The 70547-nt window shown below is 31.6% G+C and overlaps 10 protein-coding genes across 22 annotated transcripts in view; 5 read left to right on the top strand and 5 right to left on the bottom strand.

The window, feature by feature from the left end:
- Positions 1-50: 50 nt before the first annotated feature.
- LOC114415172 (NADP-dependent malic enzyme-like) lies at positions 51-5257 on the bottom strand. 5 transcript variants are annotated; one of them, XM_028379749.1, is made up of 20 exons: positions 5092-5255; positions 4426-4607; positions 3923-4043; positions 3552-3626; positions 3251-3402; positions 3066-3171; positions 2918-2983; positions 2722-2817; positions 2537-2608; positions 2371-2454; positions 2185-2283; positions 1917-1964; positions 1785-1838; positions 1599-1697; positions 1410-1499; positions 1239-1316; positions 1038-1112; positions 852-942; positions 460-588; positions 51-359 (listed from the first exon to the last, which is right to left on the bottom strand). In XM_028379749.1, the coding sequence occupies exons 1-20, from the start codon at positions 5146-5148 to the stop codon at positions 271-273; spliced, it is 1863 nt and encodes a 620-aa protein (XP_028235550.1). In that variant the 5' UTR covers positions 5149-5255; the 3' UTR covers positions 51-270. The 5 variants fall into 5 exon arrangements, with proteins under 5 accessions (XP_028235550.1, XP_028235548.1, XP_028235549.1 ...); XM_028379747.1 differs by having other exon boundaries at positions 1599-1838; positions 5092-5257; XM_028379748.1 differs by having other exon boundaries at positions 1599-1838; positions 4426-4604; positions 5092-5257.
- A 7981-nt stretch (positions 5258-13238) lies between these two features.
- LOC114415171 (protein SAWADEE HOMEODOMAIN HOMOLOG 2-like) lies at positions 13239-17627 on the bottom strand. 2 transcript variants are annotated; one of them, XM_028379746.1, is made up of 10 exons: positions 17391-17627; positions 16943-17109; positions 16445-16530; positions 16307-16352; positions 16058-16139; positions 15462-15525; positions 14229-14280; positions 13978-14121; positions 13776-13895; positions 13239-13692 (listed from the first exon to the last, which is right to left on the bottom strand). In XM_028379746.1, the coding sequence occupies exons 3-10, from the start codon at positions 16519-16521 to the stop codon at positions 13648-13650; spliced, it is 630 nt and encodes a 209-aa protein (XP_028235547.1). In that variant the 5' UTR covers positions 16522-16530; positions 16943-17109; positions 17391-17627; the 3' UTR covers positions 13239-13647. The 2 variants fall into 2 exon arrangements, with proteins under 2 accessions (XP_028235547.1, XP_028235546.1); XM_028379745.1 differs by lacking the exon at positions 16943-17109.
- A 1586-nt stretch (positions 17628-19213) lies between these two features.
- LOC114415170 (casein kinase 1-like protein HD16) lies at positions 19214-25179 on the bottom strand. Of its 5 annotated transcripts, none has more exons than XR_003667323.1 (18): positions 24467-25179; positions 24211-24342; positions 24036-24109; positions 23873-23942; positions 23726-23784; positions 23558-23629; positions 23028-23122; positions 22851-22917; positions 22640-22769; positions 22344-22562; positions 22105-22247; positions 21851-22025; positions 21603-21693; positions 21292-21449; positions 21010-21198; positions 20737-20927; positions 19701-19981; positions 19214-19622 (listed from the first exon to the last, which is right to left on the bottom strand). XR_003667323.1 is itself a non-coding variant. In XM_028379743.1 (16 exons), the coding sequence occupies exons 1-16, from the start codon at positions 24551-24553 to the stop codon at positions 20868-20870; spliced, it is 1821 nt and encodes a 606-aa protein (XP_028235544.1). In that variant the 5' UTR covers positions 24554-25179; the 3' UTR covers positions 20530-20867. The 5 variants fall into 5 exon arrangements, 1 of the variants encoding a protein (XP_028235544.1); XR_003667324.1 differs by having other exon boundaries at positions 19214-19551; XR_003667322.1 differs by having other exon boundaries at positions 19214-19981.
- A 4930-nt stretch (positions 25180-30109) lies between these two features.
- LOC114415168 lies at positions 30110-31042 on the bottom strand. Its single transcript, XM_028379742.1, has one exon. The coding sequence runs from the start codon at positions 30896-30898 to the stop codon at positions 30296-30298; it is 603 nt and encodes a 200-aa protein (XP_028235543.1). The 5' UTR covers positions 30899-31042; the 3' UTR covers positions 30110-30295.
- A 3403-nt stretch (positions 31043-34445) lies between these two features.
- On the top strand, positions 34446-36043 carry LOC114415167 (lachrymatory-factor synthase-like). 3 transcript variants are annotated; one of them, XM_028379739.1, is made up of 2 exons: positions 34446-34561; positions 35250-36043. In XM_028379739.1, the coding sequence occupies exon 2, from the start codon at positions 35287-35289 to the stop codon at positions 35773-35775; it is 489 nt and encodes a 162-aa protein (XP_028235540.1). In that variant the 5' UTR covers positions 34446-34561; positions 35250-35286; the 3' UTR covers positions 35776-36043. The 3 variants fall into 3 exon arrangements, with proteins under 3 accessions (XP_028235540.1, XP_028235542.1, XP_028235541.1); XM_028379741.1 differs by having other exon boundaries at positions 34479-34561; positions 35267-36043; XM_028379740.1 differs by having other exon boundaries at positions 34479-34561; positions 35153-36043.
- A 1295-nt stretch (positions 36044-37338) lies between these two features.
- On the top strand, positions 37339-38126 carry LOC114415166 (lachrymatory-factor synthase-like). The gene has a single exon (XM_028379738.1). The coding sequence runs from the start codon at positions 37421-37423 to the stop codon at positions 37982-37984; it is 564 nt and encodes a 187-aa protein (XP_028235539.1). The 5' UTR covers positions 37339-37420; the 3' UTR covers positions 37985-38126.
- Positions 38127-38784: 658 nt separating this feature from the next.
- On the bottom strand, positions 38785-42761 carry LOC114415165 (monoacylglycerol lipase-like). The gene is made up of 7 exons (XM_028379737.1): positions 42267-42761; positions 41362-41400; positions 41078-41148; positions 40937-41001; positions 40354-40443; positions 40176-40268; positions 38785-39477 (listed from the first exon to the last, which is right to left on the bottom strand). The coding sequence occupies exons 1-7, from the start codon at positions 42635-42637 to the stop codon at positions 39067-39069; spliced, it is 1140 nt and encodes a 379-aa protein (XP_028235538.1). The 5' UTR covers positions 42638-42761; the 3' UTR covers positions 38785-39066.
- Positions 42762-53511: 10750 nt separating this feature from the next.
- LOC114414231 lies at positions 53512-53952 on the top strand. The gene has a single exon (XM_028378535.1). The coding sequence runs from the start codon at positions 53512-53514 to the stop codon at positions 53950-53952; it is 441 nt and encodes a 146-aa protein (XP_028234336.1).
- Positions 53953-57391: 3439 nt separating this feature from the next.
- Positions 57392-59505, top strand: LOC114414229. The gene is made up of 2 exons (XM_028378533.1): positions 57392-57421; positions 59068-59505. Exons 1-2 carry the CDS (start codon positions 57392-57394, stop codon positions 59503-59505), a joined length of 468 nt encoding a protein of 155 aa, XP_028234334.1.
- Positions 59506-68278: 8773 nt separating this feature from the next.
- The window catches only part of LOC114415164 (probably inactive leucine-rich repeat receptor-like protein kinase At2g25790), a 4280-nt gene continuing 2011 nt past the window's right edge, over positions 68279-70547 (top strand). For both annotated transcript variants that reach the window (XM_028379736.1, XM_028379735.1), the window contains exons 1-2: positions 68279-68455; positions 68824-70547. The exon at positions 68824-70547 is cut by the window's right edge and continues 975 nt beyond it. In XM_028379736.1, the coding sequence (XP_028235537.1) occupies positions 68909-70547 (1639 nt within the window). In that variant the 5' untranslated portion in view covers positions 68279-68455; positions 68824-68908. The remainder of the gene's footprint in view (positions 68456-68823) is intronic.

Here is a 70547-nt window from a genome sequence, read left to right as displayed (position 1 = left end):
CGCAGTTATGGGATATTCGATGCAAACGGTCTCCAATGACAAGCTCAGGCTACTACAAAAATCATATTTCGTTCAGAATAAATTGGAATTTAAATATAAATAATAATATTCCTCCTTAATACAAATAAAAACCTTGAAAGAATAAGCAACTTTTCAAAGTTCATATTGGCCTTATACAACAAAGCTAACAAGCAATAAAATAAATCTGCTCCTAAGAAGAATCTCATTGTGTATCACTGTAGGGTGTAGACCTCACAATATTCAAAAAACTCAACGGTAGCTTCGGTAGCCTGGGCTGTACATGCAACTTTCTGCATATTTGACAAGATCCTTAGGTCGAGGCAGATGAGAAGCCAGACCTGTCCACCAAACATTGAAGTCAGGATTATGGATGTAAAAAAAAAAACAAAATCACTAAACCAGTGTTGCGTGAGATGAACACATTTTCAAGAAACTCACCAAGATCATATGCCTTAGCCGCGACTTTAGCAGCAATGTGGGCTGATATCTTTCTGATGTTTGAGAATGGAGGGTAAATCAGTCCCTTATCATAGTTTTCCTGTGATACTTGTGCAGCCAAAGCTTCAGCTGTTGCAAAGATGAAAGGGTCAGGCAATCTATCCATATATGTTACCCTTAGAAATCACAAGTATGTGTTGGGGTTTTATCAAATGGACATGCAATTTTTTCATCATATTTTTCTTATACATTTTTTTACACACGCAATTTATTCCTAAGTTTCTCCTTTCTTCACAACTAACAAGCATTAATATCAATTCAAGCAATTCTTTCATGAAGTATATATAATCATGCTCGAATAATCTAATCTCTCTAGTTTTGCGTGTACTCACAGGCTGCCAAGAGCATCTCATCACGCACACGAATTGCACCAGAGATGATCAAACCCAAGCCAAAACCAGGAAATATGTAAGCATTGTTAGCCTGAATTGCATAGTAGGAAAAAAAAAAGGTCAGCCTACACTTTGGGAATGTGAGTCTGTTGAATAAGAAAATGCTTAGAAAGTATTAAATTAAACCTGTCCAGGAACAAAAAGTTTTCCTTCATATTCAACAGGATCAAATGGGCTTCCACTAGCAAAGATTGCTTTACCCTGCAAATAGAAGAGACATAGAGTGGTAGATATTAGATAGGAGTTTTGATTGTTTATCTGCCTTAACATTTACCTCGCAATATGATGTTTCTTGTGCTTAAGCAATATGATATAATGAAAATTTACCTTGCTCCATGTATAAGCTTCTTCAGCTGTGCACTCAGATTGTGAAGTTGGGTTGGAGAGAGCAAGAATAAGTGGTTTCTACATGCCAAGAAATATCACAAATATTAGAGATAGGATCTTCTCAATTCTCATGAGGTAGCAAAAGTATTATTAGAGAAAGCAAGAGAGAACCTCATTCAAGGATGCCATGGTTTCAACCACCTCCTTAGTAAATGTCTTCCCTGCTCCAGATGATCCAATCAAAACGGTTGGCTTGATTGCCTGATGGAGTGAATTGTAAGATATTGTGTACAAAAATCAAGGATAATAAATATTAAATACTTTATGAAACTAAGACAAAATCTGAGACACTTTCTTTACCTTGACAGCATCCAGAAGACTCTTAACAGGTTCATGCTCATGGGCCCAAGGCTTTTTGAACTGCTGAAGTGATTCCAAACGAGAGCTAACAATAAGTCCCTGGAACAGAACAAGTTTGTTATGGAGGTTAGGGAAGAAAAAACTATAGAAGGTAAAGTAGCTATAGAACCAGCCCGGCATTTTTACCTTTGAGTCCACGAGCCAGATCTTCTTGCGGGTCTCTTCCACTGGAGCTTTAGTCTGGTCAAAGAAATAGTAATTAGATACTTCATAAAATGAATGTTATCAATAAAAAAGCATACAAACAACAAGTTATACCTGCTTTGAAATCTCAAGAGCTATCAGCTCAGCTATACCAGTTCCAGCCTTCAACAACCAAAAGATAAAATTAAGAAAATTCCTCCCAAAGAAAAAACAGATAGAATTTCATTTCATATGTATATCATGAATTCTCATAAATCATGTATTACTAAAAGGAAAAATGAATATAAGCCTACAGAGAAGGTATGAAAGCATAACAAAGAATAAGGTAATAGCACATCTAGACTTAATGGCAAATGCAAACCAGTCTCCCTCAGACTCGTACCTCTCCAGCACCCAGGAATAAGAAGGTATGGTCAACTAAGGTTCCACCAACTAATTTCAGGGATGCAAGCAATCCTGCTAATACCACAGATGCTGTACCCTACATTAAACCAAAGAAGGGCAGAATCAGCAACCTGAAATAAAATAAGGAGCTGTGCACAAGCCAAAAAGCTTTCAAGCACGCTACCTGTATATCATCATTAAAAACAAGATGAGATGAGCTGTATTTTTCCAGCAGATCAAATGCATTATGATTGGCGAAATCCTCAAACTGAAAAAGAATCAAGAAAATTAGGAAAACAATAAATTCAAGCAAACCAAAGCCACAGCAGACATTGAATCTGATATTTAACCTGTATGAGAACTTTCTCCCCATAGTTCTGCTTAACTGCGTGCATGAACTCCTCTAGAAGCTCTGCATATTCCTGAACCACAACAAACAATTATCATGTTAACAGAATAGAAACATAACACTCAAATTATTTTCAAAAACAAATGTGCATTCATTTGTATGTCTGAGTGCCAAGGATGATCAGACCTGCCCAGTTGCCCGCTTTTGTTTAAGCCCAATGTAGAACTCATCATTCAGCAACTTCTCATTGTTTGTGCCAACATCAATGGTTATTGGCAAGCACTGGAATCATAGAAGATCCAGATAGTAATTAATTATTTGATAAACTATGAGGGAGGGAAGGGAAAAAGGAATAGAGAAAACAGGATTTAGTAGTTCTTACAGATGACGGGCGGACACCTCCTAAAGCTGTATAAAGAGAAAGTTTCCCAACAGGAATTCCCATTCCCTAACAAAATTTTAGAAACATTATGTTACTATAATTGTCTTTGTGTGTAATGCAGATTGAAGAGACTAACACTATATTTTACCTGGCAACCAAGATCTCCAAGTCCTAATATGCGCTCACCATCAGTCACAACAATAACTTGAATACTCTTTTCTGGCCAGTTTTTCAGTACTTCAAGGATCTTGCCTCTGAAGAATTCAAACTCTTAGTATTTTCTCAAATGCTAAGTGAAAAAACAAAAAGAGCAGTGTTATGAAAAAGGCTTACTTCTCCTTCAAACTTATATATAGACCCTGAGGACGCCTAAAAATGCTTCCGTATTTCTGGCATGCTTCTCCAACCGTTGGAGTGTAAACAACAGGAAGCAGTTCCTCAACATTATTGATCAGAAGCTTGTAAAACAGCCTTTCATTTCTCTCCTGTCAATAGAGAAATGTCACAGACAGTGAGAAACTCCATAGCAGTAGTTCTTGGTTATATGTAGTAGCAAAATTCATTTTTTCAAAAGAGATTGCTACATGGTATATGCACTTTACAAGGGAAAATTGTGAGTGAGAAAGTACAGTACCTGAAGATCCATCATTGCCATGTACCTATGCAGAGGAACCTCATACTGGCGAAGATTGTGCATCAACCTCTTTTCCTGAACACCAAAATAACAAGGGAATTTAGCCAAAAATCCCCTGAATACACTGCATCTAACATACCAGTTATAAAAAGGATAAAACTTAAATGAAATTTAAAATGTTTTGGCTATGTTCTCTAATCCAAGAGTTCCACCTTGATAACATATGCTGACATTTAATACAAATTTTTATTGTGTAGATTATCAAGATGAAAATCTCATTCTAATTAGAGAAAAACACTATAAACACTTTAGAATTTGAGTTTATGTTTTGTCCTTATGTAATTAAGCAATTGAGCGGGACAATATGTAACCTGAAGTTCTTGATTGAAGATAGCTGGAGGCAAAAGGCCACGCAAGTAATGAGCATCTCTCTCTCCCTCGGTAAAGGCCAGCCCTTTGTTGTAGCGTGGATCTCTCAGTAAACTGCATCCACTGTAACACAAAAATGCTTGATTACCACACAAACTCTAAGCAAGTAATTCAAACATATCATTCCAACACACAAACCACTCCTTATGCAGATCGCATCATAACAAGTCAATAGAATAGCCTCATAAAGCATTACATCATCAAATAACTCCACTATCTGGTGATCTACTAAACCACATAAAATCCAAGAATGCCATGAAATAAAAGATTTTTTTTTCTCCAAAAAATAAATTGGAAATGATCAGAAAACAAGTCTAGCATGGCCAAAACTTAAAACTCCCACATGAACAAAATCATAAAGACAAATGAAAACACAGATCCAAACATGGAAATGAATACAAAAGGACAAGTTTTTTGTGGTCTTTTTTTGGACATCTAGTGATACCTGGCCACAGAGAAAGTCCATGGAGTGATAAGCTGGTCCTCAGTGGCACAATCCTCTCCATACAAGTCCCTCACACCACCACCACCATGACCATTGCTATAATCCTCACCACCGTTCCTCATCTCCTTCAACGAAGCGCTCGACATGATGACTGCCAACAACTTTTGTCCTAGTCCTCCCTGCTAATGCAACTCATAAATTAATTAACAATGAGAATTAATTAAAGACATGTATGTTCATGGAATCATGAGGCTACATTAATATATGCAATGAATGCAAGCAATGATTTTCACCTCTTTTTACTTTGTAACTACGCAGGCACAAACAAGCAGCGGAAAACAGAATGCGAGTTTGGTATGTGTCCTAAACAACTTTGTTATCTACCTATATATATAAGTTTTCAAGAGTTAAAGACAATTATTTTTAATTTTTTTTCTCCTCTGGTTTGGTTACATATGTGATGAAAATGGAGTTAGAATTCAACGTGGCTAGGGAACACGGTGGACGTGTAGCACGCGCAATAATCAAATATAGGAAATATATTTCTAGTCCTTCGCTGTCTCGTTGTACTAAACAACATTTGAATATTTCATTTCACACCGTGCCATATTAAAAAGTACTATAAGAAATTAAGAATATGAATAATAATAATGGGAATTAAATTACTTTTGTAGGTAGTTGCAGAGTATTAATGTTGTGCCTGCGCCTGTTGAGCCACATCATGTTGACTTGGCGGAAGATGTAAGGGAAGAGGTTTTGAAAAGAAGCTTTGCAGATTCTCCGCGTTTTGTTGAGGAGTCAATATTGCCCTGCTAACTGCTCAGGACCAAAACCAAATACTATAAGGAAGAGAGAGAGAGGGAAAGGTTCATTCATGTAATTATTCAATATTCAATACAACATGCCTTTCCCATTCTAGTCCACACATCCCATCTAGCTTTCTCTCAAAATAGAATATTTTTTTTTATATATAAAAAAGTTAATGGTTAGTTTTATTAATAGAAGGGATCAAATTTGTAATATTATTTTTTATTTTTTTCTTTCTTAATCATCTAACAAATTTTATATCTCGCCTAAAATAGAATAATGATTTTTATTTTCTTTTACTGTAAATTGATTTTAATTAATAATGATACTCGAAGAGTTTAATATATTTTCCTATGTTCAAATTGGTCATAATTAATTAATAGTTTTGTACTTTCATTCAATCAATATATTATTAATTATAAGTCTTTCAAGATAATTTTATAAAAGTTAATAAATTTATTATAAAGAGTAATTCTTTAATTAAATGAAAGTGTAAAATTATTTTTACAGTGTATAATTCTTTTTTCTAATATTTGAAATGCAGGTAATGAAAATAAGATATATTAATGAAAATATTTATTATATGTTTTGTTAGTAAATTTTTTGAGATATTAAGTAAGAAGCATTTAATACATAAGTAAATATTTTAATGTTATCATTAAGTGTGTAAATGAATTGAGAGAATAAGATTTTGGAATAATTTTGTTTCTTTAAACAACCTCACCTAACTTAAAGCAAGTTAGTTGGATATCAAATGTGATATTAAGATACCCATAGTTTTAGGCAAAAATAATACATTTTAATATATTAATTGTAATTTTTAAATCTTTTTTAAGGTAAATAGTTGAGAAATAAATGCAAAAGCATGAGAAGGGAAATTAAATTGCATTTGATATATTTAAAACACTTTTTTCAACAAATGAATAATTTTTACATTATTTTTTTTTATAAAAAAATGCAGTTTTTGGACGACTTTTACATGAAATTTTATATATTTAAAATCTCTGTCTCGATTAAAGTAACATATTTTCTTGTATTCAAACTGGTCGGAATTAATTGGAGAGTTTTCATGCAGTTTTTAGTTTTCAACATTGTAGTACTTATTCAAGAATCAGACATTTTTGACTTTGAAACGCATTTTGGCTTTACAATTCTTTGGTTTTCTTATGTTATCCTCCGTAGTCCCACCGGGGTGGGAACAGGCCAGACGAAATATCTGATCTGGTCTGACCCATTAAAAAAATATGATAGGTTGACTTATATATAAAACTACATGACGTTTACGCTTCTTCTAATCAGAAATTGAAAGTCCCACAAGCTCACTAGAGTGGAATATTTTAATTGGCTTGTGCTAGTTATTGCTTTATATGTGGTTTTGTCTTTTTGGTGGAGCTTGGAATATGTTTTATGAGGCATATTTTTGGTGCTGCTTGGAATAAGTGTTTTTGGTGTCAGTTTGTGTTATATGCGCTGACAAGTCTTTGTAATTCAATTCTCATTATTAATATGTATTCTTTTGCTTGATTAAAACAAATGACGGGGCATATATGATGCTTGCTGCTTTGGTTTCAAGTTTAGGATTTTATAGTAGCTTTTGAACTTTGCAGGATGTTATTTTCTATACCACTTTCATTAATATATTATTTTTCCTTTGAATGGTGGGGTTACTGGATACATATTATATTCTATATCACTTTTATTAATATATTATTTTGCCTTTGAATGGTGGGTTTACTGGGTACATGTTATATTCTATACCACTTTTAGTCATATATTATTTTGCCTTTGAAAAATAATCTTCTAGTTGTTCTGAATTTTATTAATGTACTGTTATTTTAAAATCTGTCACTATTTGTACCAATAAAAAAAGGCTATCAATATTGTTCTGATTCCTTTGAATTTTACATGTTGCTATGATCTCCATTGGACTAACTTCTATCTCCATACTTTTTATTTTATTTCCATGCGTATTGTCCTATTAATTTTTTGCCTTATATTTTGTTGTTGTGTAACTTGTTCATGATTTTTTTTTCTGAAATTGCAGGCTTATTTTCTGAAATTGATGCAAAATGGGTTCCCAATTTGAGAGTACTAAAGCAACTGCAGCTACTAATGTTCCTCTTAATAACACTACAGAACCTGGAGATGTTAATTCTAGTAAAGAAAAAAGTTAACATAGATGACAATGACGATTCTAAAAATCAAGGAGAAGAAGAGTGTGTCATCAAGAAGAAGAGGCAAAAGACGTCAATCGTTTGAAATGACTTTAATGATATTGAAATTTCTGGAGGTGAAAAGAAGGTTGTGTGCAAGTATTGTAAGAGCCCATTATCCACTGGTGGGAAGGGATCCAGCACAACTCATCTTAGGAGGCATGCAACTAATTGCATGCAAAAGAAGCTATACATGACAAAACAAAAGAAACAACCAGTCATTCCATTTCCCCCCTGCTGCTTCAGTTAACCCCTTCCTCATTCCTGGTGGTAGGTACTCTAATGAGAAAATGAGGAAAATCATTACTATTGCTATTATGATACATGAGCTGCCTTTTAGCATTGTTGAAGATGAAGTTTGGTTGTTGTCTTTCCGATATGCAAATTCTGATTTTCAAAAAGTAAGTCGTAAAATAACTAAAAGTGATTGTTTAAGGATATATGAGACAGAATAAAATATTAAGGATAATTTATCACTGAACACAAAGTTAGTCCTTAATGGTGAATTGTTTCATGTTAAATGATGTGTGCCCATATTAAATTTGTTGGTGCAAGATGGTCTTAGTAAGATCAAAGAGGTCGTCATTCACAAAATTCGTGAAAGTGTGAAGTACATCAACCATAATGATTAAGATTGAAGACTTTTTGTGACGTTGTTGAACAAAAGCATTTGAAAGAAAGAAAGCTCATTATTGATTGTCCTACAAGGTAATAAAAGTTCTTTATATTGTGAATAAATTTTTACTACAATTATTAACTATTATTGCTTGTTTGACAAAGTACTAATATTTCTACATTTTTAGGTGAAATTCTACATATCAAATGCTATCAACTACATTGAACTTCAAGATTGTCTTTTCAACCTATGCAGAAAGAGAAGCACATTATACTTATGCTCCTTCAACTGAGGATTGGGAGAAAGTCAACAAAGTTTGTAAGCTTTTATCTGTGATTAATCTAGCCACTCATGTCATATTTGGGAGTGAGTATCCTACATCCAATTTATTTCTTGCAGAAATTTGGAAGGTCAAACTAGTGCTTGATATCGTAGCTGGGGAAAATGATCTCTTTATGAGAGAAATGGAAGTTTGACAAATATTAGGGAGAATGCAATCTATTGATGGCCATAGCTAGTGTTTTAGATCCTAGGTGTAAATTGCGCACTCTTCATATTTGCTTTCCTCAAATATTCAAGTGTGAAGAAGTTGCTGAAAAGAACATGAACAAAGTACAGTCTTCTTTGGAATTATTGTACAATGAATTTGTTGCTTTGAGTGTTGCAGAATTATCTTCTAATGAAGAAATGACAACAACCCTCTACTAACTCTGTGAACAAGTCTTCGGTCACCACTGAATTTAATGAACTACTGAATATTGTGCATGCAAAAGAAGTTATCCCTCCAATGAAATTAGAATTGGGTGTTTATCTTAAAAGGGTATTTATATTCCTGACAACAATAACTCTTCTTTTAGTGCTTTGGAGTGGTGGAAGAGTAGTAGTTTGAAATATAAAGTTTTATCAATGACAAGTGATATATTAGTTGTCTCGGTCTCAACTATTGCATCTGAGGTTACTTTTAGTGTTGGAGGTAGAGTTATAGATGAATATCGATCTAAATTGAATGAGGAATCCATTGAAACACTCATTTATGGAGGAGATTGACTTTGCCATAAATATAATGTGAAGAGGAAGAAAAAGGTTTTATATTTTTTTTATCTTTAAATGGTTGTGTGGGGTAAGTATTTGCTGCTAATTCTTGCTTTTTTCACCAATACTTTGTTTTATATTAATAGGCGTTGGTATATGGTGCTACTTGTAATTAAGTTTTATGCAACAATTCTTTGCACATTTTGTGCTTGGATTTGACTATTAATAATTATACATTTATAGAAAAAAAAAAGTAAATTTGAATTATTTAATTTTGGGAGAGGATCACATGTTCATTTCTAATATAATGGCTTATTGCTCATTGAGATTTTCTTTTCTTTAATATTATTAGTTTTTAGAAAATATTGAATAATTTAGGTAATGAACAAAACCAGTTAACCTTTTAGGCTTGTTGGCCTAATTAAGCCAATATTCCTATTGACTTGTTTAAAAGCCCTTATATAGAATAGGTCATGTAAATAGACTTTCAGGTCAGACTAAGCTTTTAAACCGGTTAGACTAAGACTTAAAAAAAGTATATAAGAAGTAAATAGATCAAATTCAGACTTAGTAATTATGATGTATGTCCGGCTCAGGTTTGTCAAAGTTTGTCAGTTTCCACCCCTACAAAAGTTTGTCAGTTTCCACCCCTACAACCACCAAACAGCACATGTCATTTAATTTCATATCACATATTAATTAGCCAAAGTATAATAACAAATATATATTTTAGTAACAACTCATACGATAAATTATATAATTATAAAAAAAAGTATAACATGAGCACTATACAGGGTATTGCTAGATTGTGTTGGGAATTATAAAGTGTATTGGTTGAAATCATAATTTTTTTTAAAAAAAAAAGATTTTCTAAGTACATTACAGATTTTTTTTGTATTTTACTTTATTTTCTTTAATTAGTTACAATATGGAAAAAAACTCAAAATTGTTAAGGGAAAACTATCCATTTTAACAATTAAAATTAAAATCAAACAAAATTAAATTTAAGAAAAAATTTACATGTACACAGCTAAAATAAATAATAATTTAAAAATTATAAATTTCTAATAGTTATTTTTATATATAAATTAAAAAAGTAACAAATATAGCTTCAAACATACTATACTTTACTACTACATGTAGACCTTGTGCTATAGTTGACCTTCTATTTATACAACTTTATATTGCCAATAAAAAAACTATATGTTGACATGAGGGATCTGCTAATGCGTATGTCATTATAACACTATGAGCCATACATTCAAAAAGACGGAGAAGAATATGTTGGAATTTTTTGGATTAATATTATTAATTTCTTAAATTATTGAAAATATTAATTATATAATAAATATTTTTAATTAATTAAATAATGGAGATGAATTATATCCTTTTTTATGTGAATAAGTTTATAACAGATTAAGCTTTCAATTAATATTTAAACGAGTAGTCTCTGCTTTCATTTGGAAATTATAAAGTTATTATTCTATTAAACAGTTTTGTACGAACAATATTATAGGAAACGTTAATTGAAAAATTAGATGATGCCTCCATTATTTCATTATTTATGTTTAATCGAAATAAAAAAAAATTGAATCGAAGCTCTTATTTACTATTTAGATATACCTTTTCTAAATTTCTTGTGTTTTTGATATTGTGTCACAAACATGCAGCATACTGTACATCATTATCTTGTAAAACTAATTTCTGATTGTAGGCGATTTCCTACTTTGACCTTTTTTGGATTGGTACATAAACAAGGGTATATAGTGTGAAAACTTTAATCAACCTTTAGTCAAGGAAAACTGGTAACACGGCTTTGAAATCAGAAGTTCAAAACTGAAGAAATTTCCAAATGAGACCTTTTCATTTTCTAGAAACTAGAAACAAAAAAGTAACTCTACTAAATGCTATATTATTAATTTCTACATTCTAATTCCTACACTTCACATCTCCAGTAAGTCATAGGTAGTAATAATAAACAGCGTGCAGAAATCCGGCTCTATATAGACTACACACTACATTAATGGAATGTTAAGGCTATATTCGGAAATATATTTTAATTAGTTTGTAATTTTTTTATTAATTGAAAAACTTATTTGATTATTTGATAAATTAGTTTTTTAATAATTTTTAGTAATTTTTATTATTTTTTAAAATATTATTTGAAATAATATTTTTTAAAACGTTAGCTTCTAATTTTTTTATATTTTTTTCATTTTTATTTTTAATATATTCATAAAATTTTCCGACTATATTTTTAAATAAATTATAATTTTACTACTTTGTATCATTTTATAATTTTTAACTATTTTAATAACTAATTTTATTAAATATTTACAATAAATTAATTTTTTAATTTCCAACTAATTTTTCAGTTAATTTTGTATAACATAACCTTTGCCAAAGGAAAATCTCCTTATATTTGACTCCATCTCTGGTTTTAATGGATACTTAGTCCAGTAAGAAATTTGATTTCCATCTTTATCACTGTGAGAAGCTCTCTTTTTGACTGCATACATACTCCACACCTCCCTCGAATATGTTGGTCACTAGATCCACCTCCCTGGAATGTGTTTATCAAGGAGTTTCTTTTAAGTAATATTACCAAATATTCATGATAAAATTATTTAAATAAAAAAATAACCAGATGTGGGTTTAATGCTACATCATAAGATTTTTTTTTAAAATCTACATCATACTTAACATTAATACAGTCAACTTTTAGTTTAATGGAAAACTAAAATTACAAATTTTAAAAATGAAAAACTAAATATCTCTATTTTAAAATAAGGGATTAAAGTTATGGGTTTTAAAAAATAGAAAAAATAAATATTTTTATTTTAAATTAAAGAGACCAAAATTACATATTTAAAAAATAAAAAATAAAAATTATATTTAAACAATTTTTTTAAGAGCACTTATTTAAACATGTACGACATTAAGTATTTAACTAATTTGGATCCAAATTTTAGCATATTATAATGTGTTCAGATTCAGATAAGTTACAATCACATTAACATCACATGTTTTATTCCACGTTAAGAAATTAATCGAATAAAAAAATTGATTTTAAATTAAAGTAACTTTAAATTTATTTTTTTTCATTTGATAAAAAAATTTATATTGTTTTATTGTTAACTTTAAAATAAAACATTTTGACATAAATTATATTATTTCAAAATTTATTCAATAAAAAAAATTGCATAATAAATTGGATACGGCAGTAAAAAAAATAAAAATTAGATACTTAATTAATTTTATCACTTTTCCTAAAAGTGTAAGAAGTTATCAATTTAATCTTTAAAAGTAATAAAATAATAAAAAATTCTTGAAAGTATAATCTGTCACTCACATTTGTCTAAAACTCAAAAATTTGTAACTTAAGTGATAATATTGATATACTTTTAGAGTCTAAAATAACAATAAATAATTAAATTTAAAGATTAAAGTGATAACATAGGCTTTTAGTGATTTTTTTTGTAATTTTCCTACTTTAACTAAATTAAAAACACTTCACTTCTAAAAACAAACTTGATCAGTTATCATAACAAATTCTATTCAGACTCAACTTTATCAACATCTTCCCAGATAAACTATTGCACGTTACGTTTAGCAAACTCAGGTTCCAATGTTCACTTCCTTTCATACTGAAGCAAAAAATATTGCTTTTAAACGAAAAAAAAAACATGTACTTTATGCCTTTATTTATAGAATTGTAAAATTTGTAACAATACTTGTCATTAAATAAATATTTTGAAAATAGTATATTAAAGAATTACGATCTGCCTGCTCCGCGCGGGGCACGCATATCATGTTCCTTCCAAACACCTTAAATAAAAAAATTGTTAAGCACATGTTTGTTTTCCACTATTTTTTATTGTGCAAGATGTTCTTCAGAATAGGTAACACTAACCACGATAAAAATTGAAAATCGATTGACAGATTCACCTCCCCGCTGTATTCTATAGAGTTGCATCACTTCTTATTTATTTAAACTGAGACTATAAATTAGAGGAAAATACAAGTATAATAATTATTGCAGGTATTAAATCAACTTTACTAAAATCATACTTCAATTTCTTCCTATGATACATAAGAATATAAAAATTCTTTTGCTACATACATTATCAAAGTACGCATATGGATGCACTAAACCGTAATTCAACTCTTATTTACCCGCCATAGAACCATACAACTTTAATCTTTTCCTTATATCATTCAATTCCGAAAACATACATTTTCAACAATGAGGTCTTTACCCCCGAGTGTATTAACAATTCCATAGCTGAAGCTGACTCCTTTTTACCGTATACTTCCCTTACCGACTTACAATTATAACCATTTCCAAAAGTTTCATAATTCAACTTCTACAGCACTCCCAACCAAAACTTAAGTGGACATGGAAAGGGCTTTACATGTTTCAACTATGAGATTTGCATGATCGAGCACGATACCCAATGTCAATGCTAGTTGCTTCCTACTGCACACGGGTCGTTTGCTGACTGTTTGAAAGCTCACCTTGAATGTCAAAGAGAATTGAGATCCCAAATACACCTAAGATCTTGGTCTGCGGCAAAGTCTCCTCAAGCGAACTCTTTCCTGGAAAGGGTAAACACAACATTAAAAGCTTGTAAATTACGCATGAAATGGTTGACACAACCAAATGCAGAATTAATATGCACCTCACTGTTGTCATGATCATAATGAATTAAGAGGAGACATCTGCAACCTCTAATATCATGCATCCTCTTTTGGATCTCTACAATGTGAGCGTCATAGTAAATTGCTTGATCTCTCCTCTCCTAAAATCCAATTGAAATTGTTAAGTTAAATACTGTGATGTCCTGTAGCAACACTTCTGTGAGGAAATTCAGCCTAATTCACCTGGAAGCACAGGACTGGGTCTCCAATTTTCAGGTTGGAACACTCTGTGCTTTCCAAAGGAATAGAGCGTTGACGTACTGAAGTTTTGATATTGATCCACTCATCTTCCTCAGCTCCAAATCCAACAAATCTGACTTGGACTTCCTTTAACAAAAGGCAAGAGTGTCTCAGATGGCAAAATCCTGTACCCTCTTTATAGGGGAAAATCAATCTATCACTAAGCTATGAATATCAGGATTGTTAAAACTTACAGCTTCCCCTGTGCTAAGAAATCTGTGAGCTAGAAATGCCTCAACATCATACCTGCAATTACATAATATTTGAGGATTACATTGATCAGAACAGTAATGTTGAATATAATATGTCTCTACATATGTAATTAGAACATAGTGTAAATTGTACAAAATTTAAGGATAGCAGATCGGTAAAATTTATGAAAATCAGTCATTATTCTTTCAAGAATAGAAAGAGCAAGAGCAGGAAAAATGCAGTTCAAACCAAAAGGCAAAAATAAACTACCCAGAATATTTTAGCAGCAGGGAACAAAGAATAGAGATTGAGCGCCATGATTAATGAATTAAGTAGCCCCCAAATGTTAACCATTATAGTATTAAGGTATAGATGGCCTGAACTCTTAAATATCTTTTTTCCTAAAAGCAATAAAAAAGCAGTTAGCTTAGTTTTTTCAAGACAAATTAAATTGATTAAAGACAGGACTGTCCAGGTGCAAGAACCAACAGCACCATTGTTTGTATGTGTGTGTGTGTGTGTGTGTGTGTGAAAGAGCACCATTTAAATAATCCATCTGCATCAATCCACAAGGAAACAGAAAACATTGTCTCTTTATTAAAGAGAGGAAAATCAATCATATTAGGAGAACACAAAAATTGTTTAACAATGAGAAAAGAAAAAAGAAAAATAATGGGATTTTATAGATACAAGAGCCTCCTAATTTTTTAGAATATCTATTACAGGAACTCCTGGCAAGTCCCATCTTCAGATTCAGAATACCATAGAAAGGAACAAATGCACAAAGCACAATTTTACAGTACTATAGATGTGAATTGTGAACAAGTTTAGCCACTTCTGAACACAATTCATGCCATAATATGCCTTTCCTTGTTAATAATAATTAATTAATAATAAAATAGCCAGAAGTGACATTGGTGCACCCATATTTAAATTGCTTTTCCCATTCCAATATCAATGGGATGTGAGTCTGATCTAGCATGAACCAGAGCTAGAGGTGTAATCCATAATCTAAGACTTCAAGCAACCTTGCTATCAACATGGAATGCATGTCAATATGGATAAACAAAATCGTTTCATAATATTGGAACAGTGTACATGAGAATGTTTTCTTTTCATGCTTTGGAAAGGTATTTATGAAAACCTTTCAGTGACATTAAAATTTAAAATACTTCATAAGCACTGATAATTACTAAGAGAATTTACACTAACTGCAATACTCTGTATGTGCTTACCATGCTCCATCTTTTGATGATCTTGCTTCAAATTCCAACTCTGATGGGTCTTGCATAGTTTCTCCTGCAAAGCAATCAGTTCAGGCACAATCTCACAAGATAAAATCATTTGATTAGGAATTTACTCAAATATATCTATAAATACAAGTGTAGCAGCTAAACAAAAAATAAAAGGAAAATTGAAAGTGAGAAAGAGCCCATGGAGGGTTATGTTATAGCACTTTCGTATTCCCTTCATTGCTGCCAAGTCACTTCCTCACCTTCAGCATCATATTTTCTTCTACCAAACATGCTCCTAATAACATGAAGCAGTTTAACATAAAAGCCATAACTTAAAATAGGCAATCTACCATAACTTAGGCAGCAACAATAGACACTGCAATTATATAAAATAATCCGTTGTTAAACATTTGAATGTTTGAAGACAGCATAGAACCCAGGCACATCAAACATAAAATAGGCAACCTACCATAACTCAAGCAGCAATGATAGATGTCAAAATTATAGTAAATAATCTAATGTTGACCATTTGAATGCTTGAAGACAGCATAAGTAGTGACTATACCAATAACCTTAAGGCACACAAAAAGTCTCACCTTCCTTACATTTAGGAACCATCAACTCACTGCTAGGGACTTGTGGTGAGTCTTGGAGCCTAGTCTGAAACCAACTTTCAATCTAAATTTCCCCCAGAATAAAAGAATATATTAAAAACTACTTTAAAATAACGCACAAAGACAAACAAACTCTCCAATATCGGAAAAAAGAAAGCAACAGTATTTGAAGGATCGTGTACACAAAATTAAGAAAATAAAATACATGAGTTAGTAAGAAAGAAGATTAACCTCTGTCCATTTTATGATAGGCTTCCCAGCACGACCAGAGGAATAGCTGCAGAAACATAACATTCCAACACTCCTCAGTGACAATGCTTCATATATTACTAGAAAATAAACCAACAACCTTTGAAAAGCAAAACTCACTTGAAACTTCGAGCCAGTTTTTGGTAAAATTCCCTGCCCAATGATCCCCCTGTAGGTTCCCTTAACAATTTCTCCATTTTCTCAATCTGTTTTCAAGAGCAAGGCAAGTTCAAATCATTAACAGGACACGCTAAGGCACACCCTCTATATTTTATAACCAAGGTTTTAAAAACCAGTCCACAGCTTAATAAATCACCTATTTCATCCCTAAAAAGTGTTAGATGCTATCAACTTAGTCCCTGAAATTAAGGAATTTCTTTTTATAAAAAAAAGAAGTCCCTAGAACTACAATCTATCAATCACATTAGTTCAACTGCTACATGAAACATGTGAGTATGTGACTTTAGTGATAATATTAACATAGGAACTACATGACAATAAGTGGTTAAGTTTAGGGACTTAGATAATGAGAATTTCAGGGATTTATTTGGCATTTCCTTGGTTTAGGAATGCATATGATAGCTCATAACACTTTCAGGGACCAAAAAAGTGATTTACCCGTTATGGGGATGTCTATGACTGTAACGCAACTGCAATTATGGCCACCTCAGTGGCATTTGTCCGCAATTTCCAGCAATATCAAGGAATGCGATGAATCAGCGACCATACCCGCAATTTAAAACCTTATCCATAACCTTCGCAAAATACCAGTGACTACTCACTACCTTCATACAAACACCATGACCAACAATGAACAATCAAAGTTGGAATCATCGAAGTAACATCAAATACTAAAGACATTACAAGAAACATTGTTGAACAAGACAAACGTTATTAACCTCACAAACTTATAATTGTAGCCAAAGGCTTCTAATTCCAAACACAAAAAAGAACATATCCCGCTCGTATAGCCGATAACGATGATGCTAGAGGAACGGCATAAAAAAAGTTGAAGAATGAAAATTGGAAACCCAAACCGGTGGCATAAAAAATGTAATTAAAATACCTCGGCATTTGTAAATCCAGAAAAGACCGCTCGATTCCTAGGACGCAAGCGGTCCATGAACTTAAAGTTCGTAGCTTTCGTTCAAAAATCTAATTTCTTTGCATTGAATTTGAATTTCTCCTCTACGAACCTCAAGTGCAGTGAAAACCCTAGCAACTCTTTTTCTTTTTCTTTTTCTTTTTCTTTTTTTCTTTTTTGGGGAGAGGGAGAGAAAGGGGAGGGGCGGTGTCAGGGTGTTTCCTACTTTTTCTAAATAAATATTAATTAATTAACGATATCTATATGTAAGTATTAAAATGGTTAAAAAAACATCTAAATATTAAAAAAAAACTCATTTACTCAGTCGAGCGAATTACTTTCGTAATTACGTAAATAACTAATAATTTACGATTATAAATTAACTATCATTTAAGTTATTTAATTTGGATAAATGATCATTTTAACTTATGAAAGAACCGAAATTTGATTTAATTTAAATATGTAAAAAATATGATAATTTCATTTTATTATTAAGTTTTGTAAATTTATTGTTGTTAAGTTGTAATATTCATAAATCATTTTTATATTAAATTATTTTTAAGATTAAATTGACATATTTAAATTATAAAATTCAGAAACTTATTTTTATTAAATTATATGGCATGACTTAATTATCATATTTTTTATATATTTAATAATTAAATCAAAATTTTCATTTTTTCAGGACTAAATTATTACTGACTTATATATTTAAGAATTAAAATAATTTTTTACCCAAATTAAATATTAAAATTTTATATTTTTTCCCATTCAAAACGGAGTTATATGATTAGATCATAATTTAAATATCTCCCAGTGAAACACCTTTAACTTTTAGATCGATTTATTGTATTTTTTTTCATATAAAAATTTATTGAAAAATCAACCAAAAATTACAAGTTACCATAAACATAATTTGGAAATTTGTTTTTGACTTTTATAAACAAATCATAGGTGTTATTTATCCCCAAAAGAACCTACAGGTATTAGCACATTAAACAAAATTAAATTAAATGGTCATTTTACCTTTTCTTTTTAATTAGGTGGAAGATGCTTCTTAAATTCTTGACACAAGCAAAGTCAATATTCAACAGGAATATGGCTATTAGCTGGCTCGTTCTTTTTAAAGGTGATGAATTACCAACTCTATTTTTCGCTGAAACCATGAAATCATCTATTACAATTTACAAGCTTCAACTTTGCAAAAATTGAAACTATACTATAAAAAAACAAAACACACTATTACTCAATTAAAAATAATCATTAAAATTATAACTAACTTTAATTGATTATACACGATTTATATCATTATCATAGTCTTAACTATTGGTTTTTTAACGGTTGCACACAATTTATCCTCCAAGTTACAATGCTTCACTTCAAAAGCAATAAAATAATAGAGAACAGGCGATAGATAACTCAAAAAAACATAAAATGACAGACCAAATAAAAAGCGTAAAAGATACCTATGCCTAATCCATAGACTTGTTGACACAAACATCGCGTATAATTAATATATTGTCAATAAATTAAGGATTTCCTTTCCCACAGGACTCCCATCAAATATATTCCATAAGTCACCATCGTAACCCAAGGCAAGGATGCTGACTCGGTTTAGTGGGTATCATTGCATCACCCCGAATAACTCCCCTTATAAACTATCTGTTATAAATCAAGGACTAGCTCTTAAGCATGCTATTTATGTTGCCGACCCACAACAATGATTCGAAATCTAGATTTCCAAACATACAAAAAAATATAGTAATAAAACTTGAAAATGCTTCATTCTGCTTTGTAGTCACTTATTACGTGTCTTAAAAATAATATTGCATTTTGGAAAAGAAAAAAGAGAGTAGATCTCCAATAATTATAGTAATTTGAGATTCAAAATACGGCAATTTTGACAAATTAATAGAACATAAAATGAATCCATCCCCCCTACATTTGCCAAGAAAATTCCAAATATGTGAAAAAAGGAGAATCACTTGGGCAAATAGTTCCAAAAATACCATTTCCTTGAACAGCTTCTGATTTCCATGACGTATGGGTTGCTCCAGCAACATAATAATTGCCAGGACCAACCAAACTAAGCAAGTTGCCACAGCCACAGAAGTTAAATGTACCATCCCAACAACCTGAGTTTCTATTGAGAGCAAGAAAATTGTGAGGTAACAGCCAATGCAATCATGCATGTTTCATCCATATATAGTATATCTACATTAAATTGAATGAAAATTTCAGCTGGCTGCTCAAGATAAGAAGTTGAATAATAATAGCTGCAGAATTAAATACCTGCTTTATATGTCCAAGTAACTCCCGGGAATTACACATATCACTAATGAAGAGGTAACTATTTATCTCCCAAGAATGGCTTCCATGACAGCCAAATTCTCAAAAGAATCAAACGTGCACCTTGCAATGTTAGGAGTTAGAACAGGAATAAAATACAATGAGCACCCAGTCATGTAGAATGACTGACCAGGAGAACCCCATCATGTAGACATCAAAAACAGGAAGTAAAAAGTCATTAGAATAATAGGGACGTACATTTCAAACTTCAAAGTCATCATTACCTACACAAATAAATGGGAAATATTTGCAACTTCTAGTAAATGGGCTGATGCTTACATAGCTCTCATTGAAAAACAATCAAATAGATTGAAAATGTAGAAACCACAGCCTTATGAATTGAAACGGTCATGGTAAAGTATTCAAAAACATCATGCTGACAGTGCAAAAACAATCTTCAAGAGCAAAACAAAAAAGGGTGAGCATAATTTTTGAAAAAAAATGAAACTAAAGCATACTCATCCTTCATTTCAGTTAGCACAATCCCATTTAAATTTCATGAGATGTGTCCACTAATCAAACAGGGTTGGGAGTAAATTATCAGAAAAGGAAAGCAGCAGCAATAATAATAAGCAATAACAATGATTAAACAATTACAAACAGCTGCCAGAATATACAACTTTCTGTTGGTCAAATTCAGACATCAAGAAGCCCAGAAATAGCTTTAAGTCAAAAGTGACAAGGATAAAGAGGGCCAAGTACAAGGGTGCACAGCTTAAATTGTCCAGTTCCCACTGGAAAATATTAGTTTCATATTTGCAAAATGCCATGAATAAATAAAAGCATAACCTGTGCACATGCCTTCAACATAGTAATTACTGTTCAGATATGTACAAACTTTACATCAAAAGAAAGACTCTTCCCAATTGACACAATCTAATTTTACTCATAACTCAAGTATTTTTGACAAAGTTGAAATACAGTGCACAGGTTTTGCATCATGATATGTGATAGTGACCATAAAGAAAGTTTAGCATACATTAATGCTGAACTGCATTGTTCAGAAAATTGTCAGAGAGGATCTTCGGTTCCCAACTAGAAGATGTAAGAGTAAGCAGGATTGTGCCAGTGGTCAAAATGATGTCAGCCAGAAATCTCAATTTCAGCAGTTTATGACACTGTTCTCCCATAACAAATAGATGCAATATAGAGGTTCTTTGCCCATTTTTCCTGCAGGAAAAAAAAAATCAAATGTTAACATGTGTGATCATGGAATGGAAATGAATAAAGGAAAATCAGATGCACTATTTACCTTGACATGAGTACTAGGAAAAGCAGATGTGCGGAGTGTCTCCTGAGTTTCATCAGCTGGTTTTCTTCTTGGGACACTAAGAACAAAAGCAGCTTGATCCCATGTTGCAGCAGTTGAGGTGATGCGATAACCATTATCCCACCTTCGATGAATACCTTCACTGGGATACAAGAAATCAAGTTCCACAACCTGGCATTAAGTTTGGAGAGAATACATAAATCAGATGGGATTTTTCAGTGCCACAAGGATATTTAATCACAATTAATTTTTTAAATACAAGACCTGATCTGAAAAACCAGCCCCACGAGACATAACAATTGCCCATCTAGAGCCGGAAGTGGCCATAGCAGTGACATAAAATCCTTCTCTCCATTTTTTGTTGATCCACTTAAATGGAAATGAATCACTGACTTTATAGGATTGCTGCAAGTACTGGGTACCTAAAAGGATCAATCCAAATACAAGTAAGAAGACAGTTTAAACATAACCAGTCAAAATATGCAAAAGCAAAACATGTGATCATCTAAACTCAAGCCAATTATCGCCATCCCAAAGACACAATACATGAAGAATAAATACTTCAGGGGATTAACCTTTAGACATTACAACCAATGAGGATCCATTATTAGCCCCGGCTATGGCACTTATGTAATAATTCTTCTCCCACTGTTCCATAATCCATTCCTATTAAAAAGAAACATGAGTTTGTTAGACTACATTAAGTTCAAAACAAAATTAGTAAAATACTATACAGATAAAATGATAATAGTTACAAACATGATACTATGATATCACCAACATCACACGCATAATGCCACAGCTAAAACATAAACTAGCCAACCTTGTGAAGGAAGAAGGGAGAGAGTTCATAAACTTGTGCTGTGAAACCAGTGCCAGCATCCATAATGAGTGCCCAAAGATTAGAACAAGAAGCCACACTGCTGATAAATAAACCATCTTCATTTCCTTTATCAATGTGTTGGGCCAGCCGCACATCAGCAACATTATAATGATACCTACACCAAAAGATAATACCTTTAGGCTCTGACATTTTTAAAATCACTTGCAAAAACTTATTTAATATCAGAAGAAAACCTTTGCTTCATTGGCCGACGAGCGTTGTAAACACTAATCCATTGTGTAGCAGGCATTCCCATTCGAACCTTCTTATTTGGTTGTTCATCATCATCTTCTTCTATGGTCAATCGCCCCCTCTTATGTCCAACCTGACATATAAGCTACAGAATAATAGCCCAAACAAGGGCAACAACAGTCAGACTTTCAATATGTAAGCAATAAAAAGCAAATTCTAAAGTAATATTAGCATTAAGTACCTTCTGAGCACCATCAGTGTTTATTGGCCTGATGTCTGGATTTGGGCCCACAATTCCATCGAAAAGGGATATATATTTTGCATAATTTGGTTCTTCATCAAACTTCAAATTCACTACATATTCCACAAATTGCCGAAATGGTTGGGGACAAAAGCAACACAAAGTTTCTGGAGACGTGGCCATCTTTTTCTTGCAGACAAGAAACCCTTTATTTTCTCCCTGTAACAAAAAGTTTCATAAGAGTCATATTTTCATTTACAATTAGTACTAAAATGACTATTTGAAACAATAATAACCTGATATCCTTGCCAAGGTAGCCGACCACGAAGAAGAAAGACAAGAGTGTAAGCAAGAGATTCCAAGTCATCTCTCCTGCTACCTGTTCGACCAAGATGAGCATGCACACTAGCATAACGAACTGTGCCCCTGTGGCAAGAATACAGTTTACAAAATCATTCAAAACCTGGACGTTGACTACAGTTTATAGATATTTAGCAAATAATTTACCTAAAAACATCTGGACGTTGATCATAGTCAACATGAAGGCCAGTAGAACTATCACGCCACCGAGTTGCTGGATAGATAAATTGAGAGTGCGATGAGTAGGCAGATTATAAGAAATTAGGCATATGTTCATTTGACAATGGACATATCAAAGCTTAAAGGGTAATGTAGTGTACTTACCTAATCCAAGATCAACCAGAAACAACTTCTTTTCATCAGGAGTTCCAGGGGGTCCCAGCAAAAAGTTCTCAGGTTTTACATCACCGTGCACATATCTGTAATAATGACAGCAGAATGATGAAATATTCTTGCAACATAATGTGATCAATAAACCACAATCCATGTAGCTGATGATGATACCATGCTAACTTACATTGGTGCGAAATGATAAAGCATTTAAAAGCAATAGTTACTACTCAAGCATTTATTAATTAAAAATATGTATGTGTGTGTCTATATATATATATATATATATATGACACCATTCTAACTTGTCATGGTATGATAAAGCAATAACTGATATGTATTACAAATTACAATTGAGAAATGTGACAAAATTAAGCACGTGTATAACAAACTCTATAATTAGTTACAGTCTCCACTGTTAATTTTCTAATCAACGGTTAGGAAGCATTCAGAACTAACAAATCTGTCAAAGAAAATAAAATCCAGAAATAAATCATAAACATAATCAAGAAAATGAGCATCACCCTCTAGAATGCATCTTCTCTAATATGGAGATAGCCTCAATTGCAATACATGCAACCATTTCAGTAGACATCCTGAAACCCAAAAGGAAAAAGAGTCGCTATTCAATATTCTCTATAACATTAAGAAAAATAAGATGCATTACATTTCAACATTTCAGAGATACTCACATGTGAGGATTGTTGTTATTCCAAACGTCCCACAGACTAGGGCCAAGCATATCCATGACCTGTATGCAACACCTCATTACCAAAACATGCAGAGACAACCACAAGCCTCTGTTCCGTTCATCTATTAAAAAATTCGTGAGCACATACCATAATATAGTAGTCACCATGCCGTCCCTTGTAATGAACTCGCGGAACACCATGACTACCGCCTAATGCACTACAAGATATAATCATGGCATAGTTAGCACTTAGTATCCATAATAAAGTAAAACCCCAGCAGAGCAACGCGAAGAAAAAATAGTGAACTCACTTGTAAACCTGCCACTCATATGGAGGTCCATAATTGCACCCCTTGCTGCTTCTATGCTCAAATTTTAAGGCTACCTACAATCAATAGAGCAATACGTCAATAACGACAAATCCAATATGCATAAATCATACACTCTTTAACCAAATAAATATCAACACACTAACCAACACCATACCTCAACAGCACCAGAACCAGTTCGTTCACTAGAATTCACAGCTCCTAACCGCCGACCAACATAAACCTGCCCAAATCCTCCCTTCCCAAGTTTTCTCTCAACTCTGTACAACGGGGAACCACCAACTTGAACCTGTTGTAAAGAAAACAAACAATAGATAAATTTCCCAACACATCACAAAAAGTCATTTCACATAATCAAATAGAGAGAGAAAATGCAACAATGAGAAAGTCGCGAAATGTGAAACAGAATGCACCTTCTCTGGAATGGGAGGTGTGGTGCCTTCGTCTTCAGCTCCAGGAGCCTTATCGCCACTGCGGCCTCCACTATCAAACTCATCCATACCTTTTGCTTCCAAAACCCTACCCGAAACCTTCTTCTTATTAATATTCTCCTTCACTCCTTGATCGTCTTTCACCTTCCTCGCTCTCGTTCCACGAACGTTGTCGGCGTTGGCGTTCACGATTTCGTCGGCGGCGATGGCAAACGCGTTGTTCTGCCTGCGGATCCTCCCGGTCGGAGCGGCGGCGGCTGGCTCCCTCCGACGGGTTCCGGCGGCCGGCGGCGAGGTTGCCTAAGTGATCGGATTGGCGTTTGCGTTGTCTACAAGGCCGTTTCTGCGTGGCCAGGAACGCAGCTCAGGCATCGTAAGGGTGGCACGGGCCCATGAAGAAGAGGGAGACACATGAAGGTTCCAGAATCATCGATGAGTGCAGATTATGGAGTTTGAATAAACAATAAAAACAACAGAAATTGGAAGAAAAAAAATAGTTCGGCGATGGATAAATAACGAGGCCGATAGGATCGACCCAGAATTAGGGTTTGATGAGAGGGAATTTCAGAGATCTGTGGAGGGAAACGAAAAAAGAGAGCGATTCTTTGTAGTTCTAGATTTCTAGTACAGACACGGAGAAAGATAGACGGAGATTAGAATGTGTGTGTATGTGAGAGAGAGAGAGACCGCTTTGTTATTTCATATTTCCTAATTTTTAAAAAATTAGCATTTTATACGCATTGCATTAGAATTTATTTATTAATTTAGGAAAGCACTAGATTGGTTACAATTTATTATTTATAATAATAATTTTTTATTATAATAATAATAATAATAATAACAGATAAAGAATAAAGAATATTAATGTTTAATATTTTTTATTCTTTATTTGTTGTTATTATTAGTATTATTATTGTTTTCATTGTTATTATTATTATATATAAAAATTATTTTTTTAATTGGTAAATTTCAATTATTAGTTTTTATTGTCATTATATTATTTAAATGTGAATAACAAGGAATATCTATTTGATTAGAAAATGGGAAATTTTGGGACTTTATAAGTGGAATTTTGTGTTAAAGTGAGAAGCATAGAAGATTCAGAGAAGATGTGTTGCATAAAATGGTGGATGACTCAAGCAAAATATTATTACTATGACTTGTTTTTTGCTTCTCAATCATTTTGTTCCAAGTAATATGTTTGGAGGTGATCATTAAGAAATTCTATATGTATAATTATTTAGTTTCCTTTTAATTGGATGCACTTTTTAGCCTAAACTATAAAAATAAGCTTCACTCAACATTTGATTGATCTTGATCTAATTAATTTTCAACTTGCTAGTAGTACTTTAATGTACAAGGATCATGTGTGTGTTTCTTAATATGATTTTGTATGATATATACAATATACTATTAACTATATTCACATTGTATACAACATTCTAGGTGAAGACAATTCATTAATTTAATTAGAAATAATGGATAATTTGTTTATTTGTAAATGGTCACAAACTTGCAATTAGAAATAATAAAAATCTACATATGGTGATGTCTATAAACATGATTGAACATTTTCAAGCTTGGTACATTGCATATCTGATTTATTTCTTCTTGGTTGGCGTGGTATTTTTTTATTTTCTTGATTTTTTAGGTTTAAGGACCTAAATAATTTTCTTCTCTTCTTACATTTGTTGGTGTAACATTCAACAAGCATGGGTTACAACCCGTGACATTTCTATTTTATTACCAATAAGAAAAGTGATTTATAAAAGGGTCTGAAAAAAATGATTGGCTTCATATTTGTAAAATGATTAAGTCATAAAGCTTGTCATTCTTGATCTCAAGTAATTAGTGATATGTAAGTGTTGATGAATTGATAAATACACCAATGTGTCCCAAGTAATAAAGTTAAAACAAAAGTCCAAGTGTTGAATTCACATGGACTTTGTTTATACTTAGGTAAATGAATATTTTATTAATAAAAGAAGTTAAGGAAAATTGACTTGAAAAAGTTATGAGAAAATAGTAATTTAAATTGGTAGAAAATTAAATCAAACAAGAGAGAAAACTATTAAATTAATTAATTAAAAACAAAAAAGATGAAAAAATCTAATACTATTATAGAACGAAATTCAGAAGATGAGAATGTTAAGAACATAATTAGCCTATTAGAGTTACTCTTTGATGTAATGTTAATGATTTTTCTTTATTTTATAATTATTTCAATTTACATGTGCATCTACTAGTATACTCTAACTTCGGTCCCCTGCATGAAAGAGCCTGATTTATATATTTTCTCTCCCAAATCCTTTTGCAGCGCTAAAATATTAAATTACATTAAAAATAAATATATATAACAGACTAAACAAATATCAACCTATCCCTAGTGATAACTTTATTTAGATATTGTTTATCAGTTTTATTAGAAAATAACGTTTTCAAATGGTACCCCTAAAACATACCATGCAAATGGGTGATCAAGTCACAAGCAATAATATTAAATACAAGAAAAGATAATACAAATGTAATACTCATAAATAGATAGGAAGAGAAATTACATCAAGAGTAGTTGGTTGTCAAGTTTTCAACAAAGGAGGTTTAACCTCTCATTATCATAAAGACTTTACAATTGCAAGATGAGAATATTTAGTAAAAGGAAAAAAGATAAGATAGGGAATGAAGGGACGAAATGACTCTCAATGATTGTTTCTCCTTCTTCTAGTCTTTGCCTTCCATAAGAAATTGTATTTTTTTTGGAATTATTGTGTGTCTTTTCATTCTTCTTTTTTCTGCTTTTATAGGTGCAAATTAGCAAGTTTATTGCACTAAGTCTGCCTTTATTTTCCTAAATTAGTCTGTTTTCCTTAATTAGTCATGTTTCTTAATTATTCTGTGTTCCTTAATTAGACATGTTTTTCTTAATTATTTCTACATTCCTGAATTATTCTACTTTTTTGGACTTTATTTTACTCACAAAGCATCATAAATTCATCACTTTTAATATTCTCTACACAAAAACTTAAATGGTGTTAATTTAATAATCATTTGCTCAAAAAGGAAAAATTAAGTGAGAAAAATTACAAATTCCTATATAAATTAATCCTAAAATATACTCACAATTAACAATTATCACTAAGTATGTCTTGTTTGTCCTTATTTTGTTGTCTTTTTGTGCTTAAATCAACTCCTCTTGTTGGTATATTATTGTTGTGCTACTAATCATACTATATTCCTGCAAAAGTAACTTGGTGCCCATTTAGCAAACTAAATAAAGGATATGTCTTGGAAGAAGTTCATTGAATTTTTATTTTCTCTTTAAAGTTATAGACACTTAAATTTTAAATGGTTGTACATTAAAAAATTTGTCATTATTTCTCACTCTGTTTCATAACTACAGGGGAATGTTTTGTATGCAAAAGTGCATACCACTGTTGTTGTGAAGATCCAATTCAAGTAAACATGTTAGGTGACTTGATTCGTCTTACTGAAATAATACAAAGAAATGCTTATTACTACCCTTGTTGGTTCTAAATTCAGAATGAAGGTATATGGCCTATTGAAAGAGGGGGGGGGGGGACTATAATGATTTCTACTAATTGAAAGAGCTAATTGGAAAACAAGAAGCAAATTTGTTGAACAATCCATTATTTATACTAATATATATCATTTCTCTATGTATGAATACTTTTTTTCTTTCTACAAGTATAGTTGGATAAATTTATCTAAATAGGACCTAAGTCTTATTTTATGAAGTAACCAAATGAGTGAAAAAGAAGTTGCTTTAGTCCCTTAAAGATAAATCTTGTGTGTAATTTACTTATGATATTTCTAGCTTTGCTACTTTTGATTTGGGGGTTTATTATAAAACTTCATTTATACTAAATATTTTGATCCAATGGCTAGTGAAATAGTGAATATGAAAATCGTATATTATGATCATATTTATAGGTTGGTCTAATTAAGTTAGACCATATTTGTGGCAACTGGTTTGATATTGAAAATAAAAAAAAATTGTTGAGTTTAGGTTGAACTGTGAATTAATAGTTATTAGAACAATAATTAGCTCTTGCTATCAGATCAAAATAGCAAAAAACAACATCAATTGATCTAAAATTGATATCATTTTTACTTTTTTTGTCTATTTGCTACTATACCACATCGATTTTGGAAAAAATCAATGTTGTATAATGGATTTCAACATCGATTTTTATAATCGATGTTAAAAATGACACTTTTAATGACAATCATTTCAGCATTGGTTCAAAATCGATGTTGAATGTCCAAAAAAATTAATATTAAATGTCAATTTTGTAGTAGCTTAGTGGTTATACATAATGAACCACATGTATTCAAATTATAAAAGTTGAGCTTAATTTACTCCCACATTGAATAGTTTAACACAAACTATATATATGCTTAGTAGTTCTATATAATCCAAGCTCTAATCCTACTTCAAATAGCTTTGCAAGTAGCTTGGCTTAGTGATTCTATATAAACTTATATAGTTTTTCAAAGCATCTTAGGCTTAATGATTCAATATAATCTCTTAGTGGTACTATATAATGAACTTTTTACAACTATTGGGAGTATAAAAGTCAAATCGAAGTCCCATGTAAAATAGCTTTTGGCAAGTAGCTATATATGCTTAGTCCCCCATCAAATAGTTTAGCAAGTAGCTATGCTGAGTGGTTCTATAGAGTGAAATCGTGTAGCTATTTGGATTATAAAAGTTGATTATAGTCCCACATTGATAACAGTTTAACAAGTAATTATGCTTAGTGGTTTTATAAAAGCTGAGCTTTAGTCTCACATTGAATAGCATAGCTAGCTATTCTATATGAAGAACCATTATGGTTCTATATAATGTTCTCTTTGTGTTTGTTCAAAGCATCAAATAGCGTTATTAATCCCACATCGAATAGCTTAACAACAACCTTTTGCATTTGTTCAAAGCATGCTACGCTTGAAGTTTGTAGACTTCGTAGGTTGTTGTATGAGTTGAAACAAGCCTCTAGATGGTGGTTTGCCAAATTAAGTTGGCTAGTTATGGATTTGCACAATCCTGCTTTAATCATCACTCTTTACTCTACAACGCAAAAATGTGCAAGTTCATATGTTGATTTTTGAGGATGATAAGATTTTTGGGAACAACAATATTGCTACCATCAAAGCCTTTAAAATATAATATAATTACGTGTTTTTATATGAAAGGCCTTGAAGTGAAGAAACTTTATCGTGATAATTAGACTGCTCTCCACATTTTTTTTATGATTAGATTGCTCTCCACATTGATGCTAATGCTGTTCTCTCTTACAGACTCTTAGTTCATCAAATCAAACACATTGAAGTGGTCTGCCACTTTGTACATGGTACAAAGAACAGTTACTGCATGCTATGTGGTAAGAATTTCATCACAAATTCTTCCAAAAAGATTAGATTTCGGACAATGATACAAAACGGTCAGAGATTTTAAACATTCGAGCCTTTAGTCTTTAGATTTCGAACACGCATCTCGTGTTATTATTGGGGAGGAGACAGACACGTTAATCGTTATGCTTGTCCACACTAATTAATTACTTCTGAGAGAAACACACCAATGCATAGAATTTTTTTCACAAGACGTGATGCAACCCAATAACACTTCTTAATTAACGGAAATAAAAGTTAATTAAAGAAGCAAACGTAAAGAAGCTAGCCACGCTTTAATTTGTTCGTAACATACTAAGAACATCCATTGCAGTAATTAACGGTAACATACATAGAAGACTAATTATAGTTAAATAATTTTTTTCACCACACATATTTTACACGTCAGCAATAGTGATCCAACCATTTCTGCAACCTCAAATCTCTGTAAAACCTCGCTATGAACTCCTCCGCCGCCTCGTCCACGTGAAAATCCTTCTCCGCGCGGTCGACGTTGAACATGGAAGCCGCGGAGCCCGTGATCTTCACGCGCCTGTGTATAGTGCCGTCGGCGCCGCCGTCTCCACCACGGCACATCCTCACCGCGCGGTGCGCTGGCGAGCGGCGAACGGCGGGGGAGGCCTGTGAGAGATTCCTCCGACCGGCATGCGAAGAAAGGCGCGGTGGACTCCCGCTGCAGCTGAACTGGTACTCCAGCGGCGACACGAAGGCCACGTGCGCGTCGCGTGGGCGACACGTCAGCGCCTGGTGGTGGCGAGCCACGACGTCGTTGAGCGCCTTCCCTATGTTCTTCCCACGCTTCATCACGTCCTGCATATCATGAACCACCACCTTGCTCTTCGAAACGCCGTTTTGTATGAAGAAGCCTATGAAACGCACCGTTTTGAAGACCTTTTCCGCCACGAGCGGTGGCCGGTTCGGGTCCATGCACGTTATGTCTGCCACATGCTGTGGCAGAGGGAAGTGCATGTCTGCTCTCGGTTTCATGTCTTCTAACTGGTAAAGTGTACGAGAAACTTGAGTGAGTACGTGGTCCAATATAGAGAGACAAAGTGATGGAAATGGTGAAGGAGGGGCTGCTTTGTGGGGGAGAGAGACCAATTTATAGGAATGAAAAAAAGGCTAGGATAAGGGCAGAGATCAAACCAACTTGTTTGCTTTGACGTTGCTGTTACGGATACTGAACCCTAATCATTACAGTTTTATTGTGCATATCCTTTTTTCCCACCCTTTCTTCTCTTGTTATTGGATGTTCTTATGCAATTATTGTGTTATTATTATAACTCCTTCACTATATTCTCCCTTTTCCTTTTCCTTTTTTCACACTTTTTTTTTTTCATCCATCAAAGTTTACGGTTTATTCTAATTTATTTAATTGTCGTTGATATAATTTTTTTTTATATATATAATGATAATCAAATACCAACTCTTTTATTAAATAAATCGTTTTTTACATCTAAATATAACAAAATTCTATACTACTTTATCAATTCTTTGAGTTTTTGTGCACACTTTTATTTTGTTAATTATTAACTTTTATACAATTAAATAAGAACAAGTCTCTTGCAGCTCAGAGAATTCGAGCACCAAATATGAGAAAGCCTCATGGTTAGATGCGAATTGATTATAAGTGGAACAGCCCAAAGTCCCTAAACTGGTGGCGACTTTGTGACCTTTTTTGAGTGACCATTGTCTGTGTTGTGGACCCATTGGCGTGTGTTGATACGCACCTTTAGTGTAGTAGGATATATATATATATAGTAGAATACTTAAGTGAGATTTTTCTTTTTTGTATTTTATTATAATAGTGGATATATTAATATAAACTGTGGAAAAGCAATAGACTGACTGACGGATTACGCACTTGATTTGAATTAGGAATGTGGAGGGGTCTCCAAATGACAACTTTTGGTTAGGCGTAAGTTTTCCTTTAGCCTTACATTATCCATATTTAATTTCCAACTTACATGTAAAGCCTATATATATTACAGACTTTGTTTATTTTATTTCCTCATATGGCCTACCGTCATGATGATAGTATCAATTATCAGGAGTCCTATAGAACTTTTCTTTAGTCGGTGATCGATCGAATTGTGTATTATATAGGTATCTGACAATTCAATTATTTAAGCTAAAAATCCTTTATTTGTTCTTATCGAAAGTAGTCTTATATAAAGTTTTGTTGAGATATTCCACAACTTTGTACTTAATGTTGTATTTTAATATTTCGAATTATCTTTTCTTTCTTTCAGCGATGATCGAGGATGTTCAATATGCTGTTTGTGTATAGGAAATTTCTGGGTCACCCCTTTCAAACAGCACACCAATATCCTATGAACTTAAGGCTAGAATAAATGAAGTATCCGTACCCGCGTGAATTTTTGTTGTCGTACATATGTAATATTTTAAACGATTTTAGCAAATGAAATGTATTAATAAGTTAGCACGAGTATTATAAAATGGTCCAAATTTATATTATTTTTCATTTTAAAAAAATTGTACAATGATTAGAAGATAATTTTTTTATCCAAATGATAACAGAAAAATGTAATAATATAGTTGTTGTGATGTAAAAAAAAAATATAATGATTATAAAAATATATTATATGATTAATAGTAAACCTATCATGCATATAAGAGTGGGGGTGTGTAGGGTTGCTATAATTAATAGAGTATGGGGTGGCGGGGGTTGTTTTCAATTCTATTTCCAGACCACGTACGTATAGAGTTTGGGTGTGTAGGGTTGCTATAATTCCCATCCGTTCCAAAAGTGGCAGAGAAATGCAAGGCTTAAATACCAAAAACTACGGAGGCAGATAACCAGATTAACAATGATGCCATGTCATTTTCAGTTGATCGTGATCATCATTTCTTTCAGCTGATTCTTTCAGTCATCAATTTCATGGTTCCAATTTTTGCCCTCCCACATGCAACACTACTTAATTATCTCAAGCCCCAGCTAGCTTGGCATTTTCAGTTAGCTGTGATAATTCATGATTTCATTCTGCTGATTCGATCTTTCAATTGGTCGAGATCATGATTTCATCCAGCAGCTATGATTCTTTCAGTCATCAATTGCCAAGTTCCAATTTTTACGCTCCACACTTGCAACTACATGTGCAACTTCTTATTATGAGAATCTCATGGAATTATGTACGATGTACAGATATTTAGGAGATTAAATATATGTTTAACAAATTAATTATCTTCAGGTCATATCAAATTGATTCTAGACATATAAGATTAGGAGGATTTTTTACACTAATTCGAAGAATTTGTGGTTCTACGTGAGTCAAATAACAAGTAAATTTTGCAATGCAAGACAAACAAGCTTGATTGTCACTCAAGAATTTTTAATTATTATCAATTAGGAACGTTAGAAAAAGGGGTTGAGGTTTTCAAGAGTGAAAATAAATTGCAATCAATAAATTATTCTATTCAATAAAATGACCAATTTATCAGTTAAGTTATCTAATTAGAATTATCATTTATTTCTAAATATATCTTATAACTTATTAAAAAATAATATATACATATATATAACAACTTCCAATTCTTAATTCAATTATTGTTTGACTTCAAAATTAACCGAATCAAATCAATTTAAAGAGGATTTCTATTGAATTAAGCACCCGATATTTGATTAATTTGGGTCAAACATATGGAGATTATTAACTTGGTGGTGAAGGAAAAAGGAAGAAGAAAATAGATTCAATATTTATCACTAACAAAACTATCAACTAATATTTATCAATAAAAAAAAATAATCAAGCATCTTCTAAGTTTTCAAACTAATTTTTAAATTGACTATTTATCAAACCAATGATTAAGCATTACATACTATCCTATTAATTCCAATTAGAATATGTCAAATCAAGCGTTTAACAGATTCATCAATAATGAAAATTCATGATAATGCACCAACCTAAAAATAATTCATAATCAATATTCAAGAGGAGAAAATAGAGATTAATATGGAAAGAAAGTAAACCAAGATTGAAAAATAATTTAAAGTCAAAGCTGACGATCCATAAAAAAAAAAACACCTTAAACTAGTTAATTTAGACTTCTATGAAGGCTTCATGCGAAACCCTTAAAGGGAAGAGAAGACTGAAATCAGAAAGATGAAAAAAAAAATCTCTGGCGGGAAAACCCCCAAATAGCAGCTATGATCCTAAAAAGAGATGTATTTATAAAGTTTTTCTAGGATTACCTAAAGCATATGTGCCCAAAATATATATAGGCTCACTAGATGTTAATTAACCTAGTTACATAGATCATGTCTTACTATACTTTTCTGTTTGAGATATTTTTAGAGTCGTTAGAAAGCTTGACGAAAAATCTACAACTCATGTTCATATCTCAAAAACCAAATTTGGCCTCAATTTTAATAAAAATTAACTCTAGATGAGGTCATTTAATTATGATAAAAACTCAAGTCCCATATCTTTTCTTTCTTTCTCCCTGCCTCTCTCTCCCTTTTCAAGTCCCACATTGTACAATACAATCTCATACAAACTGTGGTACCCTATATAAGGAGAAGACCACCAACCCATGGACACCAAGCATGAGAGAAATCTAAAACCACAAACTTAGTGGTGAAGCGTGCTTCGTGCATTTTGCCCACTACGTATATATTGTCATCTTGAGGTAAGTTTATTTATTGTATTTCTCTATCTTTTCATTAGGTTTATTACTTTTTTTTATTATTGTTGCTATTTTAATCTTTTATAATACAAGTTACTTTATGTTTTCTTTGAATTAAAATATAAATAAAAGTTTATATTATATACGTTAACTTTTTGTTTGGGGTGCTCCAAACTGAATTTGGAGAGTAAACTTAGTTTTATAATATATTTATTATCCTCAAAAGTAAGTTTGTAAGTTAAAATTTTGCTTCAAAACTTATTGCATGTTTGGATTAAAAAGTTTGTAATTTTAAGTTTGATTAAACTTAATTTTACAAAAATAACTGAGTCTTACTTTTAAGACTAAATTTCAATTAGCAAACGTACTTTTAAAGGATAACTAAATACGTCAAAAATTGAATTTACTCTTCAAAACGTTTAGCACCAAAAAGTATTTTTTGAATGACTACCACAACCCTCAATTTTGTAGAAAAGACACTTGCAGCAAGGTTTTTTGTGGATTATTTATGAATAATTATCATAATGTTTTTTATTTTTTAATTTTGTTTCTAACAAATGGATTCTGTATCATTTTAATTTTTGTGGTTGCAAGAGTTTGCGCACTTCCCCATTAACTCTCGTGATGATGCATAGAATACTTGCTTGGCTATATATATGCACATAAAGTTCGTTCAATAACTACTATATAGTTCCTCTATGCATGTAGCTACACTATCATAGAGAATCATGGAAGAGGAATCTAAGTCAAAGTGGGAAGGTAAAGCCATGGTTGAGGTAGTAGGCACAGGCGCAGAAGTAGCATGGGCTGTGTTAGAGGATTTCTGCAACATACACAAGTGGATCTCCTTAGACACATGCTACCAAGTAGATGGGATTCTAGGGCAACCTGGCCTAATCCGTTACTGTGCTTCCACCGTTGAAGAAGGTGTTGGTGCTGAGAAGACAACAACAATCAAGTGGGCCAAAGAGAAGATACTCGCGATTGATCCTGTCCAACGTTGTTTGACCTATGAAGTTGTTGAAAACAACATGGGATTTAAGTCCTATGTGGCCACTCTCAAAGTGCTGCCAATTGAAGGAGATGGGTGCAAGATAGAGTGGGGGTTTGTCAGTGATCCAGTTGAAGGGTGGAGTTGTCAAGGTTTGAAGTCATATGTTGAGTCTACTCTCCAGTCCATGGCCAAGAAGATTGAGTTTGCGTATAGCACACATTAGTTAAAGTGAAAACTAGGGTTTGGGATCTGGCCTGAGAATAAATCTGGTGGTGCTAAGGTTGTTTACAACTAATTAAACATAATAAGAGGGTGTGTCACGTGTGTTGTTTCCAACTCCTATTATCACTTTTGGTATTTGTTTGCCCAATTCATTCGAAACAAATACTTGCCATTTAATGTGTGTCCTAAAAAAAACTTATGCACTAGACCTATAATTTATGCTATTTATAAATGAGAATATTCTCAAATCGAAATTTTTTAAGTATCAATCTTTGAAATAATTTCACACATAAATTTATTGTACTTGCAAATTGCAATTGGCAACGCTAGGATGTTTCCTTTTTTTGTTTGTGTCAGTCTGATCCGTTTGCATCAGAGTTTTAAAACTCTCGACTTGGTAATTGATCTGGCAAGTGTATCGGGTTAATGTATCATATATTGGTTGGAGTATTGAGTTACTAGTTAATTTGTCTATATACATCTTAATAATATTAGCGTTGGAACCCGTGTAATATGTTTTTTTAACATAAAAGAATTGGAGAAAAAGAATATTTAAATTTTTAAAAACAAAAATAAAATAAACTATAAACTGTCCGGCCGTTGATATAATTTTTATATGTCTAATGGGTCCATCTTGTAAGTGAATTTGATTTAACAAGTTATTTAGATATAAAAATAAATATATAGGCTGCACATCACATGTGCATTTTTAATACTATGGGTCCAATTCCTATTTGAATTGAATCATGTATAATTATGATGGATATTCTTATAGTTTCCAATCGGTGCACTAACCGGATGCTGTTCATCTATTTCTTTTTGAAAAATTAATTATAATTAAATATACTTCGGCTTTTTTTCATTTAATTTCTATTCTATTTTTCTTTTTCTTTTTTTATCTATCACTAACCAATTTATCACAACAATTTTTATTTTTTATAATTTAAATATATTTTTAATCTTTTAAATTTAAAATATTTTATAAATTAAAATTATTCTTTAAAAAATATATTTTGGACTCTATCCAAATTCCCTTTGCCTAAAGGTCCTAAACACCGTCAATAAATCCTTTAAAACGAGAGTGTTTGATAAAATTAAAATAAATTATTATGCAAATGACTTATATTTCATTAGTGAATAAACAAAAAAACATATTTATATGTTCTTCTATAGCAATCGTATCATATTACATATTATTTATTTATAAACTTAAATACATTTTTAATCTTTATAATTTAATATTTTTTTAATTTATTTTTTGTTTTTTTAATTGTTGTTTTATTTTTAATTTTTTAAAATATATTTGTTTTTTTTTTCTCATAATACTTTAAACAATATTTTTATTATTATTCAAAGTATTATCTAAAATACCTTAAAAATAAAAATAAAAAATTACATAATTTATAAGAAATAAAAAATATATATATAACAACGAAAAATAAAATTATAAGAAGTAAAAATGTATTTACTATTTCTTTTTATCTCTCCATTTTCTACGAATCTATCCATAATAACAGGCAAGTTATCTTATTTAAACAAATGGCATCTCTTGTGATTTTAATTTAATGTGTGGTTGCAAGGGTGTGCGCACTTCCCCCATTAAGTCCCGTGAATGTGACGCATAGAATATTTGCTTGCTTTATTATATGTATGTACCTCAAGTAAAGCTCTGTGCAATTCCAATAATTATTATACAGTTCCTCACTATGGCAGAGGAATCTAAGCCTAAATGGGAAGGTAAATCCGTGACTGAGCTACCAGGCACGGATGCAGAACAAGTATGGACTGCGTTAGAGGATTTCTGCAACCTACACAAGTGGTGGCCCATAGAAACATGTTACCAACTAGAGGGTGTACCAGGTCAACCTGGTCTAATCCGCTACTGTGCTTCCACCGTTGAAGAAGCTGTTGTTGGTGCTCAGAAGACAACAACAACCATCAAGTGGACCAAAGAGAAGCTACTCGCGATCGATCCCGTCCAACGTTGTTTGTCCTATGAAATTGTGGAAAACAACATGGGATTTAAGTCCTATGTGGCAACACTCAAAGTGCTGCCAATGAATGGAGATGGGTGCAAGATAGATTGGGGGTTTGTCTGTGATCCTGTTGAAGGGTGGAGTTTCCAAGACTTGAAGTTATACCTTGAGTCTTCTCTTCAGTCCATGGCCAAGAAGATTCAGCTTGCATGTAGTAGCACTAGCACACACTAGGTAGAGTGAAAATTGAGATTTGGGATTTCATATGAGAATAAATCTTGCTTTTATCTTATTTCTATTTCCTGATTGTGTTATAGATGTTTTAGTTTTTCATCCCATTGAGTCCAATCAGTGCTGATCCATTAGTTCTTCTTCATTTTCCTCTGTGTGATTCGGCTAATTGTTTCATGTTGCTTTGTTTATTATTTTGGTCACTGCTTAGGCCGATCTGTCCTAGCACTGAAATTATTTGTGGATGCGCTTCCGAAAATTTCAAATAATTAAAAAAAGAATAACGTGATGAACATGAACTGTTTTAAATTAATATAATTTGTGACCTTTTACCTTCTTTTTTTTTTTTATATATATTTTCCTTCATTTTGAAGGTAGAAGAAAATGGTCCCTTATCGAAAGAGAAATCAAGAGACTTGTATTGGAGGGAGAAAACTAGTATACCTGTCAACTACATTTTCCAATTTCTACTTTAGGAGCTACTGCTCCGGTTTTTTTTTTTTTAGTATGTAAATTTCTTGGAACACATTATGAGAGTTATATGCTAAAGCTTTACGAACAGGATTTTTTGTTGTAATTAGCTCAATTGTAAATTTAAAAAAAGACGATTAACGGAAATCATGGGTGATCAGTTATTGCAGTATTTCATGCAACTCGAATTGGTACCACCAATAAGTAATTTCCTTTAAGTTTTCTGATCAAAACGCACAAATCAAAGTTATGCAAATTGCAAAAGCAACATACAAAAATGGCAAATATATATACGAGCCTACACAGATAAAAAATTGAAAGAATACTGGATCTGGAGATATGAAAACACTACTGAGATTTAAGTCTATTAAATGTACAAGTTTCTTGATAAAACAAAGATCTTCACACAATACATATATATCCAACACCCTAAAATGAAAGAAGAATAAACCTATCAGCATCCGCCTCCTCCCCATTTCCCAGGGCGACTTCAATTTTCTACACTTACAAACATGGCATCCCTTTTTCTTCCCTTGGGTCTTTCCTTTCCTTTTAACCCCCCCCCCCCCCCCCCCCCCCCTCCCCCCCCTTTTATTTTACTTTTTTTTACATTTTCAAATAGTAAATAATCTTTTCTCCATCCAGTTGATAATGTCCTGAGCTATCTCTTCACGCTCAGGCTCAAACAGAAGGTCGTGCAAGAAGCCATCGTAAAGCTTTATGTCTTTGAACTTTGAAGCTGCCTTATCATATAGATCTTGTGAGGCCAGTGGATCAGTCACCTTATCAGCAGTTCCATGGAGGACAAAGAATGGCACAGTCACAGAGTTGAAGTTTCGCATCAAGTACGAGGATATCCGCAATATTTCATGGCCAGTTCGGACCCTTATAGGTCCTGTGTAGACCAAAGGATCAGAGTACTTTGCCAACAAAGCTGCTGGATCCCTCGAAACTGGAATGCCCCTTTTGTTTGCTCCTTTGAATTGGAATCTTGGAGCTACCAGAGAAAAAATTGGAGCCACAGCCTGCATCAACACATCAAACAGATTCTCTTAACACATGAATAGAGACAAAAAGCATCAAACACACTCAAAGAAGAGTCTATAATTAAAAATATAATGCAATGAAGCATTAAAATCTTGAGAGTTTAGAAGTCAATGAGAAAATGATATCTATTGCTTATATATTCTCTTGATCTGTAGTGTTCTCCCCTATTAAAGAAAACCATGATCGATAAAATACAAAGGAGAGAGGTGTGAGTCTCAGTACGAGAAGGGATTGTCAGGGCAAAAGATCATACGGAAAGGAAATTCGAGCCGGGTTTAGCATCATTTCTGCTGACACTGTTGTGAAACCCAAGGACTAGGTGCAGAGGAAATGGCAGCATGAAAGCCTGAATGTCTTGAAAGTCTAGTATATATAATTACAAAGTAAAATAACAACTGTAGTTGTGTTTATTCTGCTTCAAATTGATCAACATTGAATGAACCAAGGATTATGCATAGCTAGATATCATGTACTGACTATAGTTTAACTGGCAGAGACAGAGAATTGACATTAACAATTGAAAACAGAGGTTGTTTCTTTCACGATAACTTTACAGCATGTTTTTACTGCAAGCTTAAGAAGTCCAAGTGTACCGAGCATAGCTAGGGACTGTAGTAACAAATCAGAAACACGTTAATTTCAAACATCATGCAAAACTAACAAATGCAAAACTTACACCAACAATAGGATGAGCTGGCTTCACACGTAAAGCTGGTGAGGTTAATATAATTCCTTCCACCATTACTTCAATATGAGGATGGGAAGCCGCCTACACAATTTGTAAAAATTAATATTCAAAATTGAACAAAGACAGACTTAATTGCAGAAGATATGCAGAAAATTTCCGCCCTTACTTTCAAGACCACAGCTCCCCCAGTGGAGTGACCAAAGAGAAAGCATGGTATCCCAGGATTCTCTGATCTAATCTTTTCCAGGAAAGCCCCCTGTTCATAACATTACCATCAGAATGCAAAGTACACTATCAAAAACACTGACTGACATTTGAAATGTTGTAATATTGCAATATATCTGTAAAGAAAAACAAGCCAAAAACAGCACAGATATTTGAAATTGTGGATAATAAATTTTCAAATGGCAATGAAAGTGACTAGAAATAACAATTAAGAGGTGGAAATTGAACAATGGATACAAACTTAGTGTTCTAAAGAGCATGATCAAACAATAGTAAGCCAAAGCAAGAAAAACACTAGCAAGTTAACTGAGACACCATTGCCGCCTTATGCTCAAAGAATAAAAGGTTAACATGCATTTCAACTTTACATAATAAGCTTATTTCACTATTTCCAAATTCCATCCCAATGTTTAAAATTGTAGGAAAACTATTGCCACTAAAACGTTTTTCTATTCTAAGAATATCATAAACAAGAACATATGCCATATATATTCATTAACTGAAGAAAGTATAAATATACATACCGTATCTGCAACCACATGATCAAGAGATGGAACATAACCATGCAATCCATCACTGCCTCCATGACCTTAAAAATAAAACAAATCATTCCAGATCCATCACAAAATGGTAAGTACGGAATGGAAAAAGAAATCTTAAACTACCTATCCAGTCCATTGCATAGACACCAAAGTTGCATGATGTTAATAGCCTTGCAAAGTCCGCATATCTTCCACTGAAAAATGAGTGCCAAGTCAGAGAAGTGGGGATGGGGAATAAATCTTATTATCTTACATTAGAAACAATCAAAAGAATGATTTAAATCTATTGATTATCACTTGAAAAATCTAATGTTGTAAAAACAAAAGGCAGACTAGACAGGTCCCATTAAGCCCTAAAAGAAAGCAATTGTTCAAAGAAGTAGCATAGCACAATTAAGCAAGATTACCCGTGTTCATTGAGCCCGTGAATGATGATCAGAATGCCCCTGAAAGAACAAAAGAGAAAATAACCTGAGCCAAATGTTACAGAAAGCGAACAGAAAGTTAGCTATGCATGCTAAGAGGCAGGGAATTAAAACCAAGAAAAGAAAGCACAGAATAAGCAAGAGCTTTCTAACTATCCATTAGTTAGAATGTCTCATCAATCATCTCGGAAAAGGACATAAAACAACCGAATCCCCCCGTGAAAACAACTATTAGAAATTTGTGAACCTTAACTCTTTGCTGTTTATAAACAGTTCAATAGTAAACCTACCAGTCAATAATAAAGCACACCAACACAATAATACATAAGCAAATTTTACTCAGCTTAGAAGAGCAAAATAATTCTAGCCCCCCCCCCCCTCTTTTAGCCTCACGATTCCAATCACTTACATTTTCTTTCATCTCTCTTTGTCCAATTACTCTTCCTCCAAGAGATGACTCAATTCTAAATACACGTAATTTGCTTGCAAACTTTCCTCCTTCAAAAGTTCTCTCACTGGAACCACCGAAAAACTAAAACCCCCCAAAATCAAACCACGAAATGTGCCCACAAACTTTCCTCTTTCACAGCACCAATTACTTCAATCAAGCTACAGTGCACACATTTTTTGTTTTTAAGCTTATTTACTTGCATTGAGTCATCTAAGGCTCATCAGAATTTCATTTTATTGAGCTTAATCTCTATCTATATAATTCTCTACATATATACAAGCGAGGCTTAAAAAGCAAAAAAAAAAATATAAAAGAAACACAAGCACAAGCTCGTTTAGCAACAGAATTAACAAAAGTCCCTTAAAATAAACGGAGAAAGACGTGTTGAAATTTCCGAAACGTAAAGTGAAAGAAGGAAGAAAAAAGAAAAGCTTACTTAACATCACCGGCAACCGGGAACCAGGACCGGCAAAACAGAGCGTTGTTTCGAACCCCATAGAAGATGGAAGTGCTCCAGCGGTACCACCCTCCGTCGCGACCCATTCCCACGTCCTGCGCCAGCGCCCTTCTGCGGCACGTGTCCTCCTCCTCGCGCACGAGCCACCGCCGCCTCAAATGCTTCTTTGGCGAAGGCGGCGGCTCAGCCGCGGTGGAGAGGCGGCGCCGGCGAGGGAGAATAAACAGGAGGAAGGAAAGGAAGAAGGTGTAGACGAAGATGAGGGAGGCTCTGAGGGCTTTAAGAAGCGGAATTATGCGGTTGCTCGCCCCCGACGTGAGTGGCTCAATCTCCGTTTCGACGGAAGACATCGCTCTCAGCGGCGGAGACGACGACGGCGGAAATGAATTGATTTGTTAAGAGACAGACAACAGGAGGAAGGAACAGCACAACTCAATGCAAACACAATCTGGGTTTTGACGTGGTTGGGGTTGGGCGTGTTTATTTATACTTGTTCCGGATCCGTTGGTTTTGTGGACCCCGAGATCCGACGGCTCAGATTGCATAATCAAGGTGCTCTATGAAACGTTGTTCACTTCGCATCGCAAGTCGGAATAATAAATAAACGGTGATTTCCGTAGTACAGCCAATACTCGTTGAGCTTCATGAGATGATTGGCTGCATTCCACCACGTGGCGACTTTTCATTTCTTAGGCTTGGCGGGGGAAAACGCGTACTTGTGGTTGGTTTTTGTTAGCAGTTGTACAAAACCGCGCGTGCTTCACAATCGCCTTCCTTTTCTTTTTACTTTCAGAAATTTGATGTCATATTAAATTAAATTATTACGATCATAAAAAAAAAACAAATAAATTATTGCTAAATTAAACTGATTTTCTTATCTAATGTCTTAATGATTAAAGAATTAATGGTTGAATAAATTTCCTAGGAGAAACTATACATACTATCGCAAATTCTCACATTAATCCTATTTGAATCACGATTATTATTATTATTAATACTGTATTTACTATTCACATTTAATATTGAATCATAATTTGGAAAAGATTATGTCTGAATAAATATATATATAATTTTTTTGTGCAGCTCAACTAATATATGTTGATTTTGTCGAAAGTACTTAAGTTGCGTTTTTGCATAATACACACTTATATGTTTGTATTAATATGACTAAGATATTTCCTGGAATATTAGATAGGATTAAGTCATTTGATAAGCAACTGAAAAACCAAAGCTTAAGAGATACATTAGATCTGAGCGGAGAAGTAAATAGCTGAATATAGTATATTCTCTTGAACTACTATGGAGTGAGTCATAATTAAAAATAAAATAATCTGGATTCTGGTCAGTTGGAATAGTCCACAGTCAATCCTTTGAATTTAACTCCGATTTATTTATTGATTACTGCAAGCAACTGTTATACGAAAGAGGAGGCGGAGATTTCGATTCGAATAAATTGGAGCTCAATGAAATGCACGACGTGTTTCTTGGTGTATCAACAGATTGCGATTGGGTGACAAGAACTAGACTTCTTCGCGATTTTGTGTGTGGCCTCATTTTCTCTCCACCTTCCAAAATTCTTTTATATTTCGGCCGTCATATGTTGACAATTTTTGTTTGGATCTTATGCTTTTACATACTCAATTCAAGGACCAATTTGTTAGGAGATCATGAAATTGATATGTTTATAGTCTTCAAACTGTAATTATAAATGAATAATAATTATAACACATTATCAAAATTAAAAAGAAAATCATAGAACATAAAAAGGGAAAGATTAATTCTAAATCCCTATGTAAAATCTTCGTTTCCTTTTACTTATTATATATGGAAAGTATTGAATGTTTGTAAGAATTAAACGTATTTCTTTGTATTTAATATTATTGAAAAGTATTTGTCGGAAAATTTACAAGAGGTTATTAAACTACTGAAAGATAAGATAAATAAATAAGTCGTTTATGACAAAGATTTTAATTGTGCAATGACCATAAAGAACAACCCAAATTGGGAAAGCAGATGACACACAAAGAGACAACTAGCATACATAAAAACAAGTGAAAAAGGTTGTTGAGCATTAACGTGGGAGTAGATACGTGATATTTCATTGTTGGTTTCACTTCTTATTTCTTTCTTTCATTTTTTATCATAACCAAACAAATAAAAATGATTTTTTTCATCCCCTAATTCAATCAACCCACACAAATATGTTTTTTCACTTACAAGTTTCTTCAACTTCTATCATTTCTACTTTGTTGTTGTTCTTCTTTTTTCCCCTATGAAATCCATTTATTGTATGTAAAGAAAGAATCAATAAACACTTAGAATTAAATTAAAGGAGCATTACAACTACATACATTATTTCTCGTATTGAGAATGATTTTATTAAGAGTTGACATGTAAGCTTTGGGTATGTGTTGCAAAGTGATATGTTTTTCCTACCATGAGCTACTTGCTCAGTCTACTATTCATAGAGAAAACTCACAACTAAATTATAATAAAAAATTATATGTCTAAAAGTTGCTCAATTGATCGATTAATCTATGTTTTAGAATAAATTTTATAAATAATTGGAATTGTGTACATTTGTCTTGCCATAGAGCACAAGTCTTCAAATGTGTGGAACTTCTTATAATTATTTTCATTTTGAATCTTTTTCTAAAAAATATTGAATATTGTTGACTATCACGTGTGTCTCTTAAATCTTATAACTAAAAATTAAAATTGATGAAATGATAAAATATCTAAAACTTAAGTTTTAAGTCTATCAATAAAATATATATATATATATATATATATATATATATATATATATATTATTAGTTTTATAAAACAAAAAAAGACTACATATTTTGACATAAAAAAGCCTAATAAATAACTCTAATTCAAAAAAAAAATCTTAAAATTGATTTTAAGTCTTGTTGTTAGACCGGTCCTACTGAAATTTAATCCTCTAATAAGAATATCATTCTCAAATAGGTCAATTTGATAACTGTGAAATTAATTATTTACTAAATAGAAACCTCAATATCTTTCTTGCTCATATCATAAAAATAAAAAAACAGGTTGAACAGAATCATCCACATTGGCCAACCTCAACCCTTGAAAAGTAAATTAATTTTTTTTATAACTTGTTTAACGTATAAATGAAGTTGGATCAGATTGATTTATATGCTGATACTTACTTTGACACATTTAATTTTCACAGGTAACGTCTCATGTAAAATGCAAAATTAAGAATCCACGTAGGGACCGTGACCAATTTTTTGTTTTTGAGAAAAATAATTGACTAGTGCGAAAAAGAAAACCATGATCATTTATCTAATAGATAATTATTATGTTGATTGTTCTTTAGGTAACAAAGTAAAGTAAACATTATTATTAAAATTGATTACAATTTAGGCCAACAGATTTCAACAATATCATAGTTTTCAAAATGGTTGAACTTGGAGGGCCCCTAAAAATAAACGCAAAATACAATATGTTAGAAAAAGACAAAGGGGTGCTTCTCGTTTTTATCCCCACTTTACAATTTACTAATTTTTTAGGTGCAGAAAAAGAGAGAGAGAGAGAGAGAGAGAGAGAGAGACGTCACCATCTTAATTCCCCCACCCCCTCGCCATGTCTTTCTTTTTGGATCACATCAATTGAGTCACAAGTCACAATCAAGATTTTCGGAAGCTACTCAAACTTTTCTTTCGGTGTATTTTCAGCTTCTACCCATAATGTAATAATAGTCCTTGCTAATTCCTTAACTTTGAATCATGGATGGCTTGTTAGCTCGTGATGCAGATCGTATAGGATTAATAGCTAGGGAGAATACTAACAATATTGATTTCATCCTAATATTTCATATATAATTATATTGTGTTTAAGTTTCTTCACCAAAAAATAATTATTTTTCTAAATAAGGCAATCTAATTGCGAGATTAATTTCATTTTTTTATCTTTAAAAATGAGAGACGTACTTTAGAAAGAAGAAAAATCACAGTGCATTTTTTCTTCTTCTTGTAATTAAAGGAGATGTGAGTATAAGTATCATTTGAAAAACTTCAAAAGAGATGAGAGCTATTCTCCCTTTTGAAATAAGGCAAGCCTTTTAAGATACACATTCAACTTGAAGTTATCCACGATCAATATTTGGACAGTCGAAATACTGTATATTGATGTTGTAGCATTGAAAAACTTTAATACTTTAATTTATCAAGTAAAAACATTATTGTTTGTTATAAAGAACATGTTTGAGCCATAAACTTAAAACAATGTTTATAGGTTGATTTAATTCGATTAATGAAAAAAATATAATGATTTTTTCGTATGTTTTAACAGTTATAACATTATTCATGTTATATGTTGTTGAGAAAGAAAAGTGCACTTAATCCTCCTAAAATTTATCTCCTTTACAAATAAATATTCTCAATTCTAATTTAGATCAAATTGATACTTAACTTTTTTTACCTTTTATGATTAGTCTCTTCTTTGTTAACTTACTAATAGGGAAGTAATCCTAACCATTTATTTACCTCAAATCTCAATTGCTCATTAGTTTATTTTTTAAAATCTAATTTTCCAACAATAAACATAATAATAAAAAATTTAACAGAATATGAAAAGGACAAAAAGGAAAATAAAATAAAATAAAAGTTGAGGATGCGCTAGTTGTTTTCAGTCAAGAAAGGCTAACAAAATGCAGTTATTGACAGATCAAAATGCCCAGATTTAAGGTAAATAGACAGTTGAGAAGGAATATTGTAAAATTAATTTATGACAATATTAATTTTATAAAATTAGTATATTTAAAATTAAGTAATTTATGTTTAATAACCTTTATTTTAAAAGTAAGTTTTTAATAAAAGTATTAAACAAGATTCTCAATCGAATGCAAAAGTTATGTATAATTATTTTTTTTGGTGAATTTATTAGTTATGTATAATTAATTTGCTTCTGCATAAAATAAAGTGCAATAAAAAAATATGCAGACTAAATATTTTTATTTTAAAATAGAAGAATTAAAATTATAAATTTTAAAAATTAAATAACCTGAAGTTACATTTAAACCAATTTTTAAATGAAATTTTAAGTTTCGCAAGCCATATGATTAGTCATAAGAAGGAGGCGAAGCATTTTTATTTTTTATTTTGCAAAAAAAGGGCAACAAAAATTAAATGTAATTCTTCATATATTTTGATAAACCGTATTACTAAACCGACCTTAATGGATCAGGAGAAGACAGAACTTAATTTGGAGCTGAGGGGAAGGTGTTCATATTTGGCTTCTGTTAGACGTCGATATCATATTATCAATATCGTCGTCAAAGTGCCCCTTAAAAATTAAAATAGTGGTTGATAAGTTTGGGAGCTTTATTAGGGCACTATTAAGAATAGTGGAATTAGACAACGGATAAGCAATGTACCTGCTTCTGTTGTGGCATTGATGACTGGTTTTAAAAATCATCTACGCGTTACGTTAATTGTTTTTTTTAGAGAACATTAATTGTTCTCTTTCAAAAAAAAATAAAAAATGGCTACGGATCAGCGTGGCAGATGCAATTATCGCATCAATTTTTAATTCTATCATAAAATCAACTATTTTAAGGATGACTGTTTTCAGTAGTCTTGAAAAAAAAAGGTTCATGTCGATCCATGAATGAAAGGTATTATGGGAAATATATTACGTAAGTGGCCAAGTAAAAAATTTAAAAATGATTCACGTTTTAATTTTGTTGTTTAGACTACAAAAAATATGTTTATAGAATCAAATTATACTATTATAAGTTATATTAACTATTATATTATCAATATTTTTATATAAAATATGGTTTTACGATCTAATAATTAAATTATAATAACATATCATATTGATTATTAATTTTTTCAATTTTTTTTTATCAAAATTATATTGGACAATTATATAATTGAAGAGTTCTTATTTATATATTTAAAAAAAATATATTAACTAATTTTGACATAAATTAAACTACAATTCTAAAGAACAAACTTACAAATCTCCAATCCACCATGGCACCATCCTTTCTTAGCTTTGCTACTTTCGTCCAACTCAACCAGTATAACTTTAATATTTTATGCTATCCAATATCCATGTCTCCTAGCTTCCCCAGAAAAAAAAAAAAAAAAAAAGCTTCGTAGATAGACTTTCAATTTGGGAGCTAGCAAAGAGAATGCCACAGCTGGAAACAACTCTACGAATAGAATGGACCACTTAGAGCCTCTTTGGATTATAAAAAATATATATATTTTAAGAGCTTTTCTATTGATTTTTTATTATTTAAAGCTCTTCTAGCTTATTTAATAAAAACTTCTTCTTTTACTTTAAAATTTAGATAGTCTTTCCTTCCAGCTTCTAACTCAATTTTGAGAAATGATCTACCAAATATGATTTTAGCCAAGAAAATCACCCATAAAAATAAAGAATTTTGAAAACAAAATGTAATTCAATTCAAACATGTGTTAGTAAACTATAGGTGAAAATGTAATTTTCATTTTCTTATTTTTTTAAATCTACTATTACAGTTAATTTTTATTTTTAGTTTAGACATTTTGCTTATTTTTTTTTAAATTGATAATTTTAAAAGTGAAAAATGAAATATGTCAATTAAAAAATGGATGATTAAAATCATAAATTTGTTAAAAGTAAGGGATGAAATGTCTTAATTAAAAAAATTAGAAAACTAAAATACACATGAAAAAATAGGAGATGAAAATTACATTTTAGCCTAAATTAAATTATACGAGTTTAATGTCTATACATTGATGATTTAAAATAATTTTACAGTGTCATACAATTATATATCATTGTTTAAATTATTTTAAAAATTAATAAACTTATCATGTTAAATTGGATTACGGTTTAAAACTTTTTATAATATCAATATATAACTCTTTTTCTCGTATATGCTATTTATTTTTTCTATTTCCGTGGCTAGATCGAGCTTTTGATAATGATGAATATGTTTCTTTGCGTGATAGGGTGAAAGAGAGAAATTATAGTTTTCGTGAAAGCTAATGATTCTAGATGATTTGCAAGGATAGTGAAGAATCCAATTTAATATAAGTATATGTTAATCTGTTTTATTTACTAACTTGAGTTAATATTTTCTCAAAGCCTCCTTTTCTGCAAGTCATCTTTAGAGGTCTAAGTTTTGCTAACAGTCACAGTTACAGAACAAAGCAGTCACATCCCATATTCAAGTAAATAAACAATGTTTGATAGAGAAGCAACGCCTTTAACTCATCAAGATAATTTCTCATTTTTTTTTTTATAGTTCAATCTTAATGGTTAGTTTGTTAATTTTTGATAGTAAAGATATTTAAACTCTTGTTTTGTTTCCTCGATGGACACACTAATATTATGCAATACGTAAATCATCCGAGTATTTTTCTCAATTCTTAATGATTTAGCATATTAATTCCAAATTAATGATTTAGCAAGGGGCTCACAAGGGATTAGCGAATGACATTATGCGATAGATTAGATAGAGTTAATTTGCAAAGTAAGGTGGTAGTTGATTAGCAAGGGATTCTGCGAGGAATGGCTACAAAATTAGTGGTGGAATAGATTGTCACAAATTAGAAACCTGATTATAGGGAGAGAATAAAAAATAATCTCTCACAACATATATGGTTGCGGTGAATTGTTCCCTTCCTAATGCGCATCATATTTAATGAATTTTCTATTAACTTGTAAAAAAATATTAGTGAATTAAACATTTCCCGTCAGTGGCTTTCAGATCCAGTGAGTCAATAATTCTTGTTCGACACATTTGCAAGCGCTTAACTCTCGAGTCATGCATTTAAAAGAAATTGCAGAAAAATTTAGCTTAGATGGCGTATTTTTTTCATTCGAAAAAGTAATTTTTTATGCTTTGATGTATCAGGTAATTGGGCTGATTTGTCCCATACTTTTTTCTTTTTGTGAAAACTGATTTTACCCGTAAGTTATCTAATTAATGGACCATTAACTAGAGTGTGATTAAAAATGATCAAATTTGGGAATGGCTATTCTCATCTCCTACTTTTTCAAAAACTTTTGAAAAGCCCTATTTACCTTTGGCATTATTTCCCCACACCCCCACTTCCTTTCCTCCTTCTCTTCCAAGTTCCCACCCACCTCCGTTGCTTGCTCTCTCTCTCTCTCTCTCTCTCTCTCTCTCTATATATATATATATATATATATATATATATATATATATGAATTTTCAAGTTTTAATATGGTTATTGAAATTTAATATTAATAATATCAGTATTTACTATTTAATAACTTTTAATATTCATATTTACCAAAAATAACTTTCAAAAACAAAAAAATAAATTAATCTATTTGAAAATTTTCAAAATGTTATATTATTAAAACAATACAATAGAAATATGATTTTGTTTTATAATATACAATAAAAACATGATTTCATTGTATATTATAAAACAATCATATTTTTATTGTAATATAAGCGGGTGAAAAAATATAAGAAATATAATTTTGTAATATTAAATATATAAAAAAATTATATTTTCACACACACACACATATATATATATATATATATATATATATATATATATATATATATATATTTCACCCCTTATATATTGTATATTTACAGCTTTCTATCAAAAAAATATTTTGAAAATATAAAAGTTTTTTAAACGTATGGGGATGAGAATAGAAATTCTAATTTTGTAGAATTTCTAAAATGTTATTAAAATAGTGTGATCCAAATTCTTTTAGGCTAGTTTTTGGAATGAAAGCAGCATGTTGGATAGATACAAAGCATTTTTGCTTTAACCACTCCCATTTCCTTCTAAGTGCACTCCCTTTTTTTTCGTTCTAATTTTTTTATCTCACACACACATATATATACACCCTTTATGCGCACACCATTGACACATAATCATTATTTAGGAATGATTTTTCCAGAACAATATTTTGTTTTTAACATTTTGAAATGTATTTTTTGGAACACAATTTTATTTTAAACATTTAAAAAGTACTTTTCAGAATATTAAAAATAAAATTGTGTTCTAAAAAGTACCTCTTGAGATACTATTTTGTGTATCAGGAAATACTTTTCATAGTGTTAAAAAAATATTTAGAAAAACTAAAATCCTTCAATTTGGATGACCCTAAAAGGTGCTATGCTGCAATAACTTGAATAAATTTAAGATCTAGTCATACCTTGCTTCATATATAAAATGAGAGACATTAATAATTTTGTGTGAGTGAACAAAAATAAAATAGGAAAAGTAGTTGGAAGCATAAATAACACTACGTACATTGGAGTTCAGAGATGAAAAAACTCTAACAGCTGGAGTAAGAGATCAAAGGGGATGAAGAGAATGAAAGTGAGGAAAGAATGTGATGAAAGAGATAAATGATATGTTGTTGCTATGAAAGAGGGAGAAAAAGATTCGAAAAGAAGAGGTTATTCAATATATTTTAACTCTTATGTAGGAAGAAAATTTGCTTGAAAGTGAACAATTCACCAATAAATCCCTTCAGAAGTAAAATATTAGTCTCGATGAACAATAAAAAAGCACTCATTGTGATCAGAAGTAAAATATTAGTCTCGATGAACAATAAAAAAGCACTCATTGTGATCATATGCCTAAAAAACCAAATACGATAAAATTACCCAATAATTCTACATTTTTCAACTTAATGCCATACATTAGGATTAGTTTAGCTTGATCATCTCTAACGGAACGTCATCTAGCAGCCAATTCCTCATAATATATGATTGAATACCATCCCCGACGTTCAACTTGATCAAGGGCCGGAAACCGCTTGCCAGTTGCACTTAGAGCTAGCCTTTATCCTTGATTGATTTATCAGTTTATATGCTGATATTAAAAATTTATTGAAGCATTTTATAATATATTATAGAGTTGAGCATTTTATTATAAGAACACCTCGTGATCATTTTTTTTTAAAGAGGAAGTATTATATTTTTCATCCTAACGACAAAGAGTTATAGATATCAAAACTCAAAACGTTTTAAATGGTTTCTTTATTCAAACCTTCAAGAAACTCGTGAACGTTAATTACTACCTTTATTTTCTTCCCTTCCATAAATTTAACTCCCTCTCTCATCACATGATTTCGGATTTCGTTAGTTATATCTTTCCGGCGACATGATATAATATTTTCTGTTTGTTCTGCAGTAAGTCATTTTCTACAATTGTACTCTCTTTTTATCAATCAAAAGGTAAAAGTAGAAGTGGTATATATTGGTGTTGTTGGGGAGCATTGAGTACCCACAGTTTCCAGTATAGTGGTTTGGTTTTCCTTCCGGGTCGTAGTTGTTTACTACTCTCGCTCTCAGCCTCTCACACAAGAGAGAAATTAAAGAAAGACAACACTAATAAGGTGAATTAATATCAATTTATTTTTATTAGACAAATCACAAATACAATACTAACAAACTAGTACTAATCCAGCACGTGTCATATGACATTTCTTTTATATATATATATATATATATATATGAAAAAGTTAAACTTTAAACACACATTTTAATTAAATCTGGAGTATATATATGCATGGATGAAAGGATGAGAGAAATTAATATAGAAAAAAATAAATAAAAAAGAGAGAAAAATTGATAAATATAACAGATGATCGACAATATGATGAGAAATGAAATGAGAGCTAAGAAGAAAAGGACTGAAGTGATCAAGATAAAAAAATGTGTATACAAATATAATAATCTTTGTGTGTGTATACAAAAGGGTATTCAAGTTGCTTTGTGCTTTATATGGAATTAATGCATGCATATGGTGTATAGTTACTTGGATACGTGATCCAGTAAAGCGTGTTGAAAATTGAAGTGCCCTTTTGGGTTTCAAATTGAGTTAACAAACAGAAAGGTGACGTCCCAGAATATTGGGCTGAACAAAATTGAAGTCGTTATCTAAGCATATGCCAAGTGTTCGTCAAATATCTGGTTTAAGTTCAGGCCTTCTCCTTGTCCCTTTCATGTTAATTAGAAAAAAACAATTGGAGTCCACATACATCTGCCCTTAATTAGTTAGGTTTCTAAATATATTACCTATCTCAAACCCCCGATCCGGGTAGTAGTAGTAGCTACTCCAATCTCTTTACTCTTACTCTTATAAATACATATACATACAAACAACTAGAACAAAAATCAAAACATTATTATTGTCCTCTAGCTTTGATATATAGATATATATTTCTCATCTTCATAGAGATATATATGGCCCCAAACCAGCACTTTACTAATGGTTTTCAAAGCACTACTACGGTATCTGATATAACCTTAATTGAACGCAACAAAGAAGTGGCCCTAGAAGAAACACATGATGACGAGTACTTACCAATCGTGTCCGAGGTAGAGAATGCGAAATGCGAGTGTTGTGGAATGTGTGAGGAGTGCACCCGCGAGTACATAAGGCGGGTGCGTGACATGTTCTCGGGGAGGTTAATATGCGGGTTGTGTGCTGAAGCTGTGAGTGTGGAGATGGAGAAGAATGGTGGAAAGCGAGAGAAAGCTGTGAAAGAGCACATGAGCGATTGTGTGAAGTTCAATAGGCTTGGTAGGTCATATCCTGCTCTGTATCTTGCTGAAGACGTCAAAGAGATCTTGAAGAAGACTCAGAAAAAAGGCCATGTCAAGGCCGGGGCACAGGGACGATGAAAAAAGTCTGTATGTGGTGATGTCTTGAATATTATTAATCTAGATTTGGTTTTTGGTTTGAGATTTTCTGCTACTGCAACATTAAAACTTTCTTTTTTACACATATTTAGGATTATTAATTATTAGATGATCCTAAACTATCCCTATCACATGGTTTATAATTTGGATCAATCTTTGTAATAAGATTTATTAAATAAATATATGTTACATAGAGATGGATGAAGAACATAAATAGATAAAAGAGTAATTTATTATTTGATATAAGCTATAAAAATAGAGTTTATCTATATCTAGTTAGACTAAATAGATTTGAAATATATATATATATATATATATATATATATATATATATATATATATATATATATATATATATATATATATATATATATATATATAAAAGTGATATAATATGATAAGAAAAAGGATGAAAAGAAAACAATAAGTTAATAGAATGTTTATAATCATTTCATCACAATTTTCTATTTATTAATAGGATGTGGTGATTTTAGCTAAATTCTTATTAGATGTTTGGGTAGAAATATTTTACACCGATAATATGTAAATTAATAATAAGCTCATTTGATACATGCATGCAATAAAAAATATTTTAATTTATATATACACTGGGTTTAAAACATTTAAAAAATGTTTATATTATAATATGTATAAATTAAACTCTTACAAAGATTTTAAAAGTGAGTATATTTCTAAAATAACATATATATATATATATATTTGTGTTAATTTATTCACATCGTCTAAGAATTACTTCAGCTCCGAATTGAACTAGCCAAACAAATTTCAGTTCACGTTTCTTTGGCCATGACTAAGTGTTATATATAGTCATTTCAAGTTTGAACATAGGATTAATATAATTTTTTAATCAGTGATGTATTAACAGAGGCAAACTAATTTTCCAGATCGAAATCATGACCACTAAGAAGGTTTTCATCAGTGTATATAACTTACTTTCAATTTACTTGATTAGTTCGGTAATGATTTTTTTCTTCTTAATCTTCTTCCTCGTTTTTTATATAGTCTTCTTCATTAACTCATAAGGATGATCCGTTCTCAATATGTACGAACTCCAGTTTTAGTGTTCTTAAAAAAAAAAACTCCAATTTTAGTGCAGGAATAAATTACTTTATTTATAGAGTAATTTATTTTGCCCAGCAGTTTACTAAATGATGTATATATATATTTTTTAATTTGAGAGAAAGTTTCCTAAATGTAGTATATCACACAATACAGTGAAGAATTAATGCCATGACCATCTGTATAAAGGAAAAAGAGAAGTTGCCAATATTTGATGTCAATTATATTATATATAGTATCATTGATATAATAAAAAATTAATTGACACATTCATCAAATTATAAATAATCGTATATGTTAAGATGCTTAACTTTTTAATAATTAATTAATTTAAAAATTATATTTAAAATAATATTAATTCATAAAAAACTACACTGATAATATATCAAAATTTATTTGAGAAAAACATATATATACATAATTGCACAAATTCTGTTAAATGTTAACTCATCATTAGGAAGGACTTAATTATCAAGATTTCTTAATTTATTTAGAATGTTCAATTACGTTTTTCTATTTTTAAAAGTTTTAATAAGTTTGTTTTATTTTTTATAGTTTAAATTTTTTAATGATATCTTTTATATATAATCTACATAATTAATTAACTAATTAACTATGTATTTGTACCGTAAATATTTTTAATTTATATTTTCAATATTTTTCCTAAATTTCAAATTTCTGTACAAATTACTAGTTATAAACTATCTTTTTTATTTGAATATATATATATATATATATATATATATATATATATATATAGAGAGAGAGAGAGAGAGAGAGAGAGAGAGAGAGAGAGAGAGTAATTTTGATCAATCTAACAATATATGTAATATAAAAATAAAATAAAGCGGTTTGATAAAATATTAATTACTTCTTTTGATCTATTTCATTGTAAATTTTAATTGAATATAGTAAATTTATTTGTGTGTGCTAAAGTATTATTTAGATCTTTTTTTATAATAGTTTTTAATTAGATTTATCAAATATAATAAATTTAGTAAAGTGGTGTGCCAAAATGTTAAATGCGTGTGCATGTGTGTTATTTGAAAAAATGCATAAGAACTCTACCTTGAAAACTTGGACTAGGTGGCTGATATTTAGGACTCTTTTAAAAACTGACTACTAAAATGTGGCTGTTTTAAAACTAATTAATTATCAATATGAGATTGTTCTAAAGCTACTGTAGATCATTTTATGGCAGTCACAGAAAGGCGTTAGAAAATAATTGTCTGTAGTTTCTTTGAGACCACCAGAAAATAATTGATCAAAATAATTTCTAGCAGCGCTTTTTGTGATTAAAAAAAAGATCGTTTATTATTAATTTCAAAACAACCTCATTTTAATAATTATATTCTAAAAAAGTTCTGAATCGGTCAATCACCTCGTCCGGCCAGGTTTTCAATGTAATTTTATTTATGATTTTACTTTTCACTGAAATTCCTGTATATCCGAAATCCGATTATGGTTGAAGCAATTTGACAGATATTAGTTTCAACTAAACATGCATTCATATGATTTTATGTGAAGTAACCTGAAAGGAATTATATAGAAATATGCAAATGAAAATTGTTGGGAATTAATTGAAATAAAAATATAAAGATCGAAGTCATGTTTCATTTCATGTATGGGGAATAGGCTTCTTGTGCAAATATTTTTGTCGATAAGCTCCCTACCCCACTTTCGATCTCTGTGACTAGAAAAAAAGACCTTCGGTGGCCAAACTTGCTTTGTAAAAATAGTTGGGTTTAATGCACTAAATTGTTTTGTAAAAATAGTTAGGTAGACAGAAACTTAATTTAAAGAAATGGTTAGGTTTACGGTTGAAATTTTTATGGTTAGGTTTTAAAAGGAATCAGTTTGATTATTTTGCTCAGAGTTCTGTCAGAGCATTGCACCTGCACCTGCACCTGCCCCTGCCAATATTACGCACAAACCCCATCTCCACAAGTTCCTGTTGAGTGGTGATATATATGGTGTGCAACAAGAATTGGATTTGAAGGGAGTCCTAGCCTGAAAACACATACCAAATAATAATAGATAAAACAGATTATAATATATATATGGTTGAGAAGATTCTGAATTTATCGCTAGAGTTTAATTCAGAATCTTCTCAAACGATAATTTGTTTTTATATATTACCAAAAAGAGATTTCCACTGCATGGTTTGCATGTTCACTATACTCAACACTGTTAGTTATCTATACACCTGTCTATTTATATGTACATAAAGAAGGAATTCGCTTAAAAAATAAGTCTCTTTTAGTTTACCGTTCTTAATAATTTTTTATATTACGAAAGTTATAATAAAGTGGTGTTCAAAAATCATTTTCCCCTCCACAATATGGCACTTGCTCGTGTTGCTTTGAGGAGGGTGTATATAGCTACTGGCTCAAAGTGATCCTTATCCCTTCGGGCCTCCAAGTCGTATTCAAGATAGGGATAATGTATTGAACCGAGTTTCTCTTCTCCTTGATGATTACGTGCAGAAAATCACCTTTGAAATTTGTCATTATCCAACATGTAGTTGGTTAACACCAACCAAATATGTCTTTTGCTTATCACAGATGCAAGGAGTATGTAAATTTTGTCTCTCACAGTTCACAAATAAACCTGAAAGCAACACTTTGTTTTTGTCTCGCACTAGCTAGTTCAAAGATAATTCACATAGATCATAGATATAGACACAGGCTGTTTTTTTAGTTTCACAAGTTAGAAAATTATTATTTACACACGCATACAAGCATTACAACAGGAAACTTCAGGAGATGCTACTAGCACTATACCCCACGCCTCCTCTCCCCTTCCCAATTACTAGAATAGGTTCAGTTATTATCTTGGAATTTGGATTTACGCTTAATTCAATGTTTTCAATAAACAATATGATTGTCCCCCACTTTTATATACAAGACAAATGTAATCTGTACAAGTTTTAGGCCTACGAGTCTCGGGGGACAAATGTAATTAATCTGTACAAGTCTTAGGCTTAAGCTTAATTTTAAAAGGTTAAGTTATGTCTTAAGTTCAAATTCTAATAATTAAGTAATTATAATTCTCTGGTTTGGGAGGAATTATTTGATAGTCTTATATTGTCATAATTACGACTATTTTTTATGATACATAATTTTTAATAATTATTTTTTTATAAATTATAAAATTTGAATATAGCTTATATAAACATTAATATTGGTTGACACTATAAACAGGTAGCAATTTAAGACCACCTAATAATTTATCTTGTTTTTTTCATTATATTTGTTTGCTCTGGTTAAGCAGTGTGCCACGGTTTTGTTTTTATATCTACATAACCGTGATCTGTTTCTCTATTTCCTTAATTAGATTGCTTCTTAATTTATTTAAATTTCAACCATAGAGAGCAGTCCACGTATGCATAAAGTTCCGTATGGTATAGTAGCGGCCACTTGCTCTGCATACATGCAACATTTTCTGAACCTTCACGAGTTAAAGCCAGACACAAAAGATTAAAACTAATTTAATTTCCAACTTCCTAATGTCTTTGTAAACAGGGAATAGCTAGCTAGCTATAAGTGTTTGATGAAGTGCACTAGATTTATTATTACTCAACATGTAGATATGTAACATATTTCTTTTATTAAATCTTAGCTAAACCATATCAATATAGCAAGCTTGTTGCAGGGCTAGTGGACCAATTAATAAGTATTGATAGAGGACTTTGCATGTACAAATACAGTTAGTCTGTAAAGGCATTCGAGTTGTCACTTGTCAATCAAATGCATCGCTACTTAAAAAATCTTATCTAACTTTACTTTATATTATGACTCTCTCAACCACATCTTATGTATAAATAAGCATTTGCACGCGTCCATTTGGCATCAAAGACAAATTATTAAGAGCAAGCTAGTAGTTAATTTTTCTTACATGGTACCTGCTCTAGCAAATACTCTCTTAGCTACTTTACATTTATTTCTTCTTGTCTTCTTCTCAATTAACATACATATAGTTTGGCACTTTCTATGTGTTAATTTGTTTACTAAACAGGAACAGAATCAGCAAAAGCTTAGAAATGCTGTCTCGGACGTGTCGAAGGAAATTGGAAGATACTATAATGAGTTGGAGTTGGAGAAGAAACTTGGTGCTATTGAAGAGGTGGAACAAGCTGAATGCCAATGTTGTGGGATGAAGGAGGATTGCACCACAGTTTATATCACAGAGGTTCAAGAATGTTATTGTGGGAAGTGGGTTTGTGGGCTTTGTTCTGAAGTTGTTAAGGAAAGAGTAGGGCGAAGTCCGAAGGTAGCCATGCAAGATGCTTTGAACTCTCACAGGGATTTCTGCCAGGAATATAACGCCACCACCAGGCTTAACCCACAACTCTCGTTAACTCTTTCTATGAGGGAAATAGCCAAAAGAAGTTTGGAGAATAGGAAATCTGTGTTAAGCATAACAAAGCTTAGTCGGGCCATTAGTTACCCCTGAAATTATGAGAAATTATTAAGTTGTTTGATTCTATTAATCTCTGCATGACATGCACTGTATATTATAAACTTGAATATATATTATATAGAGATTAGTGGAGATTATAAACATGTGGTGATTCTGTCTCCTAAAAATATAGTTAATTCAAACTCAATATCACTAATAATATTGAACTTATTTTCTCATCATATTATTTTCTTTAACAACATAACTATCTACGTTCTTATATTAATAACTTTCTGTCTCAACAATAAAATGAACTTTGTTAATTAACAAGTGCTGCAGTTGTTATTATGTAACCTTCATTAATGGAAAAAAAATAGACATCCACAAAAGAGAGGGTGTCAGGAACGAAGTACGAAGCCCATGGTTTTAAGATCTGGATTTGGAGTAGTTAATTAGTGCGGGAAGAGATTTTCTCATGTTGGAAAAATTTTGAGCTTCTCAAGTGTTACAATCCCAGTCAGCGCAGTCACTAAATTGGAACAATAGAATAAAAATTAAACTGTTGATCAAATTCATTCGGGCATTATTCAAAACAATAACTCGAATTCTCGAAATAAGTTATCTAATTTTTATTCAAGTTTCAATTTAATGACTATAGTTATGTACCTTAGAGACCAAATGAGCATGCATGGATTGTGATGCTATATATGCATTTTGCTTATTATCATCGTAATATGTGTGACGCTAGTAAATAGCCTTGTCCTTGTCCCTTACGAAGGAAAATGGATGTTTACATTCTTTGGGATTTCCGCCTTATTTAGTTATATTTATGTAATTGATGAGTTAAATGGTAAAGTTATGATATATAGTAAGGATTGAAAAATGATAAAATTAGGGATGAACATATGTTATACATAGGTGAATTTATCTTTAATTCTTACGGAAAAGAAGTTGATTACAACCAATTAGCAACTCCATCACCAATTAATACTGAAAAATTAAAGGTACCATTTGATTTGTTTAATCTTTTTAATAATTTATTTGTTTAATCTTTAATTTTAATTAGCTTTAATAATTAATTTGTTTAAATTAATATATTGCTGTTTAAACCAACTGTTTAATTTAATTTTAATTAATGATTAACTTTTTAATTTAATTCATTTGTTTAATTTTGCTTCTTTTCCATTTCTTTTATGTTCTTTTCATACATGTTTTTACCTAGTTTGCAATCTGTTTTTTGACATAGCTTCTTTCTTATGCAAATGATTTGAAATCAATACATATATTTTGGTTCCTGTCTGTTTCTTTTCCTTAGTTAGTTTTGGTCTTTCTTACTTATGTTTCTGATCTCCTAATCTATCTTCTCTATTTCTTTATTTTGTTGCACATGTTTGGAATTGTGTAGCCATTGACCCAACAATTAGATCAATCCTTAACTCAGCCATTGAGTGTGCTCTACTCAACTTCAAGAGCAAACACCAGAGGGAACTCGAAGCTGCCAAAAAGTTGATGATCAAGCGGTTGTTTTGTTGGTGGAATGCACGTACGGAAGAGTTAGTAAGAGAAGATATTCAGAGAATGTAATGACTGTGAAGTTGTTTGCGCAGGCGTGGAAGCAATTTGAAGAACTTCAGAATAGCTATCTTTAGTTATGAAAATTCAATGGCTAAAAAGGAGAATTTGTAACTCCTGCCCCTCAAGTTAGTGTCTCTATATTATTTGAACAACTTACACTGATTAGCTTGATTTGTTGTTTGATTTAAAGACATTCCACGATTATGTGACTAAATTTCATGTTTTAATTAACCTTTTTTTTATTATTAATTTTGGTTGCCTTCCATGCAGGTAGGAACTTCAAACAGGTTTGGAAGCTGACCACCCTTTTGACTCAGTAGCGTGCCATTTTTTTTTGTTTTCTTGTCAATTAGTCTTGTTGAAATTTGAATGTGTAATATTTGGACCAAAAAAACTTTGTTAATATATGACAATTTATGATATTTCTAAATACTACTTTTATTTGGTTAAGTGTATGACTTAACTTTCATTTCACTTTTTTACATCATTTATGTGCTGTTATTGGTTAAGAGGGAGGGAGTTGCAAAGGAATTATTTCGTGTAAAGTATAATTGTTGTACACTTCATTAAAGTGAAGTGCGAAAATAGATTTCCCTGTTGTCTAAAAATAAAAGTATTTTTTTCCTTTTGAAAGAACTTATGAATTAACTTATTTGAACTTACCTTCCGGTAAGAACATTTTTAAGTGGAAAAATCTATTTTAAATTATTGGATCATTTGTTTAGGTCCTATGATATCACATATGATACAAGAATTTTTGTCAATTTTTACTCTAGTAGTAGAACTCAATTTGAGTTTTTAGATTTTACTTAAAAAAACAGAATATTTTTTTCTCTTTCAAATAACATTAAAAATAATATATTTTAAAAAAATGAGTTCTTAAGAATTCTTTCCCTAAAATCCCACCTCCAACATAAAAAATTCTTGAACAAGAATAATAATTGATTTGGTGGATAGAGATTCTTGAGTTCAAGAATTCAACTCAAAAATTTCTATTAAAGATGTTCTAATTATAATTATATTGAAAAAATGTTAGATATATTAATTAGAAAATATGATAAGCAAAATAAAATGAGACAATAGCTTCAAAATTGTGAGATATGTTTGGCCCAATTACTCCACCCTCAATTGTAAGCAAACTCTACTATTGTCATAGCTCCTATAGCAGTTCTGCCAGCTAGCACGAAAGCATTGCAAAATTTTAAATTAGTTGGCAAACAGCCCATACAATTGATCCAAGTTATTGTTAGTGAAAATCTTGATCATAGAAGTTTCTTAATTTTTTTTTATAAGTCATTTCATTCTTAATATCTACACGACCTTTTTTATACCAAAAGAGTATTTTAAAATCTATATCCGATACACTCTTTTAAGTTCTAATTACATTTAACAATTTAATATTAATTTTATTTAACATTAAAACGAACCGCTTAAGTACAAATATCCATCAACATCAACTTTATTTGATCCAGTAGTTGTTAATTTGTTGGTTGATCATATTGATATATTTGCGGATCATTGCCAGCTTAAAACCAAGTTGGAAGGGTTTCTAGATGGGTTTCATGTGAATGATTAACAAAGAAATTGACTATAAGACTATAATTCGGCACTTTTCTTAGAGGAATCTATGGAGTTTTGACACCATCGTTCGGGTTTAACACCAAGTGGTGCTCAAAATTTGGTTCATCCTACTACTAGCCCATGTTAGTGAGTTAGTCACCATCGTAGTGGACCTTTTAGTTCAAAATTAATATATATTATAGTGCCCTTTATGAAAAGAAAAATGAATAAATATTTTTTGCACGAGTTACTTCAATTTATTCTCTTTGAAAGCCCATTAAGACTTTTTCTACCACATAATTGTGCTTAATCTATCAAAGAATTATTAAAGTAGAGCTGAGTGATTGAACTGCACCACTAAATAAGAACATGAAACCCTACAAATTTTAAAGAGATTCAGACCCCATCAAAGGGTAATGGATCGGCTTCACATCATGCACACCTCACTCTATATTGAATAAACAAAAAATGTGAGTGAATTGTTACGGACAAAACAAATATATTATAAACATACTGCTGAAAAGTGCGTCATATTAATCCATATTAGTATTAGTACATATGAAAGCACTAAACCAAGACACTACTTCTCTTTACAGCATATTGGCACGATTCCACTTTCTACATATATGACATAAGTTTATAGAAAATGGATCAATTATTGAAACAACAAATAATCGTGAATCGTGTTTATTTATAAGATTTTTGGTACCTATATATACATTTTTTTTACACAGAAATTAACCTCTCATTTTTTTATTTTTTTTTTGACAGGGCTCTCATTCTATTATTTTAACAACTCATTTTTGGCCACTTTTCTTTATCCTCCCAAGCATTAATCACGAGCTAGCATTATTTATTGTGTATCATTAAGGGAAGACATGGAGATGTCTGAATTATTTATATATTTAATTATAAAGCTCCGGAATGAGAGATGAACAACACTCAAATTTAATGTCTGCGACGGCTGGGATTAATCCTAAGAGCAAATGTTACTTAAATTAAGTCAACTTAAGCAAAAAAAGATATTATGATTTTTTTTCAGCCAAAAAGTATATATATTATAATTATTAACTACTTAATATTTCTAAATATAATTATAAATTATTTTAAATATTTACAATTTTATGAGATTTAGTTTATTGAATTAAGTTACTTTTTAACATAAAAATTGAAACTATATATAATTAAAAAGATACAATTCAGACTTAAATTTATTATTTTACCCTTATGAATATAATACCTACTACATATTTACTATAAATTTCAATAAATAATCTATCTGAACCATTTAAAGACTATTTTTTTTTTAAAAAAAAAATAGTGATTTTCAATTTTTTTCTTCATAATTTACTTTTTTTGTCACTGCAAACTTTAATCTTAATTAAAACCAAAAAAATTTGGTTACAAATTATCACTATAGAGATATTATTTATGTGGAAAAATACATGAAAGGTTTTGAGATAATATTTTCAGATTAAGATCATGCCGGGGCTAACTTTCTTTTAGTCATTGACAAAATTGGTAAAAATTTGTACCAATTTTAAAATCTTAACCAAAAATTATAAAGTTAAAAAAATTTGAAATCTAATTAAATTAAACTTAAAGAGTAAAATTTATAATATTTTTAATTATCAAAATTTTATTTAGTTATATTATTTACTTATTTCCACAAATTTCTTCATTTATATAATGAAACTTTTAAAAAATATTTTTTTTCTAAAAGAAATAATTTAAGGCTAATTAATCACATTTTTTGTCCTCTAGATATTACAATTATGCGATTTTGGGTTTTCAGGTTTCAATTGTGCAATTTTGATAAAAATTTGTTGATGTGATACTAGATGAGAATAATTAATTAATACTAGTTCTTGAAAAAAATTATTTTCAAAATAAATTTTTTTATTAAAATTATACTTTTTTTTTATCATAATTAACCAGGTAAGATTTTGAAAAGATTATGTATGTATTGATAATGTATATATATGGATAGAAACTATACCCCAAGACATGGTAATTTTTCTCAGAAATTAAATTCTTTTAAAAAAAATCTGTCAAAATTATATTATAAACGTTCTATAATAATAATAATAATAAATATATTTTAAATTTTTGATAAAATTTAGTATTAGTTTTCGTATTTTAACTTTAATTTGATTGATTTAATTTTTTAACTATAGAAAAGTAATAATATTTGTCCTTCGTCACAAACAATTTTCATGGACTGACAAAATTCATTGTTGTTTTATGAAATTCGGATACTAGATTAATTAAGGTTGAAGTTGGAGAATTAAAATCAAGATTCACCGGAAGTACATGAAACATATTTTACTTGTTTTCTTAAGCTTCTCTAAACAAAATCATAGTAGTACACCCTTAAAAATCAATGCAAAGTTGTGTTAAACTCAAAGTTCAACATTTAAATTTAATTTCAACATGCATATATATGCAACAAATTCAAAGTCCAGTAGTCGTTACTGCCCATACTAGCCATGACCACCATCATCAACAGTACTTTTGATAGGTAACTGCACCACACTCCCAGTCCCGGCCACCGCCACCATATAATATGTATCGCTGTGAAACAATATATCTACTTTAGCTACTATCGTTATCATCACTGACAGGTATGTGTGAACAATAACTTCAAACCTTATGCGATGGTTTTTATAACAAAGGCTGGTGACCTCGTATTGACATCTCTATCACCAACCATGTTAACATTGTAAACAGTACTGTCATCGATCTCTTGCTTAATTAGTGCGACTTAATTTCAATTCTGATATCTAGCCAGATTTAGAATCGAATATATATTCGTTGAATATATACAAGATTAAATTAAAAATATATAGTATATGATTTTAAATTACAGTTGCGGTCACGGTGAGACAAAAAATCTTTATATTATGAGTAATTGCGGAAAATACAGTTAATATAGTCGTTAGTTGCAATTATGATTGTAATACGATTGCGAGTGTCAAAATATCTTGATGCTGCGACCGTTAGTGTATTACATATGCCACAAAGTTTGCATAAGTGGTTACAGCATCATACCAAAATCTTATATATAAGAAATATATACATACACACACCAATTTGCCATACTATATGCATGAGACTATATCCACAAGTTAAAATTTACCTATTAATGCCGATATTCCCTCTAAATGGAGGGCGCTATGTGTTATTTAATTTATTATATTATGAAAGTTAAAAGTGCATGATTTTATTATATAATCAATGAAGCTAGTGGGAATGAACGACAACAAAAAAAGGAAAAAGAAAATGGGCCGGCGCGGAGGTAGAGGATGAGAAGGAGATAGGAGATTGGTGAATTGAGATTTTTGAGTGTAAAACCCTAGAAAATGGAGATGGGCAAAGCATGCCGGGTGTGACAAAGACCACACACTGTATATTCCTTCGAGAAAGGCAGAGTGGGTCCGTTACTTCTCATACCATACAGTGATATAGAGATGCATAGGTTGAACTTTGAAGACTACAGAATAAGAAAGAAAGTAAGTAAATGATTATTATTGTTTTTATTTATTTATTATGGAATTGATATCAAATAAATTTTGTTGAAAGTGATAACTAAATTTTATTGGAAAGGATGAACGCACACAAAATAATTTTTTTTTAATATAATTTATTTTATATTTTAAAATATTTAATTAAAAAATATAAGTTATTATCAACTATGTTAACTGTCAACTATTGTATTATTGTTTCTTGTCACAGTGAATGTGTCCACGGGCTCAGTAATAATAATCAGTCTATGTAACGTAAAAGACTCGCAACTTTTTTCTTCTTCTTTACATTCTTCTACTTTGTGGTTATATTTAATTTTGCCCTATATTATTTCACTTTCAGCTTTCTTTAGCCATTGTTCTGCTCATTTCTCTTTGCCTCACTTGTAACTCCTATTTGTGTTAGTATGGTACACAGTCTACACACTACCTTTTATCCCTTTTTCTCACCCTTAAAGTTATTTTCTTCTTCTTTTTTTCTCTCTGCTCCTCCTTATGTGAGAGCGAGAATCCAAGGTAAGAAAATAAAGTCCAAGCAAAAGTGGTTCAAGAATCTTGCTTTTTAACATGCCAAGGGAAAGCTAGCTGGTGTATTCTGCGCTCCACCAACGTCTGCCCTTGATTCATAGAAAAATTACACGATCGACCACCCCCTTCAATGTTAATTTGTTGTGCACGCATGTGTGTGCCTTCAATTATAATTTTGAGTGAGTCCAAGGAAAAAGTGAGATTTGTTATGAATGCGTACGTCTGAAAGATAATAATAAATCACAAATGAATATAACCCTGATGAACTCGATCAATGATAAATATTGTAAAGCAATCGCCAAGTCAGCCACAAAATGAAAACCCACGTAGGAGATAATTATAAATTTTTTTTTTATTTCTATAACAAATTGTGGAATAAATTTTTCCAATAATTAGGAAATTACAAAAAAAGAAAGATAAAGTAAGATAAATGATGTGATGAAAAAAAATAAAAATAAAAAACATTATTATACGAGAATGATCAAGTTATTCCTCTTCTTCATATTTTATTTTCTTATAATCAAATAATTATAACAAATAACTCATTTTATGTTAATTTTATAATAAAAATGAATAATAAAGATAAAGATTAACTCTTTTAAAATTATTTTTAGAATAACTTTGGTGACTTCTCATATCTTATAAATTGTTTTATACAATTTTCTATGAATAACTCATTTACATAGTCAAATAAAACACAAAAATCTATGGCGCAATCTAAATGTTGTCAGATAAAAACTAAAAAAAATGGCGTGAAATTTTGTTTCTACATGTTTCCCTTTCCATTTCCGACAACACAATTTATCAAGAAACAAGTCATTAAGATTGCTGGCGTGCATGGATGTGTTGTCCTCATCTCAGAAATAGAATTTGATCAGCTATTCTGTTCAAATACCCCTCCTACCTTCTTTGCATGGTTATTTTGTCCGACAGACAGAATATATATATCAGAATGAAACATCAAATAAAAACCACACATATAAGGTTCTGACAACATAAAACAAGCACACCGAGGTACCAAGATAACCCAAAACTTTACCTAAAGCAAATTCACCACTCTACGGCAGCTTCCATATCATATCTTTGTTTTCCATTCGCACTATATATAACTACTATAGTCAGGCCAGTAAAATAATACATCAAAATCAAAAGCTAGCGTTCACATCGACACACCATTAATTAAGCTTATGATTTTTCAGATATGGAAATTATAGAAACTAATTAGTAGAACATGAAGCTGATATGATATTACACATGATCATTCACCAAGTTACATTTTATCAATTCCGGTGTGTATGCTTTACACCTTTGAAACCTTTCCATTAGTGTTTCTAATACTATAATAATAATAATAGCAAGAGTTTGAAGAGTTTTGTTTTCAACGGTTACAGAAATTCTTTGTCACTTTCTCAAGTGCTATGCCAGTGAGTTAGTCAAAGAAAAAAGAGCATTTTGGTAACAATCCGACAAAATCAGAGCCTTTTTTCCAACATCTGTCCCTGTTATCCTTTCAACCGTTTGTGTTCCAACACCAATCTCAAAGAAGTCAAGGTGCAGTTTTGTAATTATGTCTCAACCCCGTGCCCAATTCCACCATTCCCATCTATTTAAGCACGCACACATCCATCTCTCTCACGTCCAACCCATCCTCTTCAAATAGTATTTCAATTCCAAGAATTCATCATCGAATATCCCTCTCTCCCTAATTTGTTTTCTTCCAATCCAATTCTTCTCTACACTCAATTCATTTTGACCCCAAGCTGCATCATCGATCGTCAGCAGAGAAAACTAAGTACTCCTCCAATTATGATAGTTAGGTACGTATAATAATATCTTTTCATTATCTATGCCACTTTTGCAAATTCTCTTCTAAGTTAATATCCTTGGTGCATGCATAATATCCCTTAACATGAACTGACTCATGAAATTAATGGTAGCTAGAAGTCAAACGCATCACTCATAGCCCACCTGCAAAAGCAGTATATATGTTTTTCATTTTTGTTACAAGTAGACATATATTCTTTCTCTTTTTATATAGACATATAAAAAAAATCATAGTACTTTATTATATATACATTCTTTCTTTCTGCTCATGATTTTTTTAATTGACATACTATTGAACTGTGATCACTGATCACTAACATAATTAAAAAGTTACGTTAATCATGCTATGCACTTTTTACAGCTTGGGATCCGAGGAGTTAAATCCAACGCAGATAGAAGACTGAATTGTTGCTTAAAAAAATAAAACTCATCAGGAAGCTATAGACATGGCCAAAGGATCTTATTCAATGTCTTCAAAGACAAAATCAATGAAATTCATATGCCTCTTCGTGTTCATGCTCAACTTCCACTTATCCCATGGACATCAACAAGAGGTTCAGCTTCTGTTATCCTTCAAAGGTTCTCTCCACGACCCACTTCATTTTCTCTCCAACTGGGTCAGTTTCACTTCCTCTGCCACTATCTGCAAGTGGCACGGCATCACCTGCGACAACAACAACAACGTTAACTCTTCCCACGTTAACGCTGTGGTGATCTCAGGAAAAAACATAACTGGCGAGGTATCCTCTTCCATTTTCCAACTTCCCTACGTCACAAACCTCGACCTTTCCAATAACCAGCTTATTGGGGAAATCACTTTTACCCACTCTCTAAATTCTCTGTCTCCAATCCGTTACCTTAACCTCAGCAACAACAACCTCACTGGCTCCTTGCCTCAACCCTTGTTTTCAGTGCTTTTCTCAAACCTCGAAACTCTGGATCTGTCCAACAACATGTTTTCGGGGAACATACCCGACCAAATTGGATTGCTTTCCAGCCTGAGGTATCTTGATCTCGGAGGAAACGTTTTGGTGGGAAAGATTCCAAATTCCGTCACAAACATGACCACTTTGGAATACCTTACGTTGGCTTCAAACCAGTTAGTGGATAAGATACCAGAAGAAATTGGCGTAATGAAGAGCTTGAAGTGGATTTACTTGGGCTACAACAACCTTTCAGATGAGATTCCAAGTAGCATTGGAGAGTTACTCTCTTTGAATCATCTTGATCTTGTTTACAACAACCTCACTGGACCTATTCCTCACTCTCTCGGACACCTCACCGAGCTTCAGTATCTTTTTCTCTACCAAAACAAACTAAGTGGTCCAATTCCAGGATCCATCTTTGAGCTCAAAAAGCTAATTTCACTTGATCTAAGTGATAACTCTCTTTCGGGTGAGATTTCCGAGCGTGTGGTTCAGCTCCAGAGGCTGGAGATTCTCCACCTTTTTTCAAACAAGTTCACTGGGAACATTCCAAAGGGTGTTGCATCTTTGCCTCGGCTTCAGGTTCTTCAGCTCTGGTCAAACGGATTAACCGGTGAGATTCCTGAGGAGCTAGGGAGGCATAGCAACCTCACTGTGTTGGACCTCTCCACCAACAACCTCTCAGGGAAGATTCCAGATAGCATATGTTATTCTGGTAGTCTTTTCAAGCTTATCCTCTTCTCCAATTCCTTCGAAGGTGAGATTCCAAAGAGCTTAACCTCTTGCAGAAGCCTTCGTCGTGTGAGACTCCAAAACAACACATTCTCGGGGAAATTACCATCGGAGTTGTCCACACTGCCTGAGATATACTTCTTGGATATCTCTGGTAACCAACTTTCTGGAAGAATCGATGACAGAAAATGGCACATGCCGTCGCTTCAAATGCTGAGTTTGGCTAACAACAACTTCTCAGGAGAAATCCCAAACACTTTTGGTACTCAAAAACTTGAGGACTTGGACTTATCACATAACCAATTCTCAGGTTCAATTCCACTTGGTTTCAAAAGTTTGTCAGAACTCGTAGAATTGAAGCTCAGAAATAACAAACTCTTCGGTGACATCCCTGAAGAAATTTGCTCGTGCAAGAAGCTTGTGTCGT

Source organism: Glycine soja, chromosome 6 (genome assembly GCF_004193775.1).
Source record: "Glycine soja cultivar W05 chromosome 6, ASM419377v2, whole genome shotgun sequence".
NCBI classification, from domain to species: Eukaryota; Viridiplantae; Streptophyta; class Magnoliopsida; order Fabales; family Fabaceae; genus Glycine; species Glycine soja.
Note: the sequence above shows the minus strand (reverse complement) of the source record. Positions and strands in the feature narration are given on the sequence as shown.

Bases quoted from the DNA above. Each gene is read 5' to 3' on its own strand.
- LOC114414231 (XM_028378535.1), top strand. From the start codon at position 53,512: ATGGCCCCAAACCAGCACTTTACTAATGGTTTTCAAAGCACTACTACG.
- LOC114415165 (XM_028379737.1), bottom strand. From the start codon at position 42,637: ATGTCTTCCGTCGAAACGGAGATTGAGCCACTCACGTCGGGGGCGAGC. The intron at 40,444-40,936 runs GTATGTATATTT...TGTTATGAACAG, and splicing joins ATCATGTGGTTGCAGATACG to GGGGCTTTCCTGGAAAAGAT. The intron at 39,478-40,175 runs GTAAGTTTTGCA...GTGTTGATGCAG, and splicing joins CAGCTCATCCTATTGTTGGT to GCTGTGGCTCCAATTTTTTC.
- LOC114415166 (XM_028379738.1), top strand. From the start codon at position 37,421: ATGTATGTACCTCAAGTAAAGCTCTGTGCAATTCCAATAATTATTATA.
- LOC114415171 (XM_028379745.1), bottom strand. From the start codon at position 17,447: ATGGACCGCTTGCGTCCTAGGAATCGAGCGGTCTTTTCTGGATTTACA. The intron at 16,353-16,444 runs GTGAGTTTTGCT...ATGTTTCTGCAG, and splicing joins AAACTGGCTCGAAGTTTCAA to CTATTCCTCTGGTCGTGCTG. The intron at 14,281-15,461 runs GTAAGCACATAC...ATGTAATTGCAG, and splicing joins TCATCAAAAGATGGAGCATG to GTATGATGTTGAGGCATTTC.
- LOC114415168 (XM_028379742.1), bottom strand. From the start codon at position 30,898: ATGAAACCGAGAGCAGACATGCACTTCCCTCTGCCACAGCATGTGGCA.
- LOC114414229 (XM_028378533.1), top strand. From the start codon at position 57,392: ATGGCACTTGCTCGTGTTGCTTTGAGGAGG. The intron at 57,422-59,067 runs GTGTATATAGCT...TTTACTAAACAG, and splicing joins CTCGTGTTGCTTTGAGGAGG to GAACAGAATCAGCAAAAGCT.
- LOC114415170 (XM_028379743.1), bottom strand. From the start codon at position 24,553: ATGGATGAGTTTGATAGTGGAGGCCGCAGTGGCGATAAGGCTCCTGGA. The intron at 22,248-22,343 runs GTACTTAATGCT...ATTATTCTGTAG, and splicing joins ACACTGATGGTGCTCAGAAG to CTTATATGTCAGGTTGGACA. The intron at 21,694-21,850 runs GTTGGCTAGTTT...TCTTTTTAATAG, and splicing joins CTCCCTTCTTCCTTCACAAG to GAATGGATTATGGAACAGTG.
- LOC114415167 (XM_028379739.1), top strand. From the start codon at position 35,287: ATGGAAGAGGAATCTAAGTCAAAGTGGGAAGGTAAAGCCATGGTTGAG.
- LOC114415172 (XM_028379747.1), bottom strand. From the start codon at position 5,148: ATGATGTGGCTCAACAGGCGCAGGCACAACATTAATACTCTGCAACTA. The intron at 3,627-3,922 runs GTTACATATTGT...TTTGGTGTTCAG, and splicing joins TCTTCAATCAAGAACTTCAG to GAAAAGAGGTTGATGCACAA. The intron at 1,113-1,238 runs GTAAATTTTCAT...TTCTATTTGCAG, and splicing joins AAGCTTATACATGGAGCAAG to GGTAAAGCAATCTTTGCTAG.